Raw genomic sequence first — 72,089 nt, forward strand, 5'->3', positions numbered from 1 at the left:
TGTCGTGTCACGACGCTGGGCACCGTCACACGGTGTGCAGCACCGTGACATGGTACATTTTTCCGTGTCACGACAATCCTAAAATATGTCCAGTGGCTTATTTCTCTTCTCACAGTCAGCTTCCTTCATTTTTTCTGAAAAAACGTGTGTGTTCTACATACATCTTAGCCCCGGGTGATTTAAGCTCTATCAACCCAGAAACGTGCATGGCAATAAGGGTTCATCCGAGTTATTAAATCCACCCAAACCATGGAGTCGAGTTCGATTTCATCACGAACTTGCGGAGCCGCCCGTTGGCATACACCCTCAAGGGAGGTTACCTTGCTAACGCGTCCAAACTCTTAACCATGGTACCCTTTTGACACCTGTAGACACCCAAATGTGTCTCCCCAAAACCAAACCCAGTGATGATTATTTTTCATGTCATTTGATTATCAAACGAAGCGAAAGTGTGAAAAGTCTAGTGATGAGGATGTTTTTATTAAAATATCTCTTCTTTCTGTTGTTGAAAATATTTCTTTTCTTACCCTATTTTTGAAAACGTGAATTCCAGTTTAGTTTGGTCCATGATATGGGTACAATAATGGTGTTGTTGTATGGGTCTTGAAAAGACCTTTCCAACGATATATTATAAGCCCAATTCCGATGAATATTGAGGAAGTTATGGCCAAAATATTAAACTGGGCCCAAACCGGATTTTGTCTACGACCCAATGATTATGTGGAGGGTCCAATGGTTTAATCCTATCCTAAACTAATTAGTATTAATTAGAAGCTTCCAAAAATTTCTAAAAGATCTTAATTATCCCTTTTGAAAAGATAAGATTAAAGAATTTGAGTTAAATAAAAACTTTCCTTTTTTAAAACTTTCCTTTTTTTTTAATCCTAATTCTATTCGAATTTAAAGATGTTCAAAGACAGTCAGATTTTATTTTCGTGCCTCATAATTTTTATCCAAATTTTATATGGTTGGATAGATCTTGAAATTATCTTTCCAATGATATATTATACTATTAAATTCGAGCTATAACGAATAAGATATGAATAAGATATGAAACTCTATCCAAAACTGACACCATCCTACTATTTCGGCCATATATTTTTATCTACAAAATATTTTAATCTGATTCTAATTGGGTTGGAAAGTAGACTTCAAGAGATTTCCAACGACTTATCATATGCCTTATTTAGACTTCTGGATCAAAAGATATGATAAAAACAAAATCCGCAAAAACTGATGTCTATCTAGTTCTGTTTCGATTCGAATTCGGATTCTTTTCTTGTTCTTCGGCTCTCTTTTTTGTCTATAAATAGAGGCCATATCTCCCCTTTTTCAATCATCAACTCTCATCAAAAAATTCTTGATTCTCTATCTCTTTCTATCCTAGCCTTTTACAAACACAATTCCTCATACATTAGCACTAGGCATACCTGGCATTGTTCGAAGTTGCCTTCGCCCTAAACGTGAAAGGTTTTAATTTCTGAGGGTTTGGTCCCAAATCTCTATTTCAATTATTTAATTTAATTGTTTTTTTTATTATTTTCCTTGAAGTTACTACGTGTGTATTTTGTTATTAGAAAGAGGTACGAGGCATCCAAGTAAGTGTTTTAATGGTTTTATTGATATTATGATATAGAAATCATGCTTAGGTTGTTATTATGATTCCTAGCGTCATGTTAGGGTGTTTTGATCTTCCTAGTGTCATGTCTAGGGTAATTTTAATATCAAGTATGATTAAAACTATGATGCCTTTTATGTTCTTCCTAATATTTATTCTTGTTAGTATCATGTTAGGGCTACATATTTGATTTTTAATGTTTAGTGACATTCTAGGGTTTGTTATTAATCTTGTTAGTATCATGCCTAGGATCTTGCTATTATTATTATGCTTTAACATGATTATGTTAATTATGATTATAATTGTTATAATTTATGACCATGATTATTTTAATTATTATTATTATTATGATAATTGTTATTCTTATTTATTATGTTGCTTGATATTTATTGTTATTGCTTGATCACGTCTTTCATGTTTAAAGGGAATTGGTACTTGTAATCACTCTTAATAAGATAATTAATAATCTTGTTTAGGGTTAATTTGATTATAACTCAAGTGATCACCAATAATAGTTTTATTTTTACATTAATATTCAACCAACATAGATAAACAGGTTTAGGGTGAATCCTATTGATTGCATGTTAGTCAGAAAGCGCACATGAATATGATCAGAATAAAGTAGAGGCCTATTATTAGGGCAGGTTCAATCTCTTTTAGGTTGGATTTGTACCTTCATCCCCGAACACCAGTCATGGTTCCAGACCTATTGGAGTTGACGATCTCCTGGATCGTTAAGGGGTGTAACCTTCACCTCGTGAACGTTTACAAGTTCCTAAAACTTGTTGGCGACTCTTTTGCTCTAGCTTCCTTCCCTTTGGACGCCACCGTACTTAAGTGTATGATCACAGTGTGATTCAAGCTAGGGGTAATTCTTGAAATATTCCCTACAACACCCAAAGCTTGACCAATAGTTAAACATAGATCTTGACCTTAGGTTGCGAACTTTTTTTGCATCATCGTGACTAAGTGCTACATAGTTTATTTGGTGCTAACCTACATGTGTTTGTTCATTTTGTTTAACATATGACCGAGGGATTTTATTTCCACATAGTAATTAGTACGGACTAAAAAATTGATAAAAACCTGGAAATTACACAAAACTAGACCTGGAACTATGCATCGTGTCACGGCAGCTCTGCCACGCCACGGTGTGCAGTGCCGTGACATGGTGCTTTGTACCGTATGACGGTGCATTGTACCGTGTCACGGCAACCAGCACCGTGACATGGTGCCCAGGAGTTTGGTCCAGTCAGTCTTCTTTTGGTCTTTGTGCGTGCTTATGTGCTTCGTATGTCCGGTTTGATGTCATGGCTAGATGTACGGTCATAACACGTGTCCATATCCTCACTTAATCACTCACATGTTGTGTCAAGTTCACACACTTTTCCTTGAGTCGTGCACCATTTTATAATCGTACTTTAGGATGGTCTCGTGTCATTTTTTTTCGGAGTAAGTCAGAAGGTATCCTCCCATCCATACTTTTTTTTCTAAAAAAAAATTTCAAAGTTTTTTATTCTTGCCTTTTCTTTTCCGGATGGGTCAAGGTTAAGTCTAGTCATTAAAGGTGTGTTTGTTTAAATGTCACAGCACTTGATCAAGAAGCAAGGGTAGATTGTTACGGTTTGAGTCACTACCTCAACAACCTCTTATACCTAAGAGGCGTTCAAGAAAACTACCACAATCATCTCCAGTTTACTTTCGACTAATGGCTTCTAAGTAGGGGTGAGCATAACCGGGTACCCGGTTGGATTTTATGGAACCGGACCCGGACCTGGTTATAACCAGTTCCTGAAATTTGGAACTGGAATTGGAACCAGTTATACCGGGTCTAAAATTTCAGGAACTGGTCCCGGAACTGGTAGGTACTAGTTCCAAATCTGGGCACCCGGTTCTTTCCCTACTGCTATTTTTTTTAAAACCAAATTTTATTGTAAGTAGAAAATTAGGCAAGTTTAGAACAACTCTAACAAATCAGAATAATCTAGATCTAAACACTAAGCAAAATTCAAGTCTAGTAATTCATAATAAAGATCCAAAAATATATATAAAAAATATGTTTAACAAACACAACTTCTAAAGCAATTCACTTATCGACAATTATACAATTAGAATTTATAACTTTTTACTATAATATTCAAAAAACAAAAGAGGACACTAGAAGAATGGATAATTCATGTCGAGGATGATGACCAAGTGGACGAGGAGAGAGAAAGCCAGGAGATTGAAGAGAACGATCCATCAATTTGGATGATGAAGCTGAGAAAAAGTAAAAAAGGTAGAGAGATTGAAAGAGGAATTGGAGAAATGTTTGAAGGAGGCTGACAAAAAGGATACTCCACTACGTATGATACTAGGGTTTTGTAGGCTAATAGACAAATGGGCCTAATTTTCTCATGGGTTGTATACTAAGCTTACTTTAAAAATTCCAATACCGGGTACCCAGTGGTTACTGGGTCCAAAATTTTCAGACCCGGAACTGGAATTGGTTTTAACCGGGTCCAATTTTTTGGAACTGGACCTGGTCTCACCGGACTGGTTCCGAGTCTAGACCCGTCGGGTCCTAACCAGTTCCGGTTCCAAAATCGGGTACCCGAAATTTTTTATCACCCCTACTTCTAAGGAGGATATTGAGAACATTAACAGGTCCATCGAGAGATTGTCTACCATGATGCAAGCGTTCACTACTAGAGTCAACACAGTAGAGAAAGACAATAAAACAATGTCACTGTGGCGCAACCTGTCACCTTTTTGTCCATAAATCTCTGAAGAATTCACCTATGTGGAGCAACCTGTCACCTCTTTTTCCATAAGAGACAAGCTTCCTGAGAAGTTTTCCACTGCTGACATTCCCAAGTTCAAGCCTACTATTAATCCGATGTTCCATTTGAAGCCCTTTTCTGCAACCATGGCTCTTAAGGGATTAGATGTGACACTCTTCCCTACTGTGTTCCCTCTTTCCTTGGAGCATGCCAGTCAACAATGGTTCTACTCTCTAGAATCCAAGCATGTTGCAACTTGGGAGGACGACACTGAAAGCTTCATGAATCGTTACAAATGTAACATCCAAGCTAAGACTTTTGAACGCGAACTCTCCATTCTCAAAAAGAAGGAGAATGAAGGCTTCACTACTTATCTAAGAAGGTGGAGAGAAACAACTGCACTCTTGGTAGATCCTCCCAAGGACAAGGAGATGGTTTTCCTCTTTATTGTAAATCTGACTAATAAGTACAAACAACACTTGAAGTTTCTACATTTGAACACCTTTGAATCTGTGTACGATATTGGGATCACTATCGAGGATGAGTTGATGAAGACCGCTGGTAGCAAAAAAAAACAACACCAACACTTGGAAAAACAAGAAGAACGACACTCCTTCTTCTTCGTCTTTATAGGGAATATTTCAAGCCATCCCACACTTAGAGCCCCACTATGATCATACACTTAAGCATGGTGGCGTCCAAAGGGAAGGAAGCTAGAGTAAAAGAGTCGCCAAGAAGTTTTCGAAACTTGTAAACCGTTCACAGGGTGAAGGTTACACCCTTTAACGATCTGCTGAAGGATGTAGAGGAGGACGAACAACCAGAGCAGGTAATCCTTCGAACCTTCCTGTTTTGGTTGCGAATTAAAGGGCTCCCTTTTAATTGTCGAACGAATGAACATGTGAAAGCAATTACCAAGGGGATGGGTGAATTAATTGTGTTGGAAGACGATGTTTTGGAACTGGACCGATACAGGAGAGTCCGATTGCTAATGGATGTGACAAAACCATTGAGACGATTTCAAAAAATCATTGACAAAAACAAGAAGGAGGTGACTATTGAATTTGCATATGAACGGTTACCGTTCTTCTGCTTTGCTTGTGGCATAATGGGACACACTAAGAAGGATTGTTCCAATGTGACTAAAGATGATAAGGAAAAAGGCTTAGGGTGGGGTACCTGGCTCAAAGCCTCACCATGAAAAGGGCGTTCAAAAGAATTGGAGGAAGCTAGTGACATCCCTAGTTGTAAAAAGGCTCTGTTTGTAAGTAGGACGAATGAAAATTATCAGAATTCCGAGAAGGAGAGGAATGCAAATAGTGAGCAGAGTGAAGGTTTACTTCTTGATAATGTGGGGCATAATGATGTAATAGGGGTGGAGAGTGGGCTGAAAATGAATGCAGAGATAGAGTGCTCTCTGTTTGACAAAAATGTGAGTAATGTGACCACTTTTGTGTTGGGACCAAAAGACACTGGAGAGAGTAATAAATTGGGCAAAAAAGTGAGGAGGGTGGATAAGAAGAAAGCACTGGAAAAAGATGGTGAGGAAGGGCCCTACTAAAACTTAAAAGATCCTTTGCTGCTAGTAGTATGGAAGCAAATCAAGGTGGAGGTGAAAGTAAGAAATTAAACTTCTTAGATTCTTCGGATTACATTATGTCGGCGGAGGTTGGCGAGGACCAACCCCGCCACTCATCGTGAGTATGCTATGCTAGAACTGTCGAGGGATGGTAACCCTAAGACAGTTCGACGACTTCCAAAATGGAGTTTGAAAAATACCCCTGATCTAATGTTTATCTCTGAAACAAAGATCAGTAAAGAGGTAGTGGAGCAAGTCAAAGGTACTATCGATTTTACGAATGCTTTTGGAGTAGCGAGTAAAGGAAAAGCGGAGATATTGTGCCTTTTTTGGAGTGAGGAGGTTACTAATTTCTCAACCGGTATGAAGTAGCATTCGGGCAAAAAATTAATTTTGAAAAATTGGAAGTTTTGTTTAGCAAAGGAGTGAGCGCCGAGAAAAGGCATGAGTTGATGGGAGTATTGAATATGCGTCAAGTCTAAAGGCATGGTAAATATTTTAGGATTCCAACAGTTGTAGGACGATCAAAGAGGGCCACTTTTAATGCTTTTACAGATAGGACCTAGAAGAAATTACAGGGATGGAAGGAGAAATTGTTGTCTAGAGCCGGTAAGGAAATCCTCCTCAAAGCGGTAATTAAAGCAATACCAACATATTTGATGGGGGTTTATGAGCTTCCTAGTTCGGTTTTAAAGAGTATTAGGGCTGCAATGGCAAAGTTTTTTTGGGGTCAAAAAATCAGAGAAGGAAGATTCATTGGAAATCTTGGGATTTTATGTGCACCCCGAAATGCTTAGGTGGAATGGGATTCAAGGATCTAGAAGTTTTCAGTGAGGCGCTGAAAGGAATGATGTCCTTCGAACAAGTGTATTATTCTGATAGTGGGTTCAGAATTATTAGAAAGCTAATATATTCAGTAAGGTCAAGTGATCGGAATGCCTAGGTGGAGGCCACTTCCGATCAGTAATATTAATGTATAATTAATATTATAGCTTAATCTTGACTGAACCCTTCAGGTCACACCCAAGCAATTAACGAACCGACTCGACGAATTAATTCGGAAGAAATTAATGAGTCGCCCGAGTATTAAATATTTAGACGCCGGAAATTCGAGCTTAGAGCGTCGAAACCGAGCGTCGGAAGTCGAGTTAAAAATAGTAAATGACGAGACGCGCAAATAATAATAAATTGAAAATGTTTCCTAAAATACCCCTAGCATCAGAATGTCCCAAGCATTCGAGTGCTAGGGGCATAACGCGCAAGCATGGTGGTTAGCATGCGCACCAAGCCGAGCCAAGGCTGGCTGGTACGTGCTAGCGCACCATTTCTAGCAACCGCGACATCCAAAGGGCAGCAAGTTGCTAGCAGCCCGCACTTGGAATGCGCGCCATGCTAGCAGCAGCCCGCACTTGGAGTACGTAGCATGCTAGCCGCAAGCAGCAACCCGCATCTCCAAGTGCGAGGCTGGGCCATGGCTGGGCATGGCACGGGCTAGCTAGGGTCGTGGATATGGGAAGCATGTGACTATGTGAGGGGTGAGCGACATGTGGCACAAGGAGAGAAAGGAGTGGGGAGCAAGTTTGGTCCCCCCCCTCTCCAAGTGGTCCTCACTTCCCTTTGCATGTATTAATGACACTTGTGGATTTATTATTAGTTTGCTTATTTATTTTATTTTAGCTTTAAAATAAATTGTGGAATTTCATAGTGCCACATTGATGGGATAGAAATACCCACTCTCACCATTCCCTATAAATACCCAACTTGGGTTTTTGGGAATGGTGCTTGAGTAGGAGTTCAATAGAGCATTGCATTTGCAAAAACTCTTAAACTCGTATAATACTCGGGTTTTGGTCGGACCTCGCTAACCTCGAGGTAACGGACCTAAAAGTCGGTAGTCGTTTTTGCGGGTGGATCTCCGTCGGAGGCTCTCGTGTTTTCGGGGCTAAGCTTTCAAGTAAGAGCCCAATCGGTCGGGCGAAGCATGCGACAAAGGTATATTTCCTATTTTTCCCTTTTGTGTTTATTTTATACATTAGTGATATTATTTATTGCGAGCATGATCCTTGGCTCGGGTCTTATCCGCGGTGAGTAGAACTCACCAAACCCCAACAGGTGCTACTCGCAAAACAAGCATGGAGACTTGTGCATTTTGAAAACTCACTGCTAGTAAAGTATTAAAGGCAAAGTACTACCCAAATGATACTTTCCTGGATTCCTACCTGGGATATGGGGGAAGTTATTCGTGGAGGAGTATATGGAGTACAAAAGCACTGTTGAAGGAAGGAATTTTGTGGCGCATTGGCAATGGTTCGAAGGTTAACATTTGGAGGGACCCCTGGCTTGCTGATAGCGAGGGTCGGTTTGTTACTAGCCCGGAAGTTGATGGCTTAACTCAGGTATGTGATCTTATTGACCTGGAAATTATGGAGTGGAATGTTGATACTATTACTGCTAATTTCAATGAAAGATACCAACGTTGCATTCTTGCCATCCTCTTGAGTTTGAGAGCTCCGAGTGATACCCTGACTTGGGCCTTTTCAAATGACGGACTATACTCGGCAAAGACCACATATACGCTAGGTAAGGGCTGTAACTTGGATGATTTTCACCGAGCTTGGATTGAAATTTGGAGCTTGGAAACCTCGCCAAAAGTGAGGCACAGTGCTAGAGGATCTCTTGTCTATTAGCTGCAATTTTAATTCTGTTTTGTGGTCTCATGAAAAAAGAGATGGGAATAATCACTAGTGCAAAACTAACCTCAAGTAACACCTAAAATGTGTTATATAAAGTGATAAAAGTGTTATTATAGACAATAGGTAACACTTTATTGGGTGATACTTCCGCCCATGTTATGTAAGGTCTTATGTAACACTTTGGGTAACATATGGTAACACTTTTAAAAGTATTACTATAAACCCTCTTATGTAACACTTTTTATATTATTAGTATCATTTTTAAAGTGTTACTTTTTATTTCTTATGTAACACTTACTTATCTTTAGTAACATTTTTCAATCATTTAGTATCAATTTATCCAATATTATATATCACTTTTTCGAACGAATGTAACACTTTGCTGATTATTTAGTAACATTTTTTAATTATCTTTTGACATATAATAACACTTTATTTGAAATTATGTATCACTTTTTACAAACTAATACAACACCTTATTAATTAATTAGTAACATTTTACTCCCTCCGTTTCATATTACTCACAACAATTACTAAATATGGGTGTTTTACATTGCTCGCAACAAGTTTTTTTTTTCCTTTTTTAGTAAGTTTTTAAGGGTGATTTTACAAAATTACCCTTACTTTTGTTTTTAAACACCTTAGTTAAACTATTGTTTTTATCTCATTAAATTAAACTCTACATTTAATCATTTCCACCCAAATCATTCCCCTCCCAACTAAATTCACCACCACTACCATCACCACTACTACCACCATCACCACCACCACCATACCCAGAAGTTCTCTCTTTCTTCGCCAATCTACCCTGAATTCAACCGAAACACCTCGCCGGAAATCACGCCGCTGTCGGTTGCCCTCGCTTGTGGGTTTTGAGTTCGAAATCTGGGTTTTGGGTTCGAAATCTGGGTATGTGTGGTGGTGGTGGGTTCAAAATTTAAGTTCGTGGGTGGGGTTCGAAATTTGGGTTTGTGGGTGGTGATGGGTTATGGATTCCTTGTTGGTGGCGGATTCGTGGGTGTGATGGGTTGTGGATTCGTGAAGATGATGGGTTGTGGATTCGTGGTGGCGGATTTCGGATTATGAGTTTAGCTAGGGTTCGTCGGTTGTAATGGGTGGTGGTGGGTTGTAGTGGGTTCGATGTTCGATGGATTTGTGGGTGGTGGCGGATTCGTGGGTTGAGTTCAGGGTTGTGGGTGGTGGTGGATTGTAGTGGGTTCGGTGTTTGCTGGTTTCCTAGTGGTGGGTACAGTGGTTTCGTGGTGCTAAATGGTGGTGTTGGGTGGTTTCGGGTGTGCTCGGTGGTGGACTGGTGGTGGTAGGTGTTAGTGGTAGGTGTTAGTGGTGGACTGGTGGTGGTAGGTGTTGGTGGTGGTGCTAGCTGTTGGTGGTGAACTGGTGGTGGTAGGTGTTGGTGGTGGTAGGTAGACTGTTGGTGGTGGTGCTAGGTGTTGGTTTTGGGTTGGATTAGTACTTAAGTGTATCCCTAATTTTTCAATAATCAAGCTTAAGAACTTTTGCCTAGGAGTCCGCAACTCCCTAGTTTGTTGCGAGTAACCTGAGACGGAGGGAGTATTATTATTATTTACAACAAATACTAATATTACTATGATTCCTTAAAAAATGCAACTTTTTCTATTAACAACTTGTATACACAAAGTATATAAAACTCATATTTTTCATTAATAACTTGTAAAATTACACGTAGTATATTTATAAACTCATATTTTTCATTAATAATTCTAAATTTACACTTCCAAAAAAAAAAAACTAAAATATAAAATAAAATTCAAAACAACAAGAGTGGCAACTCCAGCAGAGCAGTAGCAGTAGCAACATTCCAGTAAGCATCGCAACATAGCAACATAGCAGCAGTGTAAAACAGCGGAAGCAGCACTACATCATGGCATACAAAGCAGCAGTAGCAATGGTCGCAATAGCATGCCAGCAGAGCAGTAGCAGCAACATCTAGAGAAGCAGCGTCCAACAACATGCCCACACACAGCCAGCAAAAAAAAAGAATTAATTAATTAAGCATATAAAATATGAGCAAACTGATCCATGAATCCATCCAATGAGAGGGTTGTAATTATCATACCCAACATGTCAAATTTAATCTACCTTCAGGCAGAGCAGATTGCTTAAATTAATTTGAGCATCAAGTTACCTGAACAAAATGCATAATAATCAAACTTAGAATATACTTCAAGAATTACAGTGGCATGAAGCTGTGAAACTATATATTTCCATGATTGGGACATTGCAATATAGTTAAATTGATATGCCAATACAAAACTTCAAAATTTTTACACAACAGCTATGATACTCTGAATATTGCATCCAAACTAGCAGTCAATCCAACATATAAATAATATACTCCATAACATCCCCGGTACAATACTTTCCCATAACCAATATTATATAGCTCTTGAGCCACATATTCAACTTAAACTAGTAATTGATCCCTTGCCAGATAGAATAACAATAACATTTTAAACACCTCCTAAATATCACTGTACAGTTTTATTTATATATTTAAAAAATAATAATATCCAGCCTAATTCACAATAGGGTATATGGTAGAATTATCATGTAAGCTAATAGAATTTGTATCTAAGATAACATATAACAGGGAAGTTTTTCAAACCAAACTTTCCTACCCAATTCCCAAGGCAACTCATGAGCAATTCCATGATCCACCTGATTACTCACACAGTCACACCTAAACAAAACCCATGAAACCTTATTGAAATCGTTTGCAAGCTGAAAAATATCTTCCAAAATTATACAACATTTTACTCCTGACTTCTTACTCCCAACAAATAAATATCAATTCCAATGCAATTATTTTATGTATTATTTGCTTCTATAAAAACATACAAAGCCAAGGAATATTTCTAATTAGAAAATGAACATAGGGAATTTGAAAATGAAATAAAGATTAATTGAAAAGATTTTTTATTTTTTATTTTTTTTTTTTTTTTTTTTTTTTTTTTTTTTTACGAAAATCCCAAAAGCAAACTGCAAATCAAGTACTTTGTATAATCCCATATCATTCTTTCTGTTCTCATATGAGAATTGGAAAACCAACCCATAACTAACCCACCCTGCAAATCGAGAGCGAACCTTAGAGTCATAATACAATAAAAAAATTGTATGTAATAATTAACATAAATGTATAAAAAAAAATGTAAAAAGAATGAAAATATAAGTCAAATAGTACATAGCTTACTAGTATAAATATATTATTTCACCAACTCACCATCATTGAAGCAAGGTTGGATTACAAACATAGCTTATCAGAGTACTACGATGGCATATAAGAAGGTAACTTGATGATTTTTATTAGTACAACACTTAGCTTCATAAAGTATATTTTTAAATACAATGATACCGCATCTTATACAAGGAGACAAATCACAAGCATGAATTGAAAAGTCCATGTAATTCTAGAAATTAAAGCATTATATTGTTATAATTGGAAATTAAACACAAGCCTTTACCTCTAAGTATTTTACTTTTATATTAAATAGATATACTATTAGCCCTTTGATTCCATGTTATATATAGTTTTTCATACAAGTCAACAAAAATTGCAGAAGAGACAATACTTACCTTCCACCATGTTCATCAACTTATTATGCATACGAGTTAGAAACCAAAAAAAACAAAATGCAGACAATTTTTTTGATCATTGATTTTAAGTTGATTGATATCTTTATTGGCTTATGTTATAGCCTTAATTATTTTAATGACTTTTAATTTAGTTTCATTCTAAGACTCCTTTACAAATGTGGGTTCTTAATGGCTGCACCACTAACTTGGGAATCCCTCATTTCTTTCCAAGCACTCCAATATCTGATTGCAGCATTGCATAGTTCAACTAAAATTAACATTTCAAAAGATGATTGCCATACAGATATTTAAATGGTTTAGCTTCTTTACATCTTAATCTATCTGAACAACCTCTTTGTGAATAACAAAAAAAAAAAAAAAAAAAAAAAAAAAAAAAAAAAAAAAAAAAAAAAAAAAAAAAAACAGAGAAGAGTAAGATGCACTAATGTCCATATTACCTGACTATTATAAGATGAGCTTGGATTTAAGTTAAAGCAGTGGTCGACACTACCTTCCATTGTCTATCCTTCCAAGCCCCACTTCATTTCAATGCCTCCTCATGTTCTTGTACCTCACTTATATTAGTATTGAAATATCAATAATCAATCAAAAACAATAAAATAAAATATAAGCTATTAACAATTTGAACAATTTTATTATTGCACCTAATTAAAGTAGAAATCAAAATTTTTACACATAAAACCCTGATTAAAGATACATAAATCAGTTAATGCACTATGTTAAGCAACAAAATAAAGCCTACATTCATTTGTTGAACAATATTTGTCTAGTACAACACCAATTGTCCCACCTAATGAAACATTGATATTCCCATATTAATTGTTCAAAACCTTATCAAAAACCAATAATTAAACATAGTATCCTAAACATATTTTATTAGTCAAAAGCTAACAATTTCATTATAAAACACAACAATGGGAATTCCTATTTGCCAATTAAGAGCAATCAATTCATAGATTAAAAAAAATTGGCCACCTATTCCTTAATTTCAATCGTAACCTATAATAATACATTAATCTCAAATTTTTTAAGGTATCCAAAAATCATTTAATTAATAGAATTGATGAACGAGATTAAGAGAGTAGAAACAAACTTGGTTAAAGATGGAATGATGGGAAAGCTGGTAATCTTAGTAAAAGTGATGTAAAGGCCAGCAGAATAGCAGATGAAGCCATTCATGCGTCTGCAAAGTTTAAAGCCAGCCTATGCCCTTATTCTCTCTCTTCACCAAAATTATCTCCTTTGGTTTTCTTCTAGATGCGATGTTGCTGGTGTCTTTGTTGTGCTACTGCCACTTTATCATCTTTCGGCTCTCTCTTCTCGCAAAAATTAACCACCAAATTTTCCTATGTCCTTAATCAATTCATGATTGATGCTGCTCTTTGTTGATGTAGGTGTTGCCTTGATTTATCAATCATCTTCTTCAAAATCTCACCTATCAGCATAGTTTCTATTGAATATTTATCTAGGGTTTCCCAACAAAAAGCCCCTTTCGTCACTCAACCCGTGTACTCGTGGGGTAACCGCCTTCGTTGGCTAGTGGGTGGCCTGTGAGAGAACTTCGTTGTCCATTGGGTGGGCGTCTGTGTCGGCGTGGGGTGGGCGTCGGTGTCGGCGTGGGGTGGTTGGTGAGGCGGTGACTGAGAAACTGAGTTTTTAAGAGAGGGAAAATTAAGATCAGGGAATTGTGAAAGAGTAATATTAAGAAGGAAAGAGGGAAGTCATTAAAATTTTTTGGGTTTTTCTAAACTATACCCTTAAGGTATTCGAGTTTTTAAGGTGTATCCATACTTTTTCAAGTTTTTAAGTTGTGCCCTTCAATTCCTTATCAATACTAAAATGTACCCTTATTAGTTGTTTAAAAGTTATTTGAGAGTGATTTCATGGCTTCAGTTTTCATTATTAGTGTTTCGGGGGTTTTTGTCCCTCGGGAGAGTTACAACACTGAAACTGGATTCAACTGAGGATGCCTGTACCTGCAAAGCAAACGGACCGCCGGATGGTCGGTGGTCCACCTCCGAAGATTAAGTCAGTAAACGTTCGGAGATAAAACGTGTGGAAGTAAAGTTATCTGCTGATTCCAAGCTCAGGTAAAGTGTTGTGTGTTCCTTGAAAACGACAGCTCTGTGGTAAGTGACGTATTGTCTCGTATTGCGTGTGCAAAATTCTCTCCCCGTCATAAATGACATAATGTCCCTATTTATAGGGTCCTTTTGAAAAGTGTGCCTTCCTAGGATCTGGTGACCTAGGAATTAGGTCACGCCGTTTTGCGGTGCCTCGGGATTTGGGCCTTAGAAGGCCGTCATCCCAGGGCCAATGCCTGAGTGACACGTGTCACTGTGCCCAATGGATTTTGAAGCACTTTTTGTGTGACACGTGTCGCCACCTGAATGGTCCCTGCTTGACCTTCAGTCCACGTAGGACGGAGAAGAGTCCACCCTCCACGTGTCATCATTCCATAGGTCCAAATGGCACCTATATGGAGGACACGTGGCACTTTCTGATTGGGCTACCTGGCCGGGTATAAAATACCCAAATCATTTGCCCCTCACAAGGGTCACGTGCATTGCACGTGACTCCTGTGACAGGTGTCAGAATCTGAGTGGTCAGATTCGAAAATTTACTGGAGGGAAAAAATTAGGGTTTTACCCTCCTATAAATAGTGAGGTTTGACCCCCCTTATTGGATTCACACCTTGGCGAATCTCTGGAGAATCTTGGACTTTTTAACTTAAAGAATCTCAAAATTCCCTAAGCGTTTTTCAAGCATCCGACACTCGGCTACCAGTTCGACTGTTCTTTAGTCAACCAGGCGTCTTTCTCCCTTCTTCTAAAGGTAACGCCTGTATTTTCTTTTTACTCTTCATTTTTTCTTTGTTTTCGAAAAAATGGCTCCCCAATTGCATGCGGCACGGCGTAGGATAGTGATCAGCCGGTCACCAGGGACGGCTGAATCTAGAACTAGCAGTGCCGAATGCTTGGCCAAAGACCCTGCTTTGCGAACTTCTCCGAATCCGACCGTTTCCGTGTCTGTGCAGGACACTATGGCCAGAATCAAAAGAACAGCAAGGCAGTGTGGCTCCGATGAAGTTTTCTACCATTCGGATGGGTCGACTGTTTTTTCAGACGACTCAATAAGAGTGCCTCGAAGTGAGCTGTCGGAACACCCTGACAGCCTTTCCTATCTTCCTCCTACCCCCACTTATTACCATTCGCCCACATATAGTGGAACTCCCAGTGATGGAATCCTGGGGGAGGCGGATGAAGAATATTAACCCGAGCCTTCTGGACAGGCACCGGAAGAGAGTCTAGGGGAGGACCCCGCTGGCACCAGTCGGCGGTCCCCTAGCTCTGATGAGAGCTCTGATGACGAGTCGGCCTCGTTATCTTCTTCAGAGAATGCCTCCGTAACCTCAGAGGAGGCTAGATCAAACATAGATTCTGCCAGAGAGTCCCTGGCAGTGGATAGGGGGGAAAGCTGGGCCGAGCCGAGTGCTTCCAGGCGCTTAGAGAGAGCCCCCTACTATCAGCATGTTCCTCCAGGCAGGCGGAGCGCCATGGCATCCGACCTTGCCAATTTAAGGCGCAAGGTCATCCTAGGCTATGGCTACACTTTGCCGGTCCCTAACGAGGGCGACACCATAACCTGGTCGAGCCTGACCAGCTATCAAGACAAAGCATTCGGCTGCTATGAAGCGGCCTTCCAGGCTGGCCTCCGCTTCCCTCTCCATCCGGCCGTGGAGAGGATTTTGGACGGATACCAATTGGGTATCTGGCAACTTGTACCCAACTCCTGGATCAATATTCTGGGGTACGTTGCCGCCTGTGAGATGCTGCAGGTGGAGGCGAGCTTTGAAGCGTTCGCCCACATGCACTATCTGAGCAGGGCGCCTGCTAGGGGCGGTGAAGGCTGGTACACCTTGACCACTTGCAAGGGGTACATGATGGTTGTTGGCAAAGAGAACAAGTGGAAAGACTGGAGGACTAAGTTTTACATAGTCAAGTCTGCCGACAGCCGTCTGAACCAAAAGTATAACAGGTGGAATAAGGATCCACCTCTCCTAGCAGACAGGAGCGCATTGCCGCCTATTCCCAGGCGGGCAAAGGAGGAGATCATGGACGCGGGGTTGTTTACCGTGTCCGTGTGGACGAATGATGAGGGGGACAAGGAGGTCACCCCTCAATGCTATATCCCTTTGTACAAGTGGTTTGAAGAAGGGACATTCTTATCCGCCTGTGGGCTAAGTTCTGAGATGCCGAGAGGTAGTCGGCCATCTATTTTTTATGCAATTTACTTCTGCTTTTAAGTACTTGTTTAATGATGCTAATCACTTGTTCATTTTTGCAGACAAAGCAATGGAAAAGCTCTCGGCCACAAGGAAGCCGGCTGTATCTGCTGCTCGATACAGGTCGAATGTCTTAAACAGGGCAGAAGTAACCACTCACACCAAAGTGGACGAGCAGAAAACTGGCGGGACCTCCAAGGTAGAAAATTGTTATACATTCATTTCTAACCAATATTAAATTTGCCCGAATGATTTCTAACTTGCGTTTATCTTGTGTTGATGTAGGGTGCGCCTTCCAAATCTCCTTCAAAACCATCCGACCCTAAAATCCAAAAGACTAGGGCGGGTGATGTGAGCGCATCCGGCAAGGGCGGCCGGAAGCACGTTGCTCATAAGCCCAAGAAGGGCCCAGACGCCTCTTCTCTCGAAGCTGAAAAGGAGATCAGCAAACCGGATGCCCAGAGGGCATCGAACGGTGGCTTCAAGCAACCCACCACTGCTGTCGGCTCAGCAGGAGAGAAGAGGAGCCTAGGGAGAGAGGAGGAACAGAAGGACGACGGTAAAACCCATTCGCCTCTATTGTTCTTCCATTTAGATGTACTTTAAGTTATTTTTCTAACTTTCTTTCCTTCTCAGTTCCTGTGCAGAGGCCGACTGTAGTCCAGATGGCCAAGTCCATGCTGAGGGCGGTTGATCCTGACGACAAGGCGTCTGTTAGAGGAGTCGACACCTTTGACTTGGATGGCATCTTGAGGAACCTCTGCGAGGTATGAGTCTTAGCTCAAATTTTTTTTTCGCCTGGTTTTAACCATTCGGCTCTTTTGCAGGCCATGCTACGCGTCCAAGGGCTCAGGCAACCCCTCAAGGAGAAATCCAAAGAGGTAACAGTCGCTAAAGCTCGGGCCGAGTCCGCCTTGGATCGAGCTCAATTTGATATTGCTCAGAATGAGTATCTGACGCTTGATATGATGTATTCGCAGGCGGAAGCCAATATGCAGGTGAAGAAGGACCTGGACTCGGCCCGCCTGCGCATCACTTCCCTTAAGAAAGAGATTACAACTCTTAAGGAGAAGCTCGAGCCTCTTCAAGATGCCAAAGAAGAGGCCGAGAGAGCCAAGAAGAAGGTGGGCCGCCTGGAGCAGCGCCTTAGCAACCAGGAGCATCAGCTGAAGTCCAAGTTTGAGTCCGTGGCTGATCAAGAGAGAGAGACTCTTGTTAAGAAAATGATGAGCGATTATGAAGCCATCATGCGGGAAACTTGGGCGGCTGTACAGCCGGACTCGGACTATCAGATTTGGAAATCCAAATTTGACGAAGCCAGCAAAGCATTCGACGCTCGCCTTATTGAAGAGGCTGAGAATGCTGAGGCCGAGGAAATTTCTGGGTCCGACTCTTCTGGGGAGTCGTCCTCTGGTGGCGAGGAGGAGGATCAGGCGGAGGAGCCAGAGAAAAAGGAGGAAGAGCAGCCGAAGGACGACAAGTCGGCTGCCACTGAAGAGGCTCTCCCCTGATCACTTAAGCTTTTATGCTTTTCTGCGGCCGAATGGCCATGTACTTTTCTTTTCTGGCCTGTGTGCCGAGTATTTGTATCTTTACCGGCCGAGGGGTCGGGTAATTTGACAATCTTTCTGGCTTTGCTAGATAACAATCTTAACCAATCGTCAGGTGACGATTGGTCGTTTTTTTAATTTAATTCATTCGGCCATTTGGCTGACGTTATCCATATTGTTGTTGTCCTTTGCATATTGAATTTTTCATGGCATGTTTTTGGCTAAGTATTATAACCTGTATACCATGCGAATGTTCTTGCCCCTGGACGGATGTCGAGTGGTTTCGGTTTATTGGATTGATTGACTTAGAAATTTTTGATACTTAGAAGAGTATGCATGGTTTCTAAGTCAATCAATCACTATGGTGATTGCCCCAAACCACGCGGCAGACGTCCATCCAAAATTGGCAAACATAAGTGTTCATTCGGCCATTGGCTCGAACTAACTCAAATTTCCAACTTAGCTAATTTGCTAAGGGTAAACCTCCGCTTGTTCTGCCCCTGATAAGTGTCATTTATGTCGCTATTTTTAGGAGTTTTCTAGTTAGTTTTTCATAGTTTTTCTATCTTTTTACTTGGTTTTAATAACGTTTTACTACATTTGTCATGTTTATGTGTGAAATGTCGTTATTGCTCAATTTTGGCTTTTCTTGCATATTTTGGTGGCTTATGACATTAGATTAAACTTTATTGGTTTACTCTTATGTTTAGGAACACTTGGATAAGTTCATTGCTCAAGATTGAAGAAATATAAAGCATAAAAGAACAAGTAATGAAGAAATGTGCACTTGATTTGCAAAGATCATACTTCAAACGCCTATATCTTTTGATCTACAAAACATTTTGGGGCGATTCCAATCGGATATGAAAGCTTATCTTGAGAGCTTTCCAACGACAGGTCATATGCTCAATTCCGATGTAAAACGTGGGAGATATGATCATTTGAAGCTGAGCAGTTTGCCCAGTCCGCAGCCAGGAGCGCCCGCTCCTCAAGGCCGCACGCCTGCTCCTCACAGGGTGTGCAATTTTGAAGTTTGGCAGAAGGTTTGGAGCGCCCGCTCCTGAGGGGTGCACGCCCGCTCCTCTACGCGCTGCTCGACTTTTTGCGGAGCTTCCTAGGCAATTTAGTAAGGGCTATAAATAGATTTTTTGCTCATTTTAGAAGAGAGAATTCATATTTTCAGTAGTTTTAGGTTTTTAGAGAGAGAAACTCTCAAATTTTGGAGAGAGAAAGTGAGAGAAACAATGGTTTTCATGGATTTTGGATAATCAAAGGAGGAATTTGATGATTTGAAGATCTCCATTTTATATCAATGAGCATTTCTTACTCTCTTCTCTCTTTATGCTTTATTAATTGCTTTGTTAATCATGTTTGAGTAGATTTCCTTCTACTAGGTGTTGAGTGAAGCTTTGTTATGGTTAATTGAGTTATTTGAGATAAATTTGATGATAATTGTGTGATTAAATTGATTGAATTGATGATGGCATGTTGTTTGTTTTAGATTGGATTGATCTCCCAAGATAGCAAACTTAATTGCATGTTAGTTCTAGTTTGACAAGGGATTGTGAATTAGAATTTATATATTTGATTGCATTTTGGGTAAATTTCTTCTATGCACCTAGTCAATGAGGGATCTAGGCTAGGAATTTGAGAGATTGCTCTTGATGGTAATTAATTCCCATTTTAATTCTTTCTTTGCATGATTGATTATCAAATCGATTCCCATTAACTTGTTAATTGTTCAAAGTGGATCTTTGCCCCTAGTAGACTTTGTAATATCTTGATCTTTATATGTGTGTTAGTGTAGTTGTAGTGTCCACTATCCATAAACCGACTTCGGCGTAGCTTAAGCATTAGATCGAGAACAATCCAACATTACCGTTCCTTGTGGTTCGACTCCGAACTTACCACTAGACTTGTTTAGGGGTTAGTTTAGGATTATAATAAATTTTGTTTGGCCGTGAGGAGGTTAGTCAACGACATAATTTCCCCGCGCTCAGCCCCATAAGCAAAAACAAGCGCCTCCGGCCATAGGCCTCTTTGAGATAAAATGCTAAGTTTGTAGCTTAACCAATTTTCTTTAAAAATAATTGTCCGCCTGTCTTGCCCCATAAGCAAGGATCAGGCGTCATCCGGCCAATAGCCTCAATAAGTGCTAAGTAGTCAACTTAACTTGTATATTAATCAAATATTCCGCCTGTTTTGCCCCTAAGCAATAACAGGCGCATCCGGCTTTATGCCTCACTTAGCCTCTACTCATGAAACAGTGACAACTGCGTTAAATAGAAAATTCAGGTCTTTTAGATTTCACTTTCGATTAAAACAAACGACTGCGAATGCTGCCTTAGCATTCGGTAGGGCCGCTTGATATATTCGTAGAGCAATGTGCCACCCAACTGGGAGATGCTTCTCCTCGACAAATTCGCCCAAATGGACGTCGCCGGTTATCTGACTCATGTTAGAGCAGACGGTCATACTTATGTTGGAGCAGACTGTGACCATTCGGTCTCTTTTTGTTTATTAACATCCGGCCATGGGCCTCATCATGGTTTTATCTAGCCTTAGGCCTCTTAAATGATTAAGTAAATATTCGTCAAGTGTTGGTGTAAACTTGATGAATTTAGTAGGAACGACTGTTCTAAAACAATCGGCTCCTTCAGAGGGTTTGGGGCGTCTGCTGTTGGGACAGACGCTTTCCAAACATATTGGCCGTCTGTATTTGGTACAGGCGACACTTAAAAAACTTAAATAAAAAGATAAGTTGGGAAATGAAGGCATATTCTCATTAACAATACGTGAGATTTACAAAATTGAGGTCTTTACATTCGTACTTAGAAGTAGTACTTTTTCAAGTTGTCTACATTCCAAGTTCTGGGCAGCTGCCTGCCGTCTGGTTCTTCCAGGTGGTAGGTGTCGTCTCTTACCTCCTCATAAATTCGGTAGGGGCCTTCCCAATTTGGGGTTAGCTTTCCCTGTTCATTCGCCCTACCGACTGCCTCCATTTTCCGTAGCACAAAGTCCCCCACTTTGAGAGGACGCTTGTGTACTCTTTTGTTGTAAGCCCGAGTCATTCTCAGACGGTATATCTTATGACGCAAGGCAGCATTGCCCCTGCGCTCTAGAAGTGAGTCCAATGCTAGGCGCATGGCCTCCCAATTTGCCTCTTCAACATACAACATGATTCGAAGGGTCGGCTCATAGTGCTCAATGGGCAGAACAGCTGCACCATACACCAATAGGAATGGGGTTTCTCCCGTTGCCCCTTTAGAAGTTGTTCTGATGGACCAAAAGACGTGTGGTAATTCATCCGCCCAAAGGCCACCAGCCCGCTCAATTTTCTTTTTAATCCCGTATGAGATTAACTTGTTGAAGGCTTCGACCTGGCCGTTTGCTTGCGGCCGGCCGACTGATGCGAAGAAGCTTGAGACCCCCTGGTCTCCCAGCCAAGTCTTGAGTTGAGGCGTCTCAAATTGATGGACCATTGCAAAATTCTCTCCCCGTCATAAATGACATAATGTCCCTATTTATAGGGTCCTTTTGAAAAGTGTGCCTTCCTAGGATCTGGTGACCTAGGAATTAGGTCACGCCGTTTTGCGGTGCCTCGGGATTTGGGCCTTAGAAGGCCGCCATCCCAGGGCCAATGCCTGAGTGACACGTGTCACTGTGCCCAATGGATTTTGAATCACTTTTTGTGTGACACGTGTCGCCACCTGAATGGTCCCTGCTGGACCTTCAGTCCACGTAGGACGGAGAAGAGTCCACCCTCCACGTGTCATCATTCCATAGGTCCAAATGGCACCTATATGGAGGACACGTGGCACTTTCTGATTGGGCCACCTGGCCGGGTATAAAATACCCAAATCAATTAGGGTTGCGGTGGTTAAGATTTCTTTCTCCTACCATTTCCTTACCTTTTATCATCTTTCTATTAAATGGGGGTTACTAAATGCCACAATAGAATTACTTATGTTGCGGTATTGAATGACGCATCTGCCCTTACTTGTTTTTTTTGGCAAATTTGTTATTTGTTTAAGCCCATAAATTTACTAATTTTCGTTGTCAAAAAAAATATTACTAATTTTTTAATCAATAAATTTTACTAATTAAATTAAGTGTATTTTGTTATTTTTAATAATTATTAAAAGTTAATTAGTATAAATTAAACGGTTTACTTAAAAAAAAAAATTTAAATGGTACCCGGTCGCATGCTATATGCGATTACACCGCGGTATAGTCGCATGTAACATGCGACTATACCGTGGTGTAGTCGCATATAGCATGCGACCGGGTACAACGGAAATTAAAAAAAAGTCCGACATATACTTGACTCGACGACGTCGAAGGTTTTTTGTCCCCACCAAGTGCCTCCGATATGAACGCAGACAATCGTCGACTCATTTTATTGGACGGAAAGTACAATGTTAGTGGTCAACCATTGTGGGATCGGTCAAGTTTGTTGTTAAGGTGGAGTCGTGGTAGTGGACAGTCAAGGTGGGTGGTGGTATGGGTGGTGGAGCTGATAGTCAATGTGGAGCTAAGGCTTGAGTATGGTCAAGGTAGGACAAAGTTAGTAGTTAGTAATGGTTGGATTGTTATGTTATTTTCAAAATAATAAGGGGTATAAAAGTCTTTTAATACTATAACTTGAGTAATTTCATTGTGGCAAATAGCAATTCACTAAATTTATAGTTAACTTTAGGTGACGTGGAAGTCCCAAGGAGGGGCACAACTACTAAGTATGGGTACACCTTAGAAACTCGAATACCTTAGGAGTATAGCTCAGAAAAACCAAAATTTTTTGTTTTTATTTTTTTTCAAACATATTCTACTAATATGAAAGTGTTACAACTTACAAGTAAGTGCTACATAAAATCAAAGTGTTACAACTAGTGCTGTCAAATTTCAAACCGAAACCGTTTAACTGTCCGAAACCAACCGATCCAAATGAGAACCGAACCAATTAAAACCCGATTTTTTTGAAACCGAAAACCGACCCGAACCGTATTTTAGTAAACCCGAAACCGAATCGACCCGAATAATGTTAAACCGTATAAGAACTGAACCCGTTAAAAAACCGAACCGAATATAAACCGAACTGAAAGAAAACCGAATCGAAAAAGAACCAAACCGTATCTAACCCGAAACCGGTTCCAACCCGAAACCGTTTAAACTGGAAAAAAAAACCGCTTACACCGAACCGTTAGCAAACTGCTACCCGTTTGCATCGAACCATTTAAAAACCGAACTGATTGTAAATCGAACTAGTTATAAACCAAACCGTTTATGAACCAAACCGCTTCTAAATCGAACCGTTTACAAACTTTTTTATATAATTAAATGGAATTTTTTTTTTTGACGGGGATATAATTAAATGGATTAAATATTAGAAATCTTAGAATATTTTTTTTTAAAATAGCAAGGAAAATCATTCATTAAGATCTTAAGGATAATCAGTGTTCACAAACAAGAGCAAAACAAGCAGGCTCAGGCCCTGCCTCAAACTATTAGCAACACTACTGCCTCTAGTCATGTACACATTTGAGGTGATGAAACCAAATGAACAAAAAGCTTGTAATATTAAGTACCAAGTCTTGGCTGAAGGCGTAATAAATAAAATTAATTCACAGAGACTATTAAGCATATGATTACATTGATTCTGTGAGTAATAATGAAATAAAGATGGGAGTGTGCTAGTGACATGAATATACTATTAGGCTATGTTTTGATTCCGATTCAACTATTATTTAGTAAACTTGAAATGGAACCGATATGAATAATGTTAAAGTGGTTAAACAATCGAAGAACCGAACCAGTTATAAACTGAACCGGAAAAGAACCGAACTAGTTAAAAACTGAACCGAAAAAGAACCGAACCAGTTATAAACTGAACCAAAAAAGAACTGAACTATTTCTAACCCGAAACCGTTTCCAACCCGAAACTGTTTGAACCGGGATAAAAACTGTTTACACCGCACCGTTAACAAACCGCAACCCGCCTGCACCGAACCGTTTACTACCCGGACTATTTACAACCCGAACCAAATTAAAACCGCTTAAGAATAAACCGAAACCAAATTAAACCGATAACTATTTAAACCGAACCAAAACCGACCCGTGAGACAATTAAACCGATTCCAAACCGACCCGATTAAATACCGAACCAATTTCAAACCGAACCGAAACCGAATTGTCAAACCGTTTTGACAGTGCTAGTTACAACTAAATGCTACCTAATATAAAAGTGTTACAACTAAGTGTTATATAAAACTGAAGTGTTACACGAGTGTTACCTATATATCAAATAACTTTATAATTTTGAAAGTGTTACAATTTGGTGTTACCTAATGTCACTTTTGTACTAGTGAATGTTGCCCATTATCTTGCTAAGATTGTTCCTAATGGTGTCGAACAATTTTAGGTGGATCATTTCCCTAGGGAGGTATCCCCGTATGTACTCTCGGACACTTTGTCCCTATTAATAATATTGTTCGACGGTTTGTCTAAAAAAAATGTAGGATTGTATATCTGAGAGACGGAGATTTGGTGGGTCTTAGGTGGGGATTAGGCGGGTCTTTGGTGGGGATTAGGTGGGGATGGATATACAAGTGGGGGGGTGTACTGTGGTGAGGATGGTTTTGGAGTTGTACCCCACAGAGCGGGGATGAGGATGGACATTGAACCCGCCGCGGGGATGGGGATGGGGATGGGGATGGGGTTGAGGATGAGGATGAAAATGTTAGGTGGGGATGGGGATGGGGATGGAAAGGACAACATCCGCCTTGCCCCGCGTTGCCCCGCCTTCCCCATTGAAATCTCTAGAGCCATGGTTAGGTTGCAAGCTCATTACATCATGTTGTGACTAGTTAACTAATCGTGCATCTATTACTTGTGGTCTTACTTATGCATAGCTTGTTTGTGATAAACTATTCCTTTGTGTTGACTAGTCTTTGTAAATTAAGTCTTAAAATACTAACCAAGGAACTGTTTCTCTTATTTAACCCTCTTATTTTTGTTGATTCAAATCACAGTTCTTTTCTTTTATTTTGAGTCAACCCGGATCTTTTATTCCCGTATCCTACATAAGTGTCAACTTGTTTTTGTCATATATTGAGTTCTAGAAAGAGTTATGCGTCGTTCCACCTATGGGTCTGTAGCCTAAAGTGTTATATTTCATTCGACGTTGGTTCTATCCCAATCAGAGTCACAGATAAAGAGTTATGATCAAAATACTACAGCCTGTCCAGTTTAGGAGTTCTTTTTTAGCGTCCAACCTTTTTTATTTCTTTTCGTGTCAAGTCTAATTTTCATAATTAATCGGTTTAATGAATAAACGAGGTATTCTTTGGTCTTATATGAGTCTAACCACATGTCTAGTCACATGGTCATTACACAAGTCTTGAACATATCAATTTCACTCACGAGACAATGCACACACTTTGTATATATCTTTCACCATTACCATGTCTTAGGTCCATGCATGAGTGACCTTTCCGTCATTTGAGTTTAGGGTCCATTTTTTTCCCAAATTTTTTCCACACCTTTCCACAAATACACTCTTTTCCTTTGCATCATTACACACCTCACACATTCCGTCTTATAACACTCCATTTCCACATTCACACCTTCATCTTACATGCTTCCTCCATACACATCATTCACCTCATACACTATGATCTTTCCCCATCTATGCATGTTGAATTGAGTTCGAGTCGTGTGATTGACAAGAACGCCAAGTAAAAACAAGCATAAAGCATGAGGCAAACTTAAATAACAAGATTTCAAGAGTTTTTTTTTTTTTTTTTTTTTTAATTTTTGATTTCCCTTCCCCAATAAGTCTAGCATAGACACCTTTCATCTTTTACTTAGATTTATTTCATAAGTTTGTTTTTTTTACCCTTTCCATTTTAATAAAATGAGCATTTATGTCTTTGCATATGACCATTGCACGCATTGCATTAAAAGAATAATAAAAAAAATAAAAAATTCACGCTAACCTAAGCATAAGGTATACCAATTATTTGAGGCACCCCTTGTAGCCACGTCATATCAACTTTACCCCTTTGAAGTACACAATCCTTTCTTTATAAACCACTTTGAGCCTCTCTTGACAATTAGCCTTTATTTTTTCAACCTACATCTACCTAACCTTGCGATGGGATGGTGTGCAACTTATACAATTACAAAAGCTTGAGTGTTTTTTGAAAGTTCAAATAGAAATAAAAGTGTACAAAAGGGCAAGTGTTCCAATGTCGTTGATATGAACACGTCTCGGATTGCGTCTTATCGAGTGCTGGGCACCATGCCTGAGAAACATGAATGCTAAGTGAGTGATAGACCTCATGATTGGGATTGCCCACACTTATTCAAAGAAGATTCAACTTAAATACAAATCTCAAAAAGAAAAAAAAACAAGAAAAATGAATTCAATAATAAGAAACCTCGAGCATACAAATACCAAAATTCAAATGCAAGATTGTACACCTTGGGGGCTTATTTTTGGTCTTGAGCCTTAATCCCTTCTCCTATAAACTTTAGCCTAACCCTGTTACAACCCCTAAAAGACCTTCTTGAGTTATGTCTTTTGATTCCAGTTCCGGCAAGCTTTCTCCTCTTTAAAGCAAGGGTATTGGTCGGGGTTCCTCGGGGTTTAATACCTTCTTCTCCGGCGGCCGCTTCTTTAGTCGTAGAGCGTTTTTTTCATGGGTGGCAGGGAGATTTCGAAGAACTTGATTAGTTGCAAGTCCTTACCGCCAAGAAGGAAGAACGGTTTTACAGAACCGTTTGTTTAGGGACATTGCACTCGTATTAGGGGTCTCGGGCTAGCGCTAATGCTAACGCTATGTCGGGGGACCTCCGGAAAAAAGGTAATCGCGACAGGTGTTTGGTAAAGTTAGGATTAGGGTTTCATAGATCTGTTGCATTTTGCTTCGAATCTCTGTTTTGGTTCTGATTTGGTTGGTTTGTATGTTGTCTTCTTGGCTTTGCTTGTTAGTTTGGTTTTCTTTAGTTTTTATTTTGGTTTTAAGTTTGCTAATATGTATGGTTGATGGCTTCCTTACTTTTTGAGTTCCTTGCTGAGATGGTGTTCTTCGATGCTTTTGTTGTTGTTTTGGGTTAGCCTGTGTTTAGTCTTGTGGCTTTACATGACGCTTAGAGGGCTGAGGGGGGTGTATTAATCCTCTCTTTCGATGGCTTGGTTTTTAGGTTTGGGTAGTGTTGGGACGAATGGTCCTTGTTTGCCCGATCCACTTTGATTCTTAAGGTTGGTCTTGGCTTGTATTTTTTATTTTGTTACTTCTTTTGATCTGTCCGGTCATCGGAGTATTGGTAGTTTATCACTTGGTAATCTTCGTTTCAGCTTAGCAATGGATTTTCAATCCGTTGCTTTGAAAAACCATTATCTTAACCCTGCTCTCTAACATGGGGGCCCTTTTAAGTTCATTTTAAGGGTTTTTAGTATGGTAATGATATATTCCTTTGAGAAGAGGCCAAAGATACCCACATTTAAGGGTATCGAGTCACTTGTAAAAGTGACTCAAATTGTGTTGTTAAGCCATGGTCGCCTTGCTTTCCTTCCCTTTTTTACCTACTGTACAAGGCTGTATATGTCTTGTTGAGCTCAAGTTTATGTATACCAACAGTAGTGTATGTTCCGCTCTTACGTTCTACCCCCAATCTCGACAAAATTGGGATTACACAACCAATAAGGTCAAATGTGGTTTCTCCATCAACATGTTCGAGGGCAATCACTTGGATTTCCAAGTCAACATTTACTAACGAGGAAGTTGTGTTTTAATTTTTTTAGGTTTTGTAAACTTTGTAACATTGGAGCTATTAAAGCTCTGATGAGTAGCTCAGCGAACTTTTGTTAATTAAGCATATGTCAAAAAAAAAAAAAAAAAAAAAATTGTATAAATCATCAAAGATGGCGAAATAGGTGATTTTTTTTTTATTATTTTTTTTTTATTTTTGTAATGCAGGTTAAATAGGTAATGGGTTAACATGAACAATGCAACTTCCCAAATGTTACAATTAGAATTTAGAAGAGCACTAAGGAAGTAAATACAAAAACACAATAGAATAGTAGAATGACAACTCGATACCTCTTTTCCATATATGGTTGTAAAACTACCCAATCATAATTGTTAATATACAAAAACACAGCACGAGGACATCTTCACTAATACCTGTAAAATTGGCAAATTAAATCACAACTAATTAGTAACTTTTTTTTTTTAATTAATGTTGTTCAATAATACTACCTCCATTTAGTTTTAGTTGATACGTATTTCTTTTTAGAAAGTTTTTTTTAGTTGACACGTTTTCTTTTGGGGTAAATTTTTTACCTTGCATATACAAAGTACCCCACTTACTTTTTCACTCTCTCTCCTCTCCTTAATATATGTGCATAAATCAAACGCGTTAACTAAATAGAAACGGAAGAAGTACTATAAACCAAAGCAGTCAAGATGTAATACCAGCACGAGCAATGTATACACATTATGACTTTGAAATTGAACGGAATATGCAGCCTCTATTCCATTCAAACCTGTCTTCGTGCTTAAATGCCCTAAACAACAAATTTGGTTTAAATATTTACTATACAGATATTCAATGGAATCACACTATAACGGAGATCAATAAAATAAAAGAACCCTTCCCGTAAGAATAATAATAATTACAACATTCACAATAAGCACTTGGTTGATTGAAATATACCAAATACATGGTTACACAAGGGGCTCAGTGAACAAAGCAAATTATCAGAACAAATCAAGATCCGCTTTTCACAAAAAGGAGAGAGACACCAAGCAGTTACACCAGAAATTATTTCTTTTCTGTAGTAACCCCAACAACAACGTTACTAACCTGCAGAAATTAAACAGCTGCAAGTTAGTTCTTGCTTAGAAAGACCTGAAAAATTACAAATACAATCAGGAGAGGGAGGAAGCAAGGACATTACCAATTTACCACTTCCATCAAATGACATAGGGTTTTCCACCACCACGGTTTGACTTTGGGAATTTGGAACAGGCTGCATAACAAACAAGAATATGACATGGTTAATAAGAATAACAGATACAAACAAGACCTGGTGTCTAAATAATTACGTCAAAGTCCTATATATAGAGTACCACATGATAATTTTAGAAACAGAACCAAGTCATAACGTCACATATTAGGAAGAAAAATTTATCCTTTTGGATAGTGACTAGAGACTAAGAAAGTCATAGTGACAACTTGTATTTAATCGTGATTCTAGCACTTACTGTGGAAGTTGATGAGGTAGCTACACCATTTTGTCTATGAACTGAACCTGATCCATTGGCAGTCTGGAGAACACATTAAAAGTAAAATTTCAATAAAGACAAATTTTACCTAAAGCACCAAAATAACTGAAGCACTAAGCTCCTGATACAACTAGATATTCAGGCAACTTAAATATCAATTGATTCAAAATGTGATCCATGCTAAAGTGACTTTAAACAGGTTGACATGACCATATTTAGCTCTACATTAGATTAGATTCAGCTCATTTTCAAGGAAAATATTCAGCTACTTTTCAAGAAAAATCTACCTTAACATAGTATAAAGTTAATGATATAGCACCTTTAATAAGTATTTTTCGTGAAAAAATATTTTACCAAACAATGTTTTTTAAACAAAACCTTAATGCTAAAACGTGGTTAAAAAGTCAGTATAGCTCCTGATGTCTCAAATTTTCCTTCTTTTTTGGCAAGTGATTCACATTTAATTTTTCTCCTCCCCCCTCACATGCTCTCTATCCCTCTCCTCATCACACTGGTCTTTTTCTTGATTCTGCACATGATCTTATCTTCCTCCTTCCTTTCCATATATATAGTCTTCCCATGGCCAACATCTGGAGCCAAATTCCATCACATACAAAGAAAAAGTTTATTCTTTTATCACAATTTTTTCAGTTTATGAAACTTCTCCGATTCAAACCCCCAACTTTATGGCTTTTCTAAAATGTACGCAAAAGGATAGTAAGACCAATTCCAGTGATAAAATTACCTTCAAACAAACATATTACCCAAGCCACTAAAGATTTGGTTAAATAAAAAAGATATTTGGTAAATCAAATATTGCTTCATGACATTTGGAAGGGAACTATGTCATCCTTGTTTAATTAACTGATTTTATTGTGAACTAATGACAATGCCCTTCACAATAACTCCTAAAAATTATCTCCATGGACACACGCTTCTTCCAACAAAATTTTCATAGCTACTATGGAAAGAAGCTTAAATTGGGCCAAAGTTACATCTGCCCATACAATGACTAATTTGAAGAAACTAGCTTTCACAAAAACTAGCACTAGTTGTAACATTTATAAGTTTAGGCTACAAATTAGGGATAAGGAAGTTGGATGGTTGGCTGCAAAGATGGGTGATAATGATCGTCTCATAAAGACGTTGTTTCATAATAGTTGGTAAGGGGATGAGAGAGATTAAATAAAATTGAGAGACAAAAAAACAAGTGCTATGCAAGAGAGAGAGAGAGAGAGATGGCACCAAATATTGGTGGTGGCGATAGGTGTATAGGAATCAGGGAAGTGGTGGTTGCAATGGTAAAAACGAGTGAAACAAGCTTAAGGGAGTCAATTATGGCTGCCAAGGTACATACACAAGGGGGAGAAAGTGGAGGAATTGGGATAGAAATATTTTTAGGATTTTGAGACACAAAAGTGAAGTTTTTTTTTTTACTTCTGCATTAGCATGAAATCACAAAATTTAACTAAGAATTTAGCATGAATCCTTATTAATGTCATGAGAAAAATTTAACATAAATGGGAGGTCTTTTGTGATAAGTTATTTCTTTGATTGACCAAAGATAATTTAAGGAAAAAAAAAAACAAACCAAATGACTACTATTGAGAATTTTCATTTCCATCTTTTGAATTCAACGGTAAAATCTAAAATTAATATATTTTTGTTAGGTTGATACTTCAGTTTTCTAGAGTCATATAAAATAAGCATTAGTTCAAAACAGAGAATTGCTGATGGTAAAAAGGAATATTGACCTAACATTATTAATTAAAAAGCTTGAGAAGAATGAAAAGCATGTTGAGTGCAAAATTTTGAATTAAAATAAAGGAAAAAAGAGGGAGGAAGAATACACAAACAAAAAAAAGGGGGGGGGGGGGGGAGAGAGAGAGAGAGAGAGAGAGAAGATGAGAAGAAAATAGGTAGAAAGGTAGAAACGACTTTTCAATTCAAGGGATGAAACGCGGAAGAAATGAGCATGTGAGTAAAATTAAAAAAGAGTTAGAATTGTTGAAGCGAATGACAGGAATATCAACTTTTTAGATAGATTGTGGACTCAATCAAAGTCACTATATTTATAACCTTAATGTATTATAAGATGACTGCTGACATTTAAAAAACTTCCAGGATATTGCAGTAGTGTACATTTTGATAACTGAATTTTTTTAGCCCTTGAAAAACTTAGGTCAAAAGACTATCACATCAAAAACTTGGTCCCACAAGACTTTAAAATCTGACAATGCAACACTTGGCGATAGCAATTTGCCTCAATTCAATTGTCAATCCTCCATAGGATAAATCTGAAATTACCCTCTCAAGCATCAGAAAATCAAATTCAGTGTGGCATTCTTTATCTAACCATTACTTAAATTTTGGTTGCAAAGGAGCTTTTATAAGCTTTCATGGCTATTATTAATTGGAAATATTGTCTCTTCTAGACAATTAACCATGAATTCCAGCTATTATGCCTTTCTCCATGTTCAGGATGCTAATTAACTCTATGGCGTTTCTTTCAATTGGACTTCAATTCGGGTCACTTATACAAAGTGCTATCCTTCTCCAAACTGCACCTTATAAAAGGACATGTGATTCTACTTTTCAGCAGAATCAACCACAGGGTATGTGGAAAAAATAGGAAAAGCAAGACACAATAAAATAATATAGATAAAGTACAATAAAAGAATATTAAATTAGAGAAGGAGCCCATAGCAGAGCAATGTAGAGACTTAATGAACTTACTCCAACATTTGTGATATAGTGACAAACAGCACATTTGACTGATGGAGCTCCATATGGATACATTAGTGCCATCTGGCAGCTTCCACATCGCACTGTGGCAAACTGGTTTGATACTACTCATGACCACATAAAAGGAACAGAGAAAATTAGTAAAGAAAATTTCACATTCAGACAACAAAGCCAAATTATCAGATTCCAACATTCCATGAAGATTTGATCATCAAAATTATAAAAGGAATTGCACAGTAAGCCATTTTACGGGGGCACATCAAACATAAACTTCAAAGAAATACTAACAATATATAAAAGTAAAACAAAACAACATTCAAATTTGAAGAACATCATAACATCAAAACTTGAGAAAGAAGTTTGAACTAACAGACAAACAAGAATGAAAGGAGTTTACATGATGACAAGAAACATATTCTGATTTCTAAGACAGAAACAGTAGAGTGAATAATCAAAGTCTCCTAATCATATAAATCCTCAGTATTCCATCTGAGATGCGTTTTTCAAGGTTCTTTCATAAGCCATTGGACACTAAGATAAAGTCATCTCATGAACTATATCCAAGATCTATTCCTAGAACACAAGAAAAAAAAAAAATGCTATCATGCCACATGTTGCCTTCTCCTCATTAACATACATTTACATGATCCTCCTCACATAAAGAGGCAGCAATCAAGACTTGAACCCTTAACCTCCCAATTTAAAAGAAAAAATTACCACCTGATCTATGCAATTTTATTATTTAGCTTTAATAACCTATAATAAGTTCTATCTAAAGGGGAGCAGAATTAAATAGAAATTGTGTACAATACTACTAATTAATTATCATTGCTTCTATTATCTATTATCAATTGTAATTAGATTATATCATCAAAGTGATTAAATCATCTTATGATTCTTATCCCCACCTATATTCAATTGAAATGTTTCTTTTAATCTCATTTTACAAGCAATGACTCAATCGGGGCAGTGCCTAGTAAGTGTGTAAAAATTTCCAGCAGCAGCACCATGCCTTTAAGTTATTTCACTATCTTTTACATGTTACCTATGTTACACAACTCTTCAAATGTGGAAACCACAAAAAAAAGCTTTGTAAGTTTACCAGAAGATTTCCAGGAACCAACCAGATATCCTCGCCATCACCAATCAAGAAGTCTAATGATTTTAGAAAAGAACTCTCCTAATGTCATTCTTTACCTTATCCTTTTTTCCCTATTTTATAAAAATTCATTGCATTATCAGGCCAATAAAACATAAAAATTCTTTACAAATATACTGTATATATTTAACCATAGTACTCTCTTCTTTCTTTTATTATCTTCCTACTTACCATAGAAAAAAATAAGAGGAAAAAAGGGTAAGTGAAAAGTTTGTCCCTTTTTTTACTTTTTTGGCAGGAAAGGGAAAGGTGTAGATACAATGGTATTATTATATAGTGCAATGTGGACCATGTGGTGAGCTGATGAGGGATGAAGGTAGAAATTTCTTTAACTATAATAGGAATAAAGCAAAATAATAAAATAATTAAAAAAAAAAAAAGAAAGAAATTGTATTAATGGAAAGTAGGAAGATACAAAAAGAACGGAGGGAGTAACCAATTTTGTATAAGTATATTTAAGGAAAATATAATGGTGAACAATGACTGTTTGATAAATAATAAAAAATATATACATAGGAACATATAATTCTTCAAGGCTTCTCTCACAAAATTAGCACATTTAAATATTTGATTAAACAATATCTGAAATGTACAAGTCATATACAGATATGACAAGATAATAGGAGTGTATCTTATAGATATATAAAAAGATTATATAAAAAAAAATCTAGTATGTCCTTTTCTAACCCATTTTGTATCCATGATTTCATGAATGTGGAACAGACAAACAGTTATTATAGCATGTATTGTATGACAGGATGACTGGAGTGTATATATATATATATATATATATATATATATATATATATATATATATATATATATATATATATATATATATATATATATATATATATATATATATATATATATATATATATATATTATATAGTATGTCCTTTTCTAACCCATTTTGTACCCATGATTCCATAAAAAGCTGATGTTTGACAGAATGTTTTCAAATAAAAGGAACTTGTGTCAACTGTCAACTAGCATTAAAATGCCATAAATAACAGGGCATACTAAGATAAACAATTCAAACTCGTAAAGATAACTCTCCATAAAACCCCTTGCCCACTAATAAAAAGATATACTTCGTACTGTCTAATGAGAAAATTGCCATACTCAAGTTTCTGATAATGATTGACACAAGTTAAAGTGTTCCGCTTCTGTAAATTATAAATCTTCTACCTTCATGTTATTATACTGTTGTAATACCAGCACAGTATGGTAGTGGGTAAAAAAAACATAAGGTGAATCTCTGTCCAGGATATGGTTCAAGCAGACAAGCGAGTGTGGGAAAGCAGTTTGGGCCATATATGGGCAGCAACTAAACAGCCACGTGGGCTTGTGTCTTACATAAGTTGCAAGGAGTTTAACATAGAAAGTACTTGATATTGGCAAATGTATTCCCAACAGAGTTACTCCTTGATTCGGTAGTTAGTTTCCTGTGTACTCAAGGGTAATAAGTTGAAAATAACTTGTTACTTTCCAATAAAACAAGATACAGGTACTCAGGAAACATAATAAATATAACCCCGAGTAACACAATCTACATGACAATATTACTGAATTACTTGCATCTCCAACTACGGATGCTTAGAAGCTCAAATAGCTAGAAAATTAGCATACATATATGAGAAATCTTTCGTTTACAGGTTTTATCCACCACTTCTTATACATGCAACATAGAATTTAGTACCTGGAGAGGAATTTGTTAGATTCACGGTGTGACAGCACAAGCATCTCACACTTGTCGCCCCCCGTGAGTACATGAGTAAGGTATGACAACACCCACATATGATCTGATCCATTTCCAAACCTATGGAACAAAAATCCATTAGAGCATTTATGTAGACAAACAATCACAATTAAGGATCACAGCAAATTGAATGCTATGAACATACAAGACATGCAGAAATTCCTCTCTTTTCACTTTATATTTCGCCATATAAACTTATCCGGACGTATTTAACCCTACTTGAGCTGAAAAGGACTAATTGTGGTTATAAAAAGAAGACGGTAGGTCTTATATGATCTTATTGGGCCGCAATTTTCTTTGTGAGTATTTAAACAGGTGAAAATAGCATGGCTTATGTCAATACTATTAAACCCCTATTATAATGCCACAAGATATGACACTAATATCACAAATATATTTTGCTAAAATATAAAGACCATATATACCATTAAACACTTTCAATCATCCAATTCATTGCATCAAAGAACAGCCAAGCAGCATAAACACATTAAAGTATATATGTCATTGCAAATAAGACAATTTATGCAAAACATTCCTCTATTCCAATTTAATTTGCCCCCTTATCAAGACAAATAGTTTTAGGTGGAGTTTGGGAGAGTGGTTCAGTTGTTTTTTTTATATAAAGATAGATGTGATGAAGATATTAGAGTAAATTTTTACTTGGTGAGAGATACAATGAAAGAATCAATATTGCTTTTTAGGAATCTTTGTCTATTCCTTCGGGTATATAACCTATGTAGCAAGTAAATGTAGAGAGGATGCTAGGGTTAATGATTTGATTGAATTACTACTCAAAATATTGCCGTTTGCCTTAAGTTAATGATCTCTTTCTAGCATCTAATGCAATCAACTGGAATAAATTTTGCTCGTAGTATTGGTTGAGGTTACCCATTACTAGATATTAGGAAAGGTGAGGACAATTCTATGTATTCATTCTATGTACGAATCTTAGTCCAAAATAAATGTAGAGGATGGTAGGGTTAATGGCTTGACTGAAATACTACTCAGAAAATTGTCAATTGCCGAAGATATCTTTCAGCATGTAATGCAAGCAATAGAAAAATTCCATGCTAGAAATGTTTAGGATTGTTCTTTTGGTTCAACTGTTACTAAATACATAAGAAAAAGAAAGGAAGATTGTCTCTATCATAGGGTTGAAAGTTCTATGCATTTACACCTATATGTCCATAACTGCTTAGGTAATTAACCTATGTATGTAGCAAAATAAATGTAGAAAGGATGGTAAGGTTAATGGTCTGATTGAATTACTACTAAAAATAATGACAATTGCCTAAGATTGATGATGTCTTAATCTAGGGTCTAACGCAATCAATAAGGAAGTTACATGCTCGTATTATTTGGGATTGTTTAAAGTATTAGTGTTAGATGAGGGCAAGACCGCAAGAGGTTTACTCGTTACTAGATATTAATATATGTAGGGTTGGGATCAATGTGAAATTTCTTAAAATGAGAAGGATGAAATGAGCATAGGTTTTTTTCACTAATGTGCATATTTTTTTCACTAATTCTACAAAACTGATTTCTTAATAAATAAAAATTTTGAATTTTCTACGGAAAAAAAAAAAAAAAAAAAAAAAAACAGATTTGGGCACATTATGTCTAAAATTTATGCACCTTGAATTTGAGTCAGTAACAAGGGTCTGATATAGGTACGTAAGGTGAAACGAAGAGTTAGAGCCACCCATGAGAGTGTCTGATACGGGTACGTGAGACGAAATGAAGAGTTTGAGTATCAATGTGTGCGTGGCATGTGTGTATGTGTGTGTGTGTTCGCGAGCGCGTGTGTGTGTGCATGTGCGCGTGTGCATGTGCGCGTGCGCGTGTGCATGTGCGCGTGCGCGTACGTGTGTGTATAAGAGTAGGCTCGTATATGAGAACTCATACTTGAAAGAGAATATTCTAAAAGTAGAACATGTGAGTAAAACTTTAGAATATCCATGTGTGTAATAATGTAGATAATTTGATTTATGAATTAAATAAGAGAGTAGAAATTTAGAAAACCTGATCTAAAATCTAAAACATATGAGTAATATGTACAATATCTATTAAGATTAAAAACATTTGAGTAAAAACTTAGAACATTTGATTTAAAATTTAGAACGTATTAGTAAAATTTGGTACACATAGGGGGACAAATGATAATGTAGTGAGTTTAGATGGAAAGGATTTGACCATAAGTGAGTGTTTTTAATATCTTTGGTCGATCATCAAGAAAAATGGTGACATTGAATAAGACGTGGCCCACAAGATTAAGTCGGGGTGGCATAAATGGAGAGCGGCCGCGGGAGTGTTATGTAACTGAAGCATCCCTTTGTAATAAAAGGGAAATTCTATAAAACTGTCATAAGACTAGTATTGCTTTGCTTTAGGAGGGAAATTCTATAAAACTGTCATAAGACTAGTGTTGTTTTGCTTTATGGTAGAGAATGTTGGGCTTCTAAGAAAGAGCATATTAAAAAGATGGAGGTTATGGAAATGCGCATGTCAAGATGGATGTACAAGAGTACTTTAAGAGATAAAATTAGACATAAAGTTTTGTAAAAAAGTAGGGTTCAGACATTGCAGGCAAATTAAGGGAATATCACCTACGCTGGTTCATGCATGTAAGACGGAGACCCTAGAATGCAACCAGTACAAAGAGTGGAATAGTGGTGCAATGAAGAGCTTAAACGCGGTAGAGCGAGACCAAAATAACTCGATTGGAAGGAGATATGAAGGATATGAAGCAGATATATTTGCATAAGAATAAGGTATTTGATCATAAGGGATAGAGGAGGAAGATTTTTGTAGATGATTATACAAAACAATCACTTTTGGTCATGTAGCCGTTCCCACTAATGAGATTATGGCTTTGGTTGATTTGAGTAAAATGTTAGAACATATGAGTAAAAATTTAGAGCATATGATTAAAAATCTTATAACAAACAAGTTAAAATGTAGAAAATATAAGTTAAAATTTAGAACTAATAAAAGATTTAGAGCATGTGAATAATAATTTAGAATATTTGATTTAACTTAATAAAGAATTAGATAAGTAAAAATTTAGAATATCTAATTTGAAATTTAGCATATAAAGAATGTTAATGGTGGATTTTTATAGCTATGTGTATCGTATTAATATTTTTTTGTTTATAACTTGCATTAACCTTAGTTAGTCTCATAAATCATTAATTTTACGAAACCTCTAAAAGGGGAAATTTTTGCATTACTCGAACCTAAGTTTTAGTTAGTTCTTCTTTCATTTTCTTTTCTCCAAAATCTTTACGTTCTTCACGGGATTGACCCTACATCAACTAAACAAAATCTTTATGCATCGTGTTAATATTTTTTTTGTTTATAACATACTTTCGCGTCAATATGTTCTTCACGGGATTGACCCTACATCAACTAAACAATTGATAAGTTAAAGGGTAATAATATGTGTGCATTTTCAGCACGCGTCACACACCATCCTCTAAATGGTTTAAAGGAGCTTATACCCATGGCCTTAAAATAAAAACAAAAAAAAAATAACTTTTTTATCTTTATAGATAAGATTGTGAAGTCTTCTAAAAGTAGTTAGAAAATCATTAGGTGGACAAATTCTAAATTCACTAAATGCTCTTAAGTAAACAATAATTGTATCTTAAGTTGTCATTGTACCTTAAAGTAAGAAGATGAAACCATCCGACCAACTTTATTTTAAATAAGCCATTTTCGCCATCTATACGTAACATTTTCATAAGGATTTTCTACACATCTCCACTTCATATATGATTGTTCTTTACACCTAATCCAAGTATCAATGTTTTCATTTGCACATGGAGGGTAAACGACAAAGCTAGCTTATGTCACATTTCCATACATCACATTCTATTTTGATCGTAAAATAAAAATAAAAATATTATATATATATATATATATATATATATATATATATATATATATATATATATATATATATATATATATATATATATATATATTTCATATTGCATTGTTATTTTTCTTTCTTAAACTACCTTACATACACTTTTGTCTTAGCACCACTGCTATTTAATATGTTCGGACAATTGCAAGTGTTAAGACGCACCTAGGGCCTTCCCTCTAACCCCCATTTTTGCTGTCACAAATATAACTATATAATGTTGCAGTCCAAGATTTTGTTCTCGAGCAAAAGAAATTAAGACATCAAGCATCATAAAATTTCAAAACCATTAACAATACCAAAGCCTTTAGCCCAAAAGGATAAGGTGAACCAAGAGGTTCTCTCTCATATTCATCTAGAAAGAACCTTTTCCTCTTCTTCCAATTAGAAACAGATGTTGATCATTCTAACTCTCCACTTTCCTTATCGATGCATCTTATGCTCAAATCAACATACGTAGTTATCGCTTACCTTTTTCTACTATACAACTACTTTAACCTACCTTTGATCCCCTCGACGTGTTCGCACACAACTTCAACATACACATATTTTCTACACCTATCATCTTAATATGATCTTTCCTAGATACCTAACATTCCAACAAATATAATAATGTCAATTTAAAAGCCATGACACTATGGCCTTGCAATATCACCATCAATGCTCTCTATTTAAGGAATCCCATAGTATAACTATTAATGCTCTTGATTTGAGTCAACCGCACTAAATCCTACAAGTTACAATCATCGAAAAATTCACGAAAGGAAAATATCTTACCTTTTAATGTCCATATGTCACTATGTCCTCATCAGAATCCATGAACTCGATTTTATTCCAACTTATCCTAAACCCTCGTGACACTATAATTGTTGTTTCCATTGCTCTAACTTTGCTTTAATACAATCTTTAATTTAATTTTGATACATTAATGATCACAAACAACATCTATGACAATATTTCATCATATATAGACCTTGTTAATCCATTTACTATTATCGAAAGATGGAAGTATATAATGCGGTTCCATCAATCACCATATGCAAATCTTCAATCACTCCTCACATTCATACAAATATCTCAATATATATCCTTAACAATGTCAACATATTTTATAACATATGCCTTTTTTATTCCAAACCACATCTCTCACTATCATCTTTTCATAAGCCTTTGCCAAATCATTGAAACCCATAAGCATTGCAAAATTGGTTGATTTTGAGAAACCTCCAAGTTATACATTAATTTTTTCATTTTCATTGTCGGACAACTTCTAGCTCCTTCTATTCGCTTTCAGTGCTCATTAAATGCAATTGTAGACTGTAGTGACTTGACAGCAACCCAAAAGTTGTCACTTTCTTATCTAGAATTCACCTTTGCAATAATATACCCTACTAAGTGAGTAATATGTCCAAGAATTTAAAGGGGGGAAAGAGAGAGAGAGAGATGGAAAATAGAAATATTTAGGCATCAACTTCAATAGATGAAAGATAGAAGCGATGGAAACAGAGGACTATAGACCACATGTTTTTCTTGTAAATTGTAAACAAAGTATTCTTTGCAAAGATACGGCATGACATAGAAAGAATATCAAACTAATCAAACATAAGAAGGCCAAAAGCCGACACGACACAATAATCCGACACAAAATAAGCGGTTTTGGGTCAAGAATTATAGACCCGTTTAATTAATTGGGTAGACTTGAATCTGACACGAAATTAAATGGGTTAGGTTTGGGTTGAAATTTTCAACCCGAAACCGACACGCATAACCCAATACGTCTACCCATTAACTTGAATCTGACATGCTTAATTTGTCTATTGAATTAGTTAAAATAATTGATTTTTTTTATGCCAATCTTACTAACCTTCCTAACTATATAATGTAGTATATATATTTTAGTAAAAACTTTTAGTGGAAAATTTTTTGGTTTAGGAGGACAAATTTTACTACTATTTCACTTTAAAGTCTTTTATAGTCTCTTGTAAGATTTAATGAAGTGGGTAAAAGGTTACTCGGAACCTGTTTACTAAGCAGGTTAGGTTTGGGTTAAGGATTTTTAACCCGTTTAATAAATGGTTTAGGTTTGGATTAAAGGTTTATCAACCCATTTAATATTGACACAAACACGAACCCAACTCGATATGACCCGTTTGACAGCCTAGTCAAATAGAAGAAACACAAAGAAAGGTACTATAGAGCAACTCAAGTAAAATAAGATAATGTAGATTTGTGTTTAAATGTAAAAGGGAGAAAACCTAAAAAGAACAATAAAGAAGATTGACAAACTAAATGCTGAGATCCTCTTATAATATTGGGTCATTTGTCTGCCAATTCAAAAAGATATAAGATGCAGACATGCTGAGCTACCATACAATCTGTGAAGCTATGTCAGGCTTAAATATCCTTGTGATTGGATAGACAATGTTCATTGGCTTTAAAATTCAATAAAAATGAGAGTCAATCAAAGGATGCAGTATGTAATTCATTTCAGCAGCTTTAGCTGCCAAGCAAATCAAAAGGAATTATAATAAAAATAATAATACTAAAAAAAGGTTTCCTAGGATATAAACAAGAAGCAAATAAAACCAGATAGAAAGACCAGTAACAAGCACCACATAAAGGTCATATGGTATAACAACTCACACAAAAAATAAAGATAATTATAACAATACTCAAATTCTTGTTCTGACTAAATGTTCATCTGAAAATACTTTGAGTTAGTGCTAGTTGAGCCAATTATACTTTTATTTGTATTAATTATACTCTTATAGCTTTATTACACTTCGAGTTCCCATACAGTTTCTTCACCATTCCCATCAAACCCTGAATAATATGGAGTAAGAACTAGTCCTAGCTCATTCCCACATTAGAATTCTTGTTCTTACTAAAATCACCAAAATTCTTTACATAAAATTATATCACGTGAATTGAACCAATTGCACTCTTATCAGTAAAGTAGTTTTACTTAATCATACAATTTGCATTCACTATAATCTTTAGAATTCCAAACATATCATTATGTTTATGCTACTTGAGCCAATTGTACCTTTATTGGAAAATTAATTTAATTCAAGCAAATTAAACTTTTAATTCTCATACAGTTTTCTTGCCTACCTCCCAAGTCCCAACCCTACCTATCCCCCAAACACCATAAAATTACGATAAGAACACATAAATCATACACATATTTAAAGCACCTGTAGCGGCCGTCGATTGGACCGGGGTAACTATGTTACATACGGCACAACGAACATTGGTTGCACCTCTTGGGTATAAAAGAACAGTTCTACAACCATTGCACACAACTTGGCTCTGCATATTAACTGTTGCATTCAACCATCACAAAATTGATATCATAATACTGGCAAATTCAAAGGGCCTTTACTGGGTTCAATTAAACTGAAACCCCAAATCTGAATTATTTTTTTAGCATGTCTATGTCAATTAAATAAACAAAATTGAATAAAATCAAACAAAATTAGAAAGAAAATAAGACATGAATTGATTTACCTAAAAAACGGATGAGTCTTGGAATTCGATTTTCTGGAAAAATATTGTATTGACCCGAAATCCTTTCCTCTCAAAATCCTCAAATTGGAGGATGGAGGAAAGAAGGAAGAGGAAGGAAGGACGCCCTTTTTGATTTTTCAGATAGAGAAAAAGACCGAATCCAGTAAATTACTTTGACAATCGTGAATGATAAAATATTACGGAGCTACAGTATTACGTAGAACACCGTGTAAGGGTTTGATTCACCTTAATTTTGCTAAACTGAAATTATTTTTACTGAACTGAACTTATTTATAATTCTTCTTTAAGAAAACTGAATTTTACTGAACTGAACTTGTTTTTACTGAACTGAAATTATTTTTATTGAACTGAAATTAATTTTACTGAATTGAACTTATTTTTAGTGAACTGAAATTATTTTTACTTAATATTATTTTTTTAAGGTGAAGAGAACAGGGCCTATTATTTACTAGGAAAATTTAATTCTAATAATCCAACCTTTCACCGGTCTTATTTTATTAATCCAAGATTCCGATTATTGCTGATTAATCCCACCTTTACACCCTTTTCTATTTTATCCGGCCCAACCGGCTATCCCACCTTCTACAGTGGGTTACATGTCCACGTGTCTTACTACGGTTGGTTGAGATTTTTTTAAAAAAAATCTTTTTTTTTAATCCTTTTTTTTACCCTCTTTCCTCTTTTCTTTCCCCTACCTTTCCATTCTTTCTTGCCCCTCACCTCCATGAAACCTGATACTACACTCCGAGCCACCCCAGCCAGCCACCTCTACCGCCTCCTGCCCTTCCCTACTTCCCTGGCCACCCCAATCACGACCAAACCCCCACCTAGTTTCCCTTTTACAGTTTCAATGGGTGGGGTTTCGGGATTCAAGAATTTTGATGGGTCACCAACCACGACCAAGATTTCCCTCTTGCCGCCCTGTTATATAGTCCGGCGGAAACCCGAAACCCCGACCTAATTTCTCTTCTCAATTTCGGTGGGTGGGGTTTCGAATTTCAAGGGTTTCAATGATGGTTTCCAACGGTTGGGTTATTTCGAGGGTTTTTGTTGAGGATTTTCAGATATTTTTGAGTGTTGGCCGAAAAGAGAGGGGAAGGGGGACAAGTTGGCCGGAAAAGGGCGGTTAGGGGGAGGGGAAAGAGTGACTGGAAGGTTGTTTAGGGTTTCCAACGAAGGGTTGGTCAGAACAGTGGAAAGAGAGAGGAAAGGGGAGTCGGAAAAGGAAGGTTAGGGGGAAGGAATGGCCGGAATTGGGTGGCAATTAGGCTGCCGGAATCCATGGGGGACTTGGGAGTGGCTTAGGGGAAGGTGGGTCATGGGTGGTTGCTGAGGCTTTTTTAATTTAATTTTTATTTTAAATCCTTTTTGTTTTGTTAAAAAAATTGAAAAAAAAATTATCTATAGGCTGTATAATAGGTAACCAGTTAGGTTGGCCTAATAGAATAAGATGCCCCCTGAAGGTGGGATTAATGAGCAATAATCGAAAGGTGAGATTAATAAAATAAGACCGGCGAAAGGTTGGAATATTATAATCAAATTTTCCTATTTACTAAGCTTAGCTTGGTTAAATCAGCTCCTATTACGTACACCCGGGTGAACCTAGCTCTAGGTACACCCAGTATATTTTGATAATTTCGTAATAATAATAAAATAAAATAAACATGACATACGCGTGATACCTAAAGCTCATTTCTTCTTCCTTTTTCTAGTGTTTAGAACTCAATTTTATGAATTTGAGTGTCAACAATTTGCATAAAATTTCTAAAAAGTAAAAAAAAATATATATAAATGTACTCGAAAATTCACAGCAATAATGGCAAAATTGATTGCAACCCTATAGACACCTAAAAATGTCTCCCCGAAACCAAACTCGTTGATGAGCAATCTTTCACCGCCATTATTAGTCGAGTCGAGTATTTAATCCCGAGAGTGCTTAAAATCAATATTCAATCCAACCTAGCTCACAAAATAATCAACAAATAGTCCTAATGTTTAGTCAAAACATAGTCTAATTTATATTTTGGCCCAAACCTTTTTTTATTCATTTCATATTATTTATTAATTGAGCCCGATTAATGAACAATAAACCCAAAAAGCCCGGAACTCTAAAACGACACTTAAAAATATCGAGCTTAGTGGAGGTTAAAAGTGAATTTGGACGCATTTCTGGAAAATATGTACACCGAGACACGGTGTAATATACCGCGCCACGGTGGAAAATGCCGCGTCGTGGTGTCCAGTGCCATGTCACGGTACACATACCGTGACACGAGATTTTTCTTCGTACTCTCCGCGTCCAACTCTTCACGCGCTTTATCAATTTGGACGTATTTAGGGCAGAACTTTGTGTCGCGCCACAGTGGATAATACCGTGACACAGTGCCCACTGCCGTGTCACGATGCCCAAATTAGAATTTTTATGCGGCTCTTATCTTTTCTAGGGTTCCGTACATCTTCCTATTGATTTCCTCTATAAATAAGAGCCTCATTTCTACAGTTCGGGGCATCAAATAATTCTCTATTCTCTCTTATATGCTCTATCCTAAACACTAGCCTACCCTATTCTCTCACAATACTTCCCTTAATAAGCACTCCAAGGAGTCCATACTTTACACGAGGTTCCATCCCTTAAACCAAGGCGTGGAAGGTAGAATTGTTTGAGGGTTTATCCCCAAATCAACTTTATTTAATTTAATTTCAATTATTGTTTTATTAAATTCCTTGAAGTTACTAACGCGTTTATTATTTTGTAGTTGTAAGCAAATAAAATCAAAGTAAGGAATCATGTTCCTTTTGTTTATATTATTTTTCTAACAATTTTTATTATGTTTGTCATATGTTAATTGTTAGATTATTGTTAAATTGCTTTCAATATTAATGTGGATTTTATTATATTTATGATCACTATATTGCATGTTTAAAGGGAATATTTAATTGAATATCACGCCTAATAAGATAATTTGGACGACCGATTTAGGTTCCTTTTTAATCTTGTTGTTAATTGAAGTGATCACAATATTTTAGAATTATATGTTGCAATAATATGAAACCAATTTAGCAAAATAATAGTTTGGAGCGAAATAAATACTTTGTTTGCATGCCTTTGAGATCGGCGGAATCACTTATTACTATAAGAATTTAGTAGAGGCCAATACCGGCGAATTTGACTTCATGACTCACTTCTTACCATCATCCCCGATCCTTTTTTCGTGGTTCCAAACCATATGGAGTTAGTAATCTCATGGATTATGAATGGGGTGTAACCTTCACGGGTCAATCGTTGTTGCCTATCATTGTCCCTCCTTTATCGTGGTTGCCTTTTATGATCCGTGAACAGTTTACAAGTTCCTTAAAAACTTGTTGGCGACTCCCTCATTTCCTTGTCCCTAATCGTATTATGTCAATTCCCACTTCCTATGAGTGCCAAGCATATTGACACATGCTTAACGTAGGCGCACCTCAAACGATGCCTACAAACCCCAATACCAACTCCATTACAAACAATTGAAGATCAATCTCAACCACAATCAGGTATAAATTGAGTAATTTTTCACTTTTTAGAATTTTTTTTGGCGAATTTATGATTTTTAGTTGTTAATTTTGAAAGGAATGATGTCCTTCGAACAAGTGTATTATTTCAATAGAAGGTTCAGGATTATTAGAAAGCTAACTATTCAGTGAGGTCAAGTGATTGGAATGCCCGGGTTGAGGCCGCTTCTGATCAGTAATATTAAAGTATAATTAATATTATAGCTTAATCTTGACTAAACCCTTCGGGTCACACCCAAGAAACTAATGAATCGACGCGACGAATTAGTACGGAAGGAATTAATGAGTCGCCCGAGTTATTAATATTTAGACGTCGGAAATTCGAGCTTGGAGTGTCAAAAATAATATTAGACGAGACGAGAAAATTACTAATTAATCAACAAATTTACCAAAATACCCCTACCATCGGAATGCCCCGGGCAAACCGAGTGCTAGGGGCATATGGCCTAGCAAGGTGGCTAGCAAGCGCACCAAGCTGAGCCTAGGCTGGCTGGTGCGTGCTAGCGCACCTTAGCTAGCTAGGTTTGCCAGCAGCCCGCACATATGTGCGTGGCATGCTAGCAGGCCTTGGCCAGCAGCCCACACATATGTGGGTGGCATGCTAGCAAGCCTTGGCCAGCAGCCCGCACAAATTTGCGTGGCGTGCTAGCAGCCTCGGCCAGCAGTCCGCACATATGTGCATGGCGTGCTAGCAGGCTCGGCCACCAGCCCGCACAAATGTGCGGCTTGCTAGCAGCAAGCCTTAGCCAAGCAGCTCGCACATATGTGCGTGGCTTGTTGGGATGAAGGTGTGGCAATAGCTAAGAAGCCCACACTTAGGGTGCCTTGGTGCCCAAGTGTAGGTGCCACTTGGATTGGGGCTTGAAGGTTGAGGTGGTCAGCTATGGGAGAGGATTGGGGAGCAAGTTTGGTCCCCCCTTTTTCCGAGTGGTCCTCACCTAACCTCTCTCTTGAATATGCCACTTGTTGATTTATTATTAGCTTGATGATTAATTTTATTTTTGATTTAAAAATAAAAGGAAAAATCAATTCTCCCACGTTGATGGAAGAGCAATTCTTACTCTTGCCTGTCCCTATAAATTCCCAAGTTGGGGTATTGGGAAAAGCACTTGAGAAAAGTGTTGAAAAAGGCATCACTATTGTGAAAACCTTTGAACATAATTAATTACTTGGGTTTAGTTCGAGCATAGCTAACTCCTAAGCATTGGACCATTTTCGGGGGGTCGAGTTGTGGGTGGACTTTGTTGGAAGTCCTCGTGCGAGCGAGGCTTAGAGCTTTTGAAGTAAGAGCTCTTTTAGTGAGCGAAGCACGCGCCAAAGGTATTAATCTCTTTCTTAATCTTGTTGTTTAAGTTAATTATGCTTTATAATTATATTTATTGTGAGTGTGCTCTTAGCTCGGGTTTTATCCCGCGGTGAGTCGGACTCTCCGGAACCCAACAAATTTAAGCAAGTTCATCGATTTATTTAATTTATTTCCATGGAATTCTATGTATTTTAGCAATAATGAAGTTAATTGTACTGCAATTTGTTCATGTTAGAGGCACTAGTATTGATTCTCATATGAGCAAACCTATATGAACAAATTTAGGTGCAATTGATATTTTTGATTGTTAGAGGCACTAGTAATGCATAAATCAGTATTGTATGTTACTTATTCAGTGAATAAATGAGTAAATGATCAAATTATTAGCTGACTTAACAAGCCAGATTCAGATTCAGTGTTGCTGCAAAAATTGCTGAGGCATAATTCAGTGTTGCTGCAAAAAATTGCTAAGTGAAGAGATATTTGCTCAATTTTCTAATGATGAGATAATTTGTCTCATTTTTGTAACAAGCTAACAAAGTATAAGTTGATGCAGATATTGCATGATTGGAAAACATACACAAAGAAGCTGAAGAATCAGAGCTACTTGGTTTAAAAGTCAATACAGTAAAAGAAGCATTCAAGATATACAATGAGTACGCTTTCAAAAAAGGATTTGGGAATAGATATTCTAGGACAAGGAGGAGTGAAGCAAATGGTGAAGTCAAAGGGAAAGAACTTTGTTGCAATAAAGAAGGTCTAAAGAAACAAAATAAGGAGAATAAATGCAGCAAACTAGATAGAAGAACTAATTGCAAGGCTATGATATATTTTAAAATAGATAATAATGGTGCATGGGAAGTAGTTAGGCATAGGAAAAAACATAATCATACTTTATGTCCTCCAGAATTGGTGCATCATGTGCGTTCCCAAAGAGGGATAACAAATGAAGAAGTGCAGTACCTTGTAAATATGAAGAGAAGAGGTGTAGGTGTTGTAGAAGCTTATAGGTGTTTAAGGGTAGAAGATAAAAGTTCCCTTGCGCTTGGTTTTAGTTTAGAGGATGCATATAATGCTATTGCTAGAACAATGATTAAACAATTCGGTGGTTGTGATGCAAACACGCTAATTAATATATTTAAGCAAAGACAAGCTAATGAAGAGGATTTTTATTGGGATTTTAAAGTGGACCTTTATTCATCTTTAACGAGTTTTTTTGGAGGGATAAGAAAATGAAAGAGGATTACATGGTTTTTGGAGACTTAGTGGGTACACTGGTACATGACATCACATATAAGACAAATAAGTATGACCTTATTTGTGGTTCATTTGAGTGAATGAATAGTTATGGGCACAATTGCATGTTTGGTTGTGGATTTATCTTGAATGAAAGAACTTGCTCTTTTGAATGTTTGTTCAACACCTTTTTGAAGTCAATGGAAGGTCTATAACCTAAAACATTGATGATAGACCAGTCATTCCCCATGAGATCAGCCATACAAAGTGTGTTCCCTGGAGTTACACACAGATTGTGCATATAGCACATAGGTGAAAAATCTAGAGCATATATCAGATACTTAAGACAAAAGGATGGGTTTATGGATGTCTTTGATCGAGTGCTGAAAAATGTAATACTCCATTAGAATTTTAATACTTTTGGAATAAGTCAGTGTACATTAAACACTTTCTTTTTTTTACACTTTTTACACTTATGATATGCATTTTACTTTCTGCATTCAACCTTCAACATAGGTACTGCTCATTTTATAGCTTATGCTCATTTTACCTTTTTGTTTATAGCTTTTGCTCATTTTATAGATTTTGTGTATTTTACGGTGCCTTATACTTTATGCTTTACAAAGTATTCAATACAACAATAATTTATTCTCATGTGAAATTGTTGCCTTATGAGCAGTTGCTTTGCTCATATGAGTTGTAGCTGCCCATATAAGTAGTAACTTTGCTCATATGAGTTGTTAGCTTCTAATGGGACATTTTGGTAAATCTTTGTCAAAATTTTCTGATTTAACTTTGGAAAATCTTTTACTTTGTATTCACTTTGTAATGTATGTAATTCTAACTCTAAAGAACCTAAATAAAACTTTCCAAAAAAATTTAGAGGCTTTAAAAAATGTGAACAATAAAGGACAGTTCTGATTGAATTTTATGTGTGATATCAATTTCATTCCTTCTGCTTTCCTCCTCCCACGCTATACATCAACCTCATTATTTCACTGCCTGTACTTCATCAGTGCTCATATGAGTAGTAGCTTTGCATAACTGAGCAATAACTTTGCTTAATTAAGCAATAGTTGTGCTGATATGGACTTCCTCAAAGATTTCTTTGGCATTCCTTTAGTTGACTGGCTGGTAAAATCTGAACAATTAGCTTCACTTGATAAAATTGATTGACAATATTATCCGAAGCTTTTCGATGATGGTTAACTACAAAAAAAGGACATAACAGATAATAAATTTACATCTGAAGCACAATGTGAAATCACTTTACAGGGCAAACAAAGAACCAAATCAGAGCATCTAACACACTGTATTCAAATTTATAATCTTTTAGTCCTTGGAAAAAGTGATGCATCAATTCACACATAATTTTGCATACCAAAACATACACAGGAAAACCAAGAACTGAGATCGAGTATCATATAATTTACCCAATTATTAGCAAAGTAATTTTTAAAGTCATCATGTTCAATCCATGTAGTTTTGCAACGAAAGGGATAGTTACCAAGAATATTATTATTATAAAGAGAAACCATTAAAGGATTATGGTTGGAGAAACTTCTCAAAAGATGAGTTACCATGAGTGTTAGGGAAGGTATTGAGCCCACTCAGATAGCTTGGATTAGCTAAAGCACTATCAAGTCTCTCCTTTATATTGCTAGCCCATGCCCTTGCATTATGCCATGTATACATGTTACCATTGTAACCTAAATCAGTTAGACAAGCCGCATCAACCAGCATTCTAAGATCTTTACATATGATTGTCGTAAAGGTCAACCACCCATCTTGTCCGAAGGAGACATGACCTCATTGAGATCGCCAAGGAGCTGAGAATTTGATCGTCCGAAGGCATATTGCCACGAAAAATCTCTCTAGATCATGAGCCTTTTAAAGGGAGAAGACGGAGCATGGGTTCTAGTGACTTAAACTTCATTATAGTTGGGCTTAAATTTGGATAGAGCACAGGAAAATATTTCTATAACACCCCAAATCTCCCACTACGGTATTACTATAGAAAAATACGTATAATTATACCGTAGAGATAGACTTAGGCGTATTACCACCGCGTAATATGCAGAGTAAAGGTAAAATATAGTCCCTAAACTTTCGTATTTGTGCACTTTTAGTCCCTGTCAACTTTTTTGTGCACTTTTGGTCCCTCCTCCACCACTTTAGGTGTTTTCTAGGCAAAAGTTTAGGGACTATGTTGACTAAGCATTAGTTAGGGATTATGAGTCAGCAAAATAGTTTAGGGATGTTGATGAGTCATCAATAGTTTAGGGACCATGACTTATATTTTTTTTTCTTTTTCTTTTTTTTTTTTCTTCAGAATTTATTAAAAAAGAATCTTTTAATTACTTGTCATTTTTACTCTTTTTTTTACAGCATTATTTTTAAAATCAGCTTTAATTATAAGTCAAAAGTAATTAAAAATAATACTTTTCTTTATATAAAAAAAAATTGACATGAAATAATAAAATTAAGCTTTGTCTTTTCATGGCTTCTACTTAGGGGTGATAATGAGACTGAGTTATTCGTGAACTATTCGAGCTCGGTTCGGTCAAAGCTCGGTCAAAGCCGGCTCGACGAGGCTCGACTCGAGTTCGAGATCGGCTCGGAACCTTAACGAGCCAAGCCAAGCAAGTTAAAGCTCGGCTCAAAAAGCTCGTGAATAGGCTTGATTAAAATATATATATTTAAAAATATATATTTAAAATACAAATTTTAAAAATATAAATTAATTACTTTAAATAATTTTAAAATGAAATATATATATTAAATACCTTTGGGATTTTTAGTGGAGCTTAGTGGTTTACAGGCTTTTCAGCCCAATTGTTTGTTTTAACTTTTAACCCTAAGTTCCTAAACATCTCTTTCTTCAAGCATAGCCATCAACACTCAATACTCAAACAAGCACAATTTCACATCATACCCATAACCCATCAAAACTCAATTAACTCACGACCACTGTAAATCGGTTCCACCGTCAGGCAGCGATAGTCGTCAAACACTCCATATATGCTCAAACTAGCACAGCTTCACGCGTAGCCGTCAAACACTCATTAATTCACGAGCTTGACACAAGAATAAAACAACTAAAAACCTACGAGCTCGAGGTGAGCCAAACTTGCGGTGGGGATTGAGTAGCAGCAATGGTGGTAGTTGCGGTGGGGATTGAGTAGCAGCAATGGTGATAGGGAAATTACATGGCTTTTTTATTTTTATTATTTTTAAATAAGAATAGAGGTTTTTTTTAATTAAAGAAAAAATAAAGGAATTTTTCTTTTTGTTTTTATTTATTTATTGTTTTTAATGGAGGTGTTAAATAAAATTTTGACATAAATTTTTTTTTAAAAAAATAATTTAATGAGTCATGGTCCCTAAAGTATTGGTGACTAGGCTTAGTCCCTAAAATTTTACCTAGAAAAAACCTAAAGTGGTAGAGGAGGGACCAAAAGTGCACAAAAAAGTTGACAGGGACTAAAAGTGCACAAATACGAAAGTTTAGCGACAGGGGGTGCCGGAGTGGTGGTGGTGTACGGTGGAGATGGTGGTGTGCAATGAGGAGAAAGAAAAAGAGAGGGAAATAAAAGAAGAGAGTAAGAGAGAATTATGAGAATTGGTATAAGTGTTTGGTCATGAAATGAAGGGGTATTTATAAGCTAGTATGGGCATGAATTATGGAAGGAAAATGTAGGAAGAATTATGGCAAGAAGAGTTATGGAAATACTTGGAGAAGTGAACAAGTAATTATGGAAAGTTTTGATATTAAGGTGATAGTGCATAATAAAAATATGGAAGGTGTGTTGTCATGAAAAATAATATTGCAAGGAAGATTGCTCGGGGAATAATCAAGAGAATTAAAAGGTAGGAAAATATGATGATCAAATATTAAGAAGATGGAAAATTGGAATTAAAGAAAATAAAAGATTTTTGGGAGATAATTAAAAATACAATTTACCAAAATAATTTCCCCTAAAATCACACAAGAGGGCCGAAAATCTTGAGCTTCCCATAACTCAGATTTTTGGACCTCCTTAGTAATATTTAGGAAGATTTTTGCCGGTTTTAAGGAATAAATATTTGGGTAAATAATATAGAATAATTAATTAAATAATTAATTAATTAAATACCAATTATTCACCAATAAATAACTAAGAAAAATAAGATTTTTTATACATAGAAAATCCAAAAATCTTAGCTAAATAAATGGGAATTTCGGACTTCTTAATTAATTAATAAAATATAATTTTTATTTAATTAAAATATTCGAAATATATAAATAATCCGGTTTTTAAAATAAAATAAATGGATAATAAATCTTATACAAAATCTAAAAATAATAATTAGGTTTCAAAGTGTTTTTGGCGCCAAAATTCAAATATCATTTTAGCTCCAAAATTCTAATAGTTAGTTAATTTACTAAAATACCCTTTTTATGAAAAATAATTAATTTATTAATTAGGAAAATACGTATTAAAATACTGAGTATTACAGTCTACCCCGTTTAAAAGAAGTTTTGACCAGAAACTTAGCCAAAAATAAACGAAAATCATTTTAAGGTTTTGGTTCATGCACATCCTAACCTGACTCAAGACTCCAAACAAACTCAAGAATGACTCGAAATCACTAAAAAATGACTCGAAGAGCAAACGCGCAAAACTATATCGGTCTCTACCCCCTTAAAAGGAGTTACGCCCCTGTAACTCGACCACCAACCTTAGGCAAACAACTTTAGGTAATGTTTCCTCATATCAGCCTAAGCTTCCCATGTAGCTTCCTTAGTTTTCTTATTTGACCATAACAATTTCACATTACTCACATCCTTATTCCTTGTGCTCCTCACTTTAGAATCCAGAATCTTTACTGGTCTTTCCTCATAAGTCAAATTCTCACCATCTCAATGGTTTCTGAGTGCAACACATGTGTTACATCTGGAATATACTTTCAAATTTGGCTTACATGGAATAAATTGTGACCCCTTTCTAGCTCATTTGGAAAATCCAACTTATATGCCACTTTTCCCACTCTCTAGATAATTTCATAAGGCCCTATGTACTTTGTGATCAGCTTTCCCTTCTTTTTAAACCTCATCACACCCTTCAACGGGTGAAATCTTCAACAAAACCTTCTCTCCAACTTCATATTCTTCCTCCCTCCTTTTCAAATCAACATAGTTTTTCTGTCGATCTTGGGCTGCTTTAATCTTTTCTTGGATCAACTTGTCCTACTTTACCATATCCTCAATCATATCTGGCCAAAGTACCATTGTCTCACTTATATCACTCCAACAAACTGGGCTTCTACATTTCCGACCATACAATGCCTCAAACGGTGCTATTCTAATGCTTGCATGATAACTGTTGTTGTAAGAGAACTCTACCAAATCCAAGTGGTCTTCCCAAGACCCTTGATACTCCATCACACAAGCTCTCAACATATCCTCCAATGTATGGATTGTTCTTTTTCGCCTGACCACCTGTCGTAGGATGAAATGTCGTGCTCATTTACAACTTTGTTCCCATTGCCTTTTGCAAACTTTTCCAAAAGTTAGACAAAAATCTCGAATCTCTATCCAAAATGATGTCCGAGGGTACCCCATGGTACTTCACCAAAAACTTTACATAAGCTATCTGTAGGAGTTTATAGGTACTACACAGCGGAAAAACATGAATCATATTCAATCAAGTACCAATCCCAAGAATCACATGCATAACACACAAGACACATAATCATACCTATGATGTGAATTCCACGAAGCTATTCAACAGGCAAATCAGGGAGAGAATAGAGCCCCAAGTGTTGCTCCTCTACTTAGTCCACGAGATTCGAACGAGCCGTCCACCAATACTAGATTGGTCGAATGATTGAGGAAAACCGCGATCACCACCTTTATGGACAACCGACCACCGCACGAACCACCACCACCACAAGATACCACCGGCGCCAAGGAGGAGGAGAGAGCCGCGAGAAAGAGGACTATGAGAGGGGTTGAGTTTCGTGTTTGCTAATTAGGGTTTGATCATATTGATAAGTTAATTGCTTCTCTTTCTTGCAAACCTAGGCACCTAGTCTATTTATAATCTCATTATAATTAGACTAGGGCACGAAGCCCAAAACCACTTCTATTCCTCCATATGGCCGACCACCTAGAGTGATGAGGCCCATGATGGGCCTCGTCCTCTAATGCTCAATCTAGCCCCTTTGTGCGACCTTATAGAATCCGTCCAATTGGGCTTTGGGCTATTTTACTAGTCCAAAGATCGTTAGTACCTCTAGCTATGGCAAAACGACGACCCAAATGTAGGAACTTAATTATGCCCATAATTTGATCCATTTATATATCTATTAATTGCACACGACGAAGACATAACTCCTTCAATATCCCACTTTTCTGGGACAAGGGTGCAATATTCAAATTCCGTAAGTCAATATATGTGTCGATTTGATAATATGATTGCATCACATGTCGAGCTCATATTAATCTACAAATCGTTTCTTGAAATCTGAGTTAGAATTACAAAACTAAATGATTACTGTGTAATGCATTTGAATGCGGCCATGTATTTTCTGAATTCTCCCTCTTCAAGCGGCCATGACACATTTCCTAATTTAATAGGTAGACTCTATCCAATCTTGTGGCAACATGCCTACCACTCAACTTCTGAAATAACCGGGAAACACCCTTTATAATCTCCAGTTACGGCTAGACGTTTGAGTGTACCACAGTCACAACATCCATTGAATGAAATGAATGTTCCACTCATGTCAAAGGAATCCACTAACATATACGGAAGCTCTATACTTGAACTTCAAAGTAGGTCAATAGTTCGATCATGCATAATTCATGTATATCCAAGTGATTGACCGAGCATCACCATGCCCCTATAGCCCATGAAACTGCGCTATCCAATCAATCTTACATGCTAGTCCATTTATTGAAATCATTTATGTCCACTTTAATGATCTCGAACTAGGAACTTAAATAATATATGAATTTTATTCACCTGTGGGGTTTCAATTCACCAGGTCATTAACCTGATGAGCCCATCAATTCATAATTATTTTGGACATTTTAATTAATTTCCAAAACCATAATTAAATAAGAGAAATAATAATTTCTATTTTAAACATAATTCTGCAAATTGATGCATTTCTCATGTAATATATTTTCTCAAAACATATACAACTTAAATTACATAACTTGCTTCAATCCTAAGACTTTAATATGACTCTCATACCTTAGTCCATGGAAGGGGTTTAGTGATTTCTCACTCATAATAAAACTTTACAGAACATGACCTTCCGCAGGTCAATGATCTCATAATTGAGGTGATATCTCATATCCTTTTGTTTGGATTTGTGATGTGACTCTGGCTCCTTTGTTCTTGGGCAAAGGTGACTTGTTAGTCACATGAAATTTTAATCCGAACTTCCTCTTTAACTATCTTACTATAGTTTAATACACATATTCTGACATTAAGTATGCAACAGTACTCTTCTTTGAACTCTTCAAGCTCACTGTCCTTCTCCATCCTGACACAAATATGCATTTAGATCACCATCTAGAATCATCTTGCTTGTTTAGAAAACTTGCATTTGTGTAACCTTTTGACGACTTGCTTAAATTACCATTTAACACAATAGCTAGAAGAATTCCTTTTAATAATTCTCAAGTACTCAAGGATCTGTTCTTGGTAATTCTCCGTCTACTTATTCTGAATTTTCTTGAAACTTGCTACACATGCACAAGTCATATGCAACATCTTGATTTGTACATTTCATGGCACAAGTAATGGACCCTTTTGCAAAAGCATGAGGTACATTATCCATACAACTCAACTCTATTAGCTTTTGAAGTCACTAAGTTTTACCGAGTGTAATACCATGAAACATGGGAAGACATCCTCTCTTAGAGTCTTGCTTCATGAATTTGTCAAGATCCTTATCAACATAAGTCTCTCGATTCATTCCAATCAAGATTCACTTCATGGATCTTAATTCCCAATATGTACTCAACATCTCCTAAGTCTATCATATTGAAACAATCTTTCTAACCACTGCTTTACTTATTCAAGCATTGATATATCATTTCATATGAACTGTATGTCAACTACATAATAGACTAAAAGACCAATTACTCCCACTAAACTTCTTGTCTCTACAAGATTCCTTTTTCGTTCTACTAAGGAAATCAAACTGTTTGATTTCCTAATCAAAACGAATGTTCCAACTCCTTAATGCTTACTTCAATCCATAAATGAATTTCTGAAGTTTGCAAAACTTTCTAGGAATTTCAGGATTTCAAAACACTTAGGATGTATCATATACATGTTCACTATCAAGAACATTTCATGAAGGTGATTTTGATATCCATAACTAGAATAATCAGAATAGGCTTACCCAACTAATAGGTTTAACCCTATTTGTAAGACTATTATGGACTAACACATCTTTACAAACATGGAGTCCATACTGGATTTCATGGCTTTAAGACATTTCTTGAGTTGGCATTTATCCAAAGCCTGCTTGTAGGCATAGATTCTAACCGTTCTAATAAGAAAATTTTAGAATCCACCGTTTCTCAAAATTTCAACAAACTGTTTGTTTTGATCCCAAGTAACATATGATAGGTATGAGCAACAATAGAATTATTTTCTTCAACTCTTTGAAGCCTTTCATTCAAGTGGGACGATAGAAGCCTCGCTAGTGGAATTAGCTTGCTTCGACACATGGTTTATCAAATTAGCTGATTTCATATGCCTTCGTCTCTGATGTATTGTTATCCACATCCATTTGTTGCTCGTATTAAATCTCATCGAGATCTAACTTTACTCCCACTTGGCTTTGTAGGAAGAGATTTCTTTCTATAAAGACATTATCACGAGCAACAAACACTTTGTTTCTACACGATTGTTGGAATAATACCTCTTAGTTTCCATGAGAAAACCCATGAAGAACTATTTTTCTGATTTGGGGTACATTATGTCATCTTTGTAAACATTTTACATTGATTTCATAACCCTTAATCCTATTTAGAAAAGATAATTTTTGGAACATTTCCAAATCATAACTCTTATGACATCTTTTCTACTGCTTTTGTTAAGTATCCTGTTTAGTATATTCGCAATTGTTGTTGTAATGTATATCCTCAAAATGATATTTTTAAATCATTAAAACTTGGATCGAATAGTGGCAAGCAAAGTTTGATTCCTTCTTCATAAACATACACTTTAATTGTAATGTTTCTGGATTGTGATTTAATTCAACAATTCCCTTTAGATGATCATTCCTTTTGAGTTAAATATTTATCACAACAATCATATTGTGGTGTTAAATTGTTTATCTCAAACTGATTTTACTTTTCATTTTGGAAATTTTGAACATTTCAATGTTTCCAAGCTTTACTCCATTAAGTAATTATTGATATATTTACTTAAATTGTTAGTAAAAGCAATGAAATAGTTAAATCTCTTTGCTAATTTTGAACTTATTGGTTCACATACATCATATGTATGAGTACCAAAAGGTCATTTTAGCTTCTTTTACCCTTTCTACTAAACGACAACTTGGTAATTTTAACTTATCAAGCATGACTTTTAATTCTCAAGTGATTCATAATCATATAAGAATAAGAGTCCATCCATGACTTTGAATGTGCAAATGGTTAATGCGACCTAATCTTACTTGTTATTGATATTTCCATTTTATATAGTAATTTACCCCCGTCCCTTGGTCATAATTAGTAGTGTTTTTGGCTCTTTCGAACCACTTTTATTACTAATTTGTGTTTTCTAGTGTTTTCGTAGTCTTTGTTGAGTTTTGTAGGAAATTGCGCCTTTAGAGCATTTTCTTGGGTTTTTCATGGAGCGACTACGGGAATTAGAAGTGCACGACCATCTTTGAAGCCCAAGGCCGGTTAGAGTCATCGAGCCGGTGATCAAGGCTTGGTAATTGGGATCCCGAGGCATTTGGACCGAGTATTCAAGACCCAAAGAGGAAATCCGGATTGGGCCGAGAAATCAAGCCCAATCGAAGTCCGAGCCTTAAAGTGAAGCAAGGGCCCGATCGGGCAAGAGGTTGCATGATCAGGCGTGGCGCGGCGTTGGTGCTGTGCATGCTTATAGCGTGCCTGATCGTGCGAGCGTCTAGCACGATCGGGCGATGCTGCGGAGAAGGGACGCAAAGAAAAAGGCGGGCCTGATCGGGCGGCCCCTTGCCCGATCGGGCGCGTATTTTTATGAAGTCTGATTAGTTTAGTTTTAATTTTTGTTTTAGAAAACGTTTAAGTACGATTTTGTACGGAATTTAGATTACCTTCTTTCTTAGAATTTCTTTCTCTACTTAGAATATTTCTCTCTCTTAAATTCTCTCTCAACTTTTGTTCTTAATTATTTCTATTAATCCAGATTTCTTTTTTGGTAACAATTTCTTCTCTTTTAATTTCAGCTATTTTACTTATTTCCTTGATTATGCTTTTATTTATTTACTTGATTAGTTTAGTTATGATGATGTGTGAGTAGTTTTATTTCTAGGGTTCATGGGGATCTAATAAATGATATGAAGGGGTAATTTTGTGATTGTTAATTACCAATGCTTGGTTGATTTCCTATTGATTGATTTAATGTTATGCAATTAGGTTTGGCCAGATTTAATTGTATGAGTTTAGCAATATTAATTCGAGATTAGACAGATGAGAATTGATGTTTAGGCTTAGTTTCAATAGGCGGATTAATTTATAAATGGTTAAGTCGAGATTTGACAAATGAGATTTAATACCGGTAAATTAACTCTGTGATTATAATACGTAGCGAAAGCCCTTTATAATATAATTAACCAATGCTTGATGATTGCTTATTATGATTTGCCCTGGAATATTGTGTATTAGTGAACCTATTCCCTAGGCCCTTTAATATTTGATTTTCTCCCTACTTTATTCCTTTCGACCTTATTCTCCGTAGTTTAGATTTTATTCATAAAAATATTAGTTACTTAGATAATTTAGACTATAATAATTAATTAGGAATAGAAAGACCTGTTTCCCTGTTGAGTTCGACCCTACTTCCCTATCTACTTTAGTTACAGGACTTAGGTAATTATTTTTGATTAGGGGATACGACTTTACCCTGTCAAAATTTGGCGTCTTTGCCGGGGAAACGATTTTTTTTTTGTTTTCTGATTATATTTTTGTAGTCTAGATTATCCCCTTTTGCCTCAGAGAACGTTAGTTCTTTGAGGCAATTCTCATATTTGTCTTTTAGTTCTTTGTTTATGCCCAGGTGTTCCAGATCAGGTTACATCCCATTCGACCCTGAGATCGAGCGCTCTTTTCATAGGAAAAGGAAACTCTATAGACAAATTCTGGCGGGTTCTGAGGAGGACAACAGTCGAAGAGATCCTCCCTCTGATTCTAGTGATACAGATATTCCTTCAGATTCAGAATCAGAGATGACGGCCCAGAAGAAACTCAGTGACTACTCGCAACCGAAGCACACAGATTTCCCGCACCTTACTCCCACTCCGTCTCTAGATGGAGTTCAATTTGAGATCAAGCCCCAATTTATCACTATGATAGAGAGGAAGCAATTCAGTGGAGCTAAGGGTGAAGATCCTAATCTTCACATCGCAGATTTGTGCTAATATTGTAACACCATTAGACAAGCCGGGATCACGCAAGACCAAATCAGGGAGATTCTTTTTCCTTTTTCATTATGTGGCAAAGCTAAATTATGGTTTAATGGTTTGAATAGAACTACACTTGGTATTACTGACTGGAAACTCTTGCTTTGAATTTCTATAATAAATACTATCTTGCAGAGAGAACAATGGTGCTAAGGAGTGCTATTCAGAACTTCGCTCAAGAGGGCCGACGAAACGTTATATGAGGCTTGGGAGAGGTTCAAGGATCTACAGAGAGAGTGCCCCCACCACAATCTAGCACAATGGCAATTAATCCAAGCATTCTATAATGGACTTGGAAATTCTTCAAGATCAGTGCTAGATTCGGCAGCTAGTGGGAGGTTCATGAATTTAAATGTGGACGACGCAGGACAGGTTATCGAAGACATGGCAATACACAATTCCCAATATGGGACCGAGAGGGTTTGCAAATAAAGGAAAACATAATGTTGATTCTGTATCCTTTTTGCAAGCTCAATTAACATCTATTTGTCAAAAATAAGATAATCTTACTGATGCTCCTAACTCTGTAGCTAATGTTTCTGCTGTTGCTAACAATGAAGCTTTTTGTGAAAATTGTGGAATTGTAGGTCATTGGGAGCAAGATTGTAGGAGCTCTATGGTCCAAGTTAATGCCTTTAAACCTATAGGTAGAATAACCCCTATTCCAATTCTTACAATGCTGGTTATAAAAATCATCCTTATCTTTCATATCGGAGCACCAATGTACAAAACCCTCCACCTCCGCAATAACCACAACAGCAAACCCCACCACAGCAAAAATATTATCATCCTAATTCCGGCCAGAAAAGCCAAGCATCACCCTCATCATCTTCCGACCCTGCCATGACAAAAATTAGAGCAATACTTGCCAATATGCAAAAGCATATGGAGAGTAGGGATGCGCAAATTGATTCTATCCTAGCCCATAATAAAATCATGGACAATCAAATTGCACAACTTTTATCTATCCTACAATCCCATCAGCAGGGAGCTCTACAATCACAACCTATCCATCCTACAGATCATGCCAATGCAATCACTCTAAGGAGTGGTTCACATTATGATGGACCTCCTATGCCAAAGGAAGATAGACCAGTTCCTGATCTAGATTCCTCTATACCAAACGCTAATCCTGCTAGCCCTGCAGGGCTACAAATAGATACTAACTCTACTAATGTTTCTGTGCAGGGTAAATCGCAGGATAAGGGAGGAGATGTGAAGAGCCCGGTTATCAAACTTCCATTCCCTAATAGACAACTGAAGAGTAAATTTGATAAACAATTCGGTAGGTTTTTAGAGGTTGTGAAAAACCTGCAGGTAACGGTTCCTTTTACTGACTTAATCACTCAAGTTCCTGCTTATGCTAAATTTATGAAAGACATTCTGACTAGGAAAAGGGCCTTTAATGAAATAGAAATTGTAGCTTTCATTGAGGAGTGTAGCGCTTTATTGCAAAACAAATCCCCTCCTAAATTAAAGGATCCCGATAGTTTTTCTATCTCTTGTCATATTGGGAATGTTTTTATTGATAATGCTTTGTGTGATTTGGGTGCTAGTGTCAGTGTCATGCCATCGTCTGTTTGCGCTAAACTTAATATGGGGGAATTAAAAGTTACTAATATAACTTTGCAAATGGCAGATCGTTCGATAAAATACCCCTTAGGTATTTTAGAGGACGTACCTGTCAGAGTTGGTAAATTTTTTATTCTTGTTGATTTTGTTGCTTTAGACATGGCAGAGGACACACAAATACCCATTATATTAGGTAGGCCTTTTCTCCATACTGCAGGAGCAATTATTGATGTTAAAAATGGTAAACTAATCCTTTCTGTAGGTGACGATAATGTTAATTTTAATTTAGGGAAGGTTTTGAAAGGGCCTATGTTAGAGGAAAATTGTTGCTACATTGATATAATTGATATAATGGATGATATTTGTGATGATAGCTTGCCACAGGTTCTTGCGGAGGATCCCCTAGAGGAAGTTCTGTGCGGGAACTTATCTAGAGACAATGCAAGCGTTTGGGGTAATAAGGTATAAGATATTGAAAATGCTCTTTCCTTAAAAGAGTTAAGCCCCAAGGAAACAATGAAGGTAGTAAATTTAGTTCAGGAATCAAAAACTGTAGAGGTCAAGAAACCTGAGCTAAAACCTCTCCCTTCTCATTTAAAATATATTTTTCTGGATGAACAGGAACTACACCCCGTGATCATCAGTACTGCACTTACTGACCTACAAACTTCCCAACTTCTAGGGGTTCTCAAAACCCATAAGAAGGCTATTGGGTACAGTATTGATGATCTCAAGGGTATTAGCCCTGACTTTTGTATGCACAGGATACATCTAGAGGAAAATTACAAGCCCTCCATTCAACCCCAACGAAGATTAAATCCCAACATGCAAGAAGTAGTCAAGAAGGAGGTTATGAAATTACTTGATGCAGGTATTATCTATCCTATTTCTGACTCCAAATGGGTAAGTCCTGTGCAGGTAGTGCCAAAGAAGGGTGGGATGACTGTGATAACAAATGAAAAGAATGAATTAATTCCCACTAGAACTGTAACAGGGGGCGTATGTGCATTGACTATCGTAGATTAAATATCGCCACTAAAAAGGACCACTTCCCTCTTCCCTTTATAGATCAAATGCTTGAGAGGTTAGCCAATCATAAATTCTTTTGATATTTGGATATTCGAGATTTTTCCAAATTCCGATTCACCCTGAAGATCAGGAAAAGACTACTTTTACATGCCCTTATGGCACTTTTGCATATCGTAGAATGCCCTTTGGTTTATGTAATGCACCCGCTACCTTTCAACGTTGTATGATGAGCATTTTTTCTGATTTCATAGAGTCTATTATGGAGGTCTTTATGGATGATTTTAGCGTATATGGTTCTTCATTTGATTCATGCTTAATTAACCTCGCTAAAATTTTGAAAAGATGTGAAGAGTGCAACTTAGTTCTTAATTGGGAAAAATGTCACTTCATGGTGACAGAGGGAGTAATCCTAGGTCACATTGTATCTGATAAGGGCATACAAGTAGACAAAGCTAAAATATCAGTGATTGAGCAATTACCTCCCCCAGTTAATGTTAAGGGAGATAGAAGTTTCTTGGGTCATGCGGGGTTTTATCGCCGCTTTATCAAAGATTTTTCTAAAATTGCAAAACCACTGACGCAGCTTTTGCTCAAGGATGCCCCTTTTATTTTTACTGACGAGAGTGTCTTGAGGCTTTCAACAGGATTAAGCAGGCTTTGATATCGGCACCCATCATATGTGCTCCCGATTGGAACCTTCCTTTCGAGATTATGTGTGATGCAAGTGACTTTGCGCTAGGAGCGTGCTCGGACAGAGAAAGAACAAGGTTTTTCATGCTATTTATTATGCTAGCAAAATTTTGGATGAAGCCCAAGTCAACTATGCCACTACGGAAAAGGAGTTTCTTGCTGTTATTTATGCTTTAGAAATATTTAGATCATATCTTGTTGGTTCTAAAGTTATTGTTTTTACTGACCATGCATCATTGAAGTATTTGATAACTAAGGCGGAATCAAAGCCAAGGCTACTCCGATGGGTTCTTTTGCTCCAAGATTTCAACATAGAAATAAAAGATAAAAAGGGAGTAGAGAACGTAGTGGCAGACCACTTGTCACGTATCAGGTATGATGAGGGTAAGGATTCTCTACCTATAGATGATTCTTTCCCTGATGACAACCTTTATGCAGTTGTAGAGCAACACCCATGGTATGCGGATTTTGCTAATTATTTAGTGGGTGGTACTCTACCTCTTGACTTGTCCTACAAATAAAAAAAGAATTCCTTTTTGATGTTAAACATTATTTTTGGGATGATCCTTTTTTGTTTCGTGAGTGTGTAGATGGATTATTTCGCAGGTGTGTTCCCGAATGGGAAGTCCACGGTGTGCTTACTATTTTCCACACCTCGCCATATGGAGGACATCATGGCCCCACTAAAACGGTGGCCAAGATTAATGAGTCAGGTTTTAATTGGCCTACGATGTTTAAGGATGCTAACATTTTTGTGCAGGCTTGTGACTCTTGCCAGAGGACTGGCAACATCTCGCAGAGGCATGAGATGCCCCAAACAGGAATTTTAGAAGTTGAAATTTTTGACGTTTGGGGTGTTGATTACATGGGACCGTTCCCTTCTTCAAAAGGGAACCGTTATATTCTTGTCGCCGTAGATTATATATCTAAGTGGGTCGAGGCCATCGCCACTCCTACCAATGACGCAAAGGTCGTCCACAAGATTTTCAAGAAGACCATCTTTCCAAGATTTGGTGTACCCAGAGCTATAATAAGTGACGGAGGATCTCACTTTCATGAACGGAAGTTGGACACCCTCCTCAAAAAGTATGGTGTCTACCATAGGATAGGTTTAGCCTACCACCCCCAAACTAGTGGCCAAGTTGAGGTTTCCAACCGTGAGATCAAGGCCATTCTAGAGAAAGTGGTGGCAAAGTCAAGGAAAGATTGGAGCGACAAGTTGGACGACACTCTTTGGGCATACAGAACTGCATTCAAGACCCCTATAGGTACTACTCCGTATAGACTCGTGTACAAAAAATCATGTCATCTCCCGGTCGAATCGGAATATAAGGCATATTGGGCTATTAAGGAGCTCAATCTAGATGCCAAACTAGCGTAAGAAAAGAGGTTACTTCAACTTAATCAACTCAATGAGTTTAGGTTGACGGCCTATGATAGTGCTCGAGTCTACAAAGAGAAGACGAAGAAGTGACACGACAAGATGATCCTTCCGAGAGAATTCAAGGAGGGTGATAAAGTGTTACTATTCAACTCACGACTTAAACTTTTCCCAGGAAAGTTAAGGTCAAGGTGGTCGAGTCCTTTTATCGTAAAAAGGGCCAACAAATTCGGTTCTGTGGAAGTTTTCGACGAACATGGTAACGAGTTCAAGGTTAATGGCCAAAGACTCAAGCTATATCATGTGGGGGCTACAATTGGTGCAGTTGATATACTTCACCTAAGTGGTTCCGATTCACTCTGAGTTTCACTGTGGTAAGAGGGTCGTGCGGGACCTAGATAAACCAGCGCTTTGCGGGAGGCAACCTGTATTTCTTGCTTTCTAGACTAGTTTTCCTTTTTCTTTATTTTTAATTTTTATTTTTGAGAGGCGAGGAGAGTGAAATTTTACCGTTTATAAGTGTTTTTGTACAGGTATAGGTTTAAGAGGTCAAAAGACTTAGAAAAATTTGAAGACGAAGAAAAAGCTAAGGACATCTGACTGGGAACGGGCCCGATCGGGCGAAGCTTGCCCGATCGGGCGCGCAACCAAGGGAAAATTTCAGCTTAAATTTCGCCCGATCGGGCGTGGCTGCCCGATCGGGCGCGAAAGGAGAGTTGGAAATCGAGCAAATTTCGCCCGATCGGGCGAGGTTGCCCGATCGGGCGCGCAAGTGCATTCAGAAACTCGAGCAAATTTCGCCCGATCGGGCAAGGTTGCCCGATCGGGCGCAAATCGAGTGAAGGAAAAGAAATGTCGGGTGAAGCTCGCCCGACCGGGTGAGTGAAACGGCGAAATTTTCGTTCGTGTTCGCGCCCGATCGGGCGGAGCTCGCCCGATTGGGCACGCAACTAAGGTTCTGGAAATCAGCATAATTCGCCCGATCAGGCGAGGCTTGCCCGATCGGGCGCGCCTAATTTTGGCCGACCTTTAATTCTTTCCCCTTCTTTCTTTCCTCACTTTCTTCTTCTTTCATCTTCTTCTCCATTACTTTCTCTCTCTAAAAACTCCATTTTTACACCTTCAAACTCACTTATTTTCAAGATCTTCTCCAATCCTTCCATCAAAACTCAAATTTTTTTGCATATTTTAAGTCCTTTCATCTTTCTCTGCAATCTACACCTAATTTCTACCACTTTCTCTCAATTTTCTCTAAATCCTAAGAGAGAGAAAGTCTTCAATTCCTATCTTTTCTACTCACAAATGGCTCTCAAGAGATCAAGAACCGTAAGGGGGGAAAGCTTAAGGCAAAAGAGGTCAGAATTGACCCGGATTTGCAAGTTCTGGGATGGGAGAGGGAGGTCATCACCACCCAAGAGTAAAAACAAAGGATGATCAACCTCACTTCGAGGCAGGTAATTCCCACTCGTTTTATTCATCACCCCACCCTTATTAGATTAGGAATTGATAAGCATGTAGAAAAGTTGTTCAAGGGAGTTGGCATGAGTGGTTTCTTTAACATGCATTACGATACTTATGATTACTTAACCTTAGAATTCGTTTCTAGTTTTAATGTCATAAAATCTAATGCTTTAATTTCTCATGTTCAATTTCGATTATTCAACAATGACGTTAGATTGACATTGAAAGAATTTGGTAAACTTTTTAAGTTAAAATCGGATAGGCCACTTGAACCGCCCCAAGACAACATTGCCGTTGTCTATCAATCCTTTACGGGGGATCCTAATTTGAACCTCCAACATGCCAAGGGCACTTGGATACAACATCTCGTGCCAAAGCTTTGGCAACGGTTTTTTGGCCTTACCATTTTTGGAAGGCATGAACCCGCCAATGTTAGGCGGGATGAGCTTGAATTGCTAGGGTCATACATGATCCCTAGGAGTGAAAAGCTCAACATAGTTCACAAAATGGCCAACCACTTCCAACGGGTGGCCAATGCGGCCGAGGCGGGTAGGTCTAGGGTACCCATTTATTTTGGTGGCCTAGTTACACACATAGCGGTGAAACACCTTAACTTTGTCCCTAACGATGACGGTAAGGTAGCCGACCCAACTATTATGGACCTACCCTATTTAGGTGGCCTTAATTGGATTAATGTCATGGGAGGTGAGACTTGGTGGGTGATTCAACGGGAATCGGGTAGGAGGGATAATGCTTTAACTTTACCAAACCCCACCTTGACCAAATTTGAGAAGGGGAAGCCTTCTTACACTTTCGAGATTAACGGTCAAGGTGAGGTTCAACCACCTCACCCTTCACCTCAACCCCACCAATCTCCCATAGACCACTCACCTCATCACCATTCACCACACTACCCACCACCTCCACCCTTTACATATGATATTCCCACTTCCTTAACCAACTACAACATTGACCCCAACGCCCCTTATGACTTCTCGGCTTTTAGGAGCCAATTAGATAGGATTGAGAGGGGGCAAGGGAGAGTTGAGGGTATGGTTAGGGACTTGGACACTAGAGTAGGGTCTCTAGATAGAAGGGTGGGGTACGTGGAGAGGAACCTAGGGAGGGGTTTATACCCCATGTATGATGATTATGACCGTCGGGGGGCTATTCCCCCCGATTCACTTGTTCCTGATTGGTTCCAATATCCGCAAGATGGATATACGAACCCAAGTGCCTACGGTACCTATGTCGACTACTCATCGGTCCATGGTTATGGGACCGATTTACCTTTTGGTGGGGTTGGGGGGAATGTGGACCCTAACTACTTTGCAGGTGGTTCGGGTTATGGAGGTGGTGGCTCTAGCCATGGAGGAGCCGGTTCTAGCCACGGAGGGGGCTATTCGAGGATGGATGAGGATGAGGAGTAGGCTACACTCCCAAGTCAATGAGGGCATTGCTTGATTTGACTTGGGGGGGTGTTCTTTCGCTTGGTAATTCTCTTCCTTTTCTCTTTTTATTTGCTTTCTAGTATAGTTTTATTGCTTTCCTAGTGTAGTTTTTATTGCTTTCTTATATATGAAAAATACAAAAAAATTGAAAAATATAAAAAAATCAAAAATACGTTCCAATGAATTGTAAATCATGCTTCCCATGCCCCATACTTGAGAAAATTTGTTTTGATTCTTGGTTATTGATAATGAGCATTGTGGATTTGTTGGTCATGATTTGAAGTTTAATTGCTTGGATTTCTAAACATGAGTTAATTTTGCCAACTATTTGTGAATATAGTGCTTGAGTAGTTGATTTGGTTAGGAAATGTGTGATAGTTCCATAATTCCTGTTATGCCAACGAATTTGAGTATTGATTTGCAACTATGAGTAGTGTTTCATGACTTATTATTATGCACATGAGGAGGACAGAGGCGTTCATTCTTTTAGGTAGCCTTCAGAGAATTAGATACATTTGTTCCCTTATTGTTACCCATGTTGTTGCTTGTGCCCTTTTATTGTTTATTTAGCCACATTACAAGCCTATATGAGCCCCATTGGTTACTAGTCCCAAGCCTTGCTTGGGGGAGCTATTAGTTGGTGAGGTGAGGGAGTTGTGGTGTGCACATTATTTGCACAATGTGGGAATAAAAGAAGAGTTATTGTTCTTTGATTTTTGATTGGAAAATATTGAGATATTGTGTTTCAAAGTTGAAATTTCCAATATGAGTTAAAAAGAAAAAAAAAGAGCAAAAGAAAAAAAATTTAATGCTCAAATGTTCTATTTGAAGGTTGTTCAAAGAAAAAAAGAAAAAAAATAATTCAAGTTGAAAAAGAAAAAAAAAGAATGAGTTCAAAGTTTGTTTTTCACTCGAGTTCTACATTATGATATCTTATGAGTGATATTGTAAGAGATGGGGTTATTTATATTGTTTGGAGTGTATTTGGTGGATTTTTGTTAGAGTTGGTTGTGTTGGAAATGTATGATCATCATTTATTTTGATCATGGGTTTATTAGGATTTGGCTCCCTTAATGCATAGCTTTTCTCTCACATAATCCCAAATTTATCCTACCCTTTACCCTAGCCTTACATTACAAGCTTTAAAGACCTTCCGACCTTGTGCATAGAAGTTATGTAAATGTGATAGTGCTGTTTGTCAATGCAAGCTATGACTTGGCATATTTCGAGTCGACTAGTAGGTTGAGCGTTCATTGTTCTTATACACACGAGAGTGTGAGTTGGGAGGGCATTGTTCATATGAAAGGGGTTGGTTGGAGAGCGATCGAGTACATCTTTTACTCGCCACATAAATGAGAGTTGAGTGTGTGAGCACTAGTCTTGAATTCTATATGCTCTTGTGGTTTGCTCTACTTGACAATTGTTGGGGAGGAAGGGTGATTAGATGAATAAGATTGATTGATGTTGAAGCATGTTCATTAGATTTGCCTTGGATCGTTGGTGCTTGATTTGTTTATTGGGGTGAAGTATGTTTTATATGTTCATTGATGAGCTCTTTGCTTAGGGACAATCAAAAGTTTGGCTTGGGGGAGTTTGATATGTCCATTTTATATAGTAATTTACTCCCGTCCCTTGGTCATAATTAGTAGTGTTTTTTGCTCTTTCGAGCCACTTTTATTACTAATTTGTGTTTTCTAGTGTTTTCGTAGTCTTTGTTGAGTTTTGTAGGAAATTGCGCCTTTGGAGCATTTTCTCGGGTTTTTCATGGAGCGACTACGGGAATTAGAAGTGCACGACCATGTTTGAAGCCCAAGGCCGGTTAGAGTCATCGAGCCGGTGATTAAGGGCTTGGTAATTGGGATCCCGAGGCATTTGGACCGAGTATTCAAGACCCGAAGAGGAAATCCGGATTGGGCCGAGAAATCAAGCCCAATCTAAGTCCGAGCCTCAAAGTGAAGCAAGGGCCCGATCGGGCAAGAGGTTGCACGATCGGGCGTGGCGCGGCGTTGGTGTTGTGTGTGCTTATAGCGCGCCCGATCATGCGAGATTCTAGCACAATCGGGCGATGCTGCGGAGAAGGGACGCGAAGAAAAAGGCGGGCCCGATCGGGCGGCTCTTGCCCGATTGGGCGCGTGTTTTTATGAAGCCTGATTAGTTTAGTTTTAATTTTTGTTTTAGAAAACGTTTAAGTACGATTTTGTACGGAATATTACCTTATTTCTTAGACTTTCTCTCTCTACTTAGAATATTTCTCTCTCTTAAATTCTCTCTCAACTTTTGTTCTTAATTATTTCCATTAATCCAGATTTCTTTTTTGGTAACAATTTCTTCTCTTTTAATTTCAGCTATTTTACTTATTTCCTTGATTATGCTTTTATTTATTTACTTGGTTAGTTTAGTTATGATGATGTGTGAGTAGTTTTATTTCTAGGGTTTATGGGGATCTAATAAATGATATGAAGGGGTAATTTTGTGATTGTTAATTATAAATGCTTGGTTGATTTCCTATTGATTGATTTAATGCTATTCAATTAGGTTTGGCCAGATTTAATTGTATGAGTTTAGCAATATTAATTCGAGATTAGACATATGAGAATTGATGTTTAGGCTTAGTTTCAATAGGCGGATTAATTTATAAATGGTTAAGTCGAGATTCGACATATGAGATTTAATACCGATAAATTAACTCTGTGATTATAATAAGTAGCGAAAGCCCTTTATAATCTGATTAACCAATGCTTGATGATTGCTTATTATGATTTGCCCTGGAATATTGTTTATTAGTGAACCTATGCCCTAGGCCTTTTAATATTTGATTTTCTCCCTACTTTATTCCTTTCGACCTTATTCTCCGTAGTTTAGATTTTATTCATAAAATTATTGGTTACTTATATAATAATTAATTAGGAATAGAAAGACATGTTTCCCTGTGGAGTTCGACCGTACTTCCCTATCTACTTTAGTTAGAGGACTTAGGTAATTATTTTTTATTAGGGGATACGACTTTACCCTGTCAGTTATTAGTAAGTGTATTTTGAATCATCTAAAATTACTTTTGTGATCTACTTATATCAATGTCATAAAATAAAATTAACTCATATCTAGCAAAATGAAAAATAATTTATTACCTTAGTCATGGATCAACACTTGCCCAAGCCAAGTAAACCAAATTCAGTATTCAAAACAAGGAAACCGAAATATTGTCTCATCAAAACTGGAAATTGTTCTAAAACATGATAAACTAATCAAAATTTAAAACTATGAAGCTATCTTTGGCCACTTAAATACTTCTAGTGCACCTTCAAGTTCCATTTCCATGCTAGCCTCACTTGTTTGCAGTTCCTGCGCAACATTCATAATGTTAAGCACTGCAACTTGGTATCGCATACCTAAGTGAAAGTTAAAATGTTTATAACATAATACCTGAGGTTGATGCTCCATTCTTCTTGAGGAAGTCAAGGTATTTCTGGAAATTTCGCTTCCAATGCCCCTTCTTCTTGCAGTAAAAGCATTCACTTTCACTTACAGCCTTGGGCTTTGGAGTTGTCTTAGGCTTTTCAGGAGCCTTGGCAACTTGCTTGCCCTTGCTCTTGGCATTAGCCTTTTGTCCCTTCTTCTTGAACCTCTTTCCCTTTTGAATCATAAGAACTTCCTTCTTAGGTTCCTTAGGGATTTGTTTCTCAGCACTAACCAGCATTGCATGCAATTGATTCTTAGTCTTTGCAGTGGCAGTCATGTTAAAATTCATGATAAACTGGTTGAAACTTTCTGGTAGTGAATGGAGAATGATTTCTGTTGCCAAATCATCACTATATGGGTGCCCCTGTTTCTCCATACTTTGAATTAGGCCGATCATTTTGAAAACATGATCATGAACTGTGGCGCCCTTCTCCATCCTACAATCCAGAATCTCACGATGGAGCTCATACCTTTCAACTCTAGCTTGTTTCTTAAACAAAGCTTTGAGTTCTTGCATGATTGAGTAGGCATCCTGGTCCTCAAAACGCTTTTGAAGACTAGGCTCCATGGTAGCAATCATTAAGCAAGTGACAGGTATAGCTCTGTCATGAGCTTCCTTGTGCTTCTTGATCTCTGCCGCAGTTGGATTTTCTGGCAGAGGTCCTAGAAATGGGGTGTTAATGACATCCTCTCTACCTTCAGATTTTAGAACAAGCCTCAGTATTCTT

General features: G+C 37.3%; 2 protein-coding genes and 1 long non-coding RNA gene across 3 annotated transcripts; 1 reads left to right on the top strand and 2 right to left on the bottom strand.

Annotated features, from left to right (window-relative positions):
* The first annotated feature begins 5,302 nt into the window (after positions 1-5,302).
* LOC110694309 lies at positions 5,303-5,941 on the top strand. Its single transcript, XM_021871750.1, has 2 exons — positions 5,303-5,550; positions 5,653-5,941. Exons 1-2 carry the CDS (start codon positions 5,303-5,305, stop codon positions 5,939-5,941), a joined length of 537 nt encoding a protein of 178 aa, XP_021727442.1.
* Positions 5,942-10,312: 4,371 nt separating this feature from the next.
* LOC110704161 lies at positions 10,313-14,154 on the bottom strand. The gene is made up of 4 exons (XR_002507872.1): positions 13,382-14,154; positions 12,726-12,842; positions 10,751-10,819; positions 10,313-10,620 (listed from the first exon to the last, which is right to left on the bottom strand). It is a non-coding gene; the product is annotated as an uncharacterized LOC110704161 (long non-coding RNA).
* A 14,418-nt stretch (positions 14,155-28,572) lies between these two features.
* Positions 28,573-42,685, bottom strand: LOC110704213 (protein LSD1-like). Its single transcript, XM_021882029.1, has 7 exons — positions 42,519-42,685; positions 42,206-42,331; positions 35,021-35,140; positions 32,151-32,263; positions 29,394-29,456; positions 29,087-29,158; positions 28,573-28,992 (listed from the first exon to the last, which is right to left on the bottom strand). The coding sequence occupies exons 2-7, from the start codon at positions 42,324-42,326 to the stop codon at positions 28,951-28,953; spliced, it is 531 nt and encodes a 176-aa protein (XP_021737721.1). The 5' UTR covers positions 42,327-42,331; positions 42,519-42,685; the 3' UTR covers positions 28,573-28,950.
* Between the last annotated feature and the right edge of the window lie 29,404 nt (positions 42,686-72,089).

The sequence above is a fragment of the Chenopodium quinoa genome, unplaced genomic scaffold (genome assembly GCF_001683475.1).
Source record: "Chenopodium quinoa cultivar QQ74 unplaced genomic scaffold, ASM168347v1, whole genome shotgun sequence".
In the NCBI taxonomy this organism is placed as follows: domain Eukaryota; kingdom Viridiplantae; phylum Streptophyta; class Magnoliopsida; order Caryophyllales; family Amaranthaceae; genus Chenopodium; species Chenopodium quinoa.

Coding starts and splice junctions, on each gene's coding strand:
- LOC110694309 (XM_021871750.1), top strand. CDS start 5,303: ATGGGTGAATTAATTGTGTTGGAAGACGATGTTTTGGAACTGGACCGA. Junction 5,551..5,652: donor GATAAGGAAAAAGGCTTAGG/GTGGGGTACCTG, acceptor GTTTGTAAGTAG/GACGAATGAAAATTATCAGA.
- LOC110704213 (XM_021882029.1), bottom strand. CDS start 42,326: ATGCAGAGCCAAGTTGTGTGCAATGGTTGTAGAACTGTTCTTTTATAC. Junction 32,264..35,020: donor TCTAACAAATTCCTCTCCAG/GTACTAAATTCT, acceptor GGTCATGAGTAG/TATCAAACCAGTTTGCCACA. Junction 29,159..29,393: donor CTACCTCATCAACTTCCACA/GTAAGTGCTAGA, acceptor TTTGTTATGCAG/CCTGTTCCAAATTCCCAAAG.